This window comes from Pyrgilauda ruficollis, unplaced genomic scaffold (assembly GCF_017590135.1).
Source record: "Pyrgilauda ruficollis isolate IOZ18807 unplaced genomic scaffold, ASM1759013v1 scaffold30, whole genome shotgun sequence".
NCBI classification, from domain to species: domain Eukaryota; kingdom Metazoa; phylum Chordata; class Aves; order Passeriformes; family Passeridae; genus Pyrgilauda; species Pyrgilauda ruficollis.
Window position 1 is genome coordinate 3,848,232 of NW_024524378.1, and position 72,089 is coordinate 3,920,320.

At 39.4% G+C, this 72,089-nt stretch overlaps 1 protein-coding gene across 1 annotated transcript; it reads left to right on the forward strand.

Annotated features, from left to right (window-relative positions):
• Positions 1-16,209: 16,209 nt before the first annotated feature.
• On the forward strand, positions 16,210-33,721 carry BPNT2 (3'(2'), 5'-bisphosphate nucleotidase 2). Its single transcript, XM_041473674.1, has 5 exons — positions 16,210-16,714; positions 28,895-29,054; positions 30,028-30,123; positions 31,933-32,094; positions 33,232-33,721. Exons 1-5 carry the CDS (start codon positions 16,328-16,330, stop codon positions 33,501-33,503), a joined length of 1,077 nt encoding a protein of 358 aa, XP_041329608.1. The 5' UTR covers positions 16,210-16,327; the 3' UTR covers positions 33,504-33,721.
• The last annotated feature ends 38,368 nt before the right edge of the window (positions 33,722-72,089 follow it).

Here is a 72,089-nt window from a genome sequence, read left to right on the forward strand (position 1 = left end):
TGTGATCTCAGGCACCAGGTCATACAGACAGAAGTATATGTTTATACACTACACAGAAAGGAATTCTACTAACAGTTAAATGCTCAAATATCTGTTTATGATTCTCTGAGTTATATTTACTGACAATTCTTTTTTCAGTCGCTAAACATGAGCTCACTGATTTCACACTATGAACTCCCTCTGCAGGGAGATAGAGGTTTCACATAAAATAGGACAGAAAAATGTAAACAGTGAATAATGAGGACTACATGAGTTTACAGCAATCTCAAACTCAGTTTCTTTAATTCCCTTTGCATGAATTTTATCTATGCAGATTCTCCCTGTCTTCAAGCAAGGAAAATATTGAACTGAGAGTGAATAGAAGAATTATTCACATTTCAATGGCCACAGATAAAAAGGATTCACATATGCTGTTTAATTAGACACTGAGCACCTAAAAAACAAGTAAATAAGTTTGCTACATTATTTAGACTGAGTATTCTGTTTTTAATCTTGACTGTTTGAGGAAAATCCTTGTGGCCTTGGTTTCTCTGCTGAACTCAGGAATTAAGATGTTATACTGAAGCCAGTTGTAGTGTTGTCATTTTCCACAGCTACGAGACATGCCAGACCGCTAGACACAAGGCAGAAACATCTTCTAGATAGCATGTAAGTGAACACATGAATAGGAAAATGTTCTCAGGTATGTGTTAGCTGTCTCAAGAAATCTTACTCTCTTATTCTCATCTGCAAATGATGCTTGTTTGCTGCTGTCTCTGCCTCGGGCTGTGGGGCAGTCAGCAGCTGGGGGCAGGGGGAGCAGGTGTGCTGCAAGAAAGGCAGCAAGAGGGGAGGCTGGGGTCAGGGACATGGCCAGGGGCTGGCACTTCAGCAGTGACTTCAGTGGGCTTCCTGGGAGAAAGGGCCTCTAGGGTTTCCAGTCGTTAGCCTGAGTTCACTAAACTGAGAAAGTTTAGTTTCGCTCTTTCTTTGAGGGTTAGAGTGTACAAAAGAGAAAGCAAAACTGAAGGAAATTGACCCCATATGCAAAAATCTACTGAGGAGTGGAAAATTTATTTTTATATCTTTACATATAGAATGCTTCCTCAAGTGGGAGGACATTTGCTCTAGTTTAGACTTTGTGTCCTAAAATTAGACCTGTGGAGACTAAGAACCCTTTGGCCAGCTCTTTCATAAAAGAGGTGGTATAGCTGTAGCTCAAAGTTCTGGCTGATGAAGGATTCCTCACAGCTGAAATACTTTGTGCTTAATATTGTGAAGGAAAGCTACCGAGGCAGCGGGTGGGTGCATTTTTCCTTAGGGATATGGTATAATGTGATCAGAGTACTTTTCAACTGATGTTAGCTATGTAAGAGCTAGCTTGTCCTCTGTTGCCTGTCTACTCAATAGAGAAAAGCAAATTGCCTGTGAGAACAATTCACTTTAGTTTATGAGCAGATAAATGCAATCCAGTGGTTTTACTCTGCTTCCACAGACTATGATAGAGCCTAATTACTGGGATTTACAAAGGTAGGTGAGATAAATCCCACACAAGCTGTCTCACTTTGAAAAATGTATAGAGGTTTTGCACAGCCTCTCAAAATCTAAGAAGCATCAGGAGGTGCTTGAAATCAGGCAGCAGGATGAATATAGGCATGCTTCTGCATGCTTTTAAAAATCCACAGCTACGCTTCCTAGAAAACTGAGTGCAAGATTCTTGCCTATTATAAAATGTATATGCTTAATTTCCCTGGTAATATGTGAAGCTCTCAGTTCTATCTCCTGCTATGCCCAAAATGCTTGGCATTAGGATAAAGAAAAATATGTGCCATTTGTCCCTGAAACAGTCTTCCCACAAAGCAGTGATGGCCCATGGATTAATGCTAGGCCATTGGGGAGATGTGTGAAAAGTACCAAATAAAAGCACTCCTTCCTGCTGCAGTCAGTCATGATGCTTTGAAGCAACATAACCAAATAACAGCTTTCATTCCAGTTCTTCCCATTCCCTTTATAATACCTACCCAAATTCCACTACGCTCTTGTGTGTGTTTTTCTTGTTCTTCAGCTCTCCCACCACAATTTTCATCTGCTATTAGGGGCAGTGCTGGCATAGCCCTGTTCCAAACAACTTCCCCTTGGCACACAGAGCACCCCCCCCCCCCCCCCCCCCCCCCCCCCCCCCCCCCCCCAACGATCTGCTTCCTGGATGCTTTGGAAAGACAAAAATTGGAGACTTGTCTGAACCACACACACCAAGAATTACAGGAGTTTGAGAGTCTCTAGGTAGAAAATATTTCAAAAAGATTGCGTGAAGTCTCAAAAATCCATTAAACAGAAATTACTTTCTGTAACAGCATAGTCCTGCCAGAGTTGGGTTTTGTCTGCATGAGACACATCAGCATCTCCTAATACAAATGAGAAAGTTTTACATGACATCAAAGTCACACCTTTCTAAATTCAGAGTGTGCTCTGACTGAAGGAGGCATAAATCTCAAGTAATTTCACTGCTATAATTATTCTAGGTTTAAGGCAGTGTAATAGGGAATAAAATATATTCTAGCAAGCACTGCTAGTCCTGACTTTAAGATCACATTTTAATTTCATGGAGAATTTTAACTAATGCAATTGAAAGAGGAAGATGGAACTAGAACATGGAAACAAGTCACTTTCAAATGAATTTATTTATAATGGCTTCCTTTGAAGCAACTTGCAAGCAACGCAACCACTCATCCAGAATGAAGTTATTTTTCTAAGTTTAGATAGTGCTATTTTAAATATTATTTCAGTAACAGTGAAAGAAAACTAACACTTGATTCCTTTTTATTTTGATTAATTATTCCAATATTTCTAAATATTTTCTAAATATTTCCTGTGTTAGATTCTAATACCACTTACATTTTGTCTTCCATTACTTTAATTTCATTAGCCCCACAAAAAATTATTCCAGTTATTTGCCAGGATAATTTAGAACATAAGCATTATTTAATTTTAAATAATCATTAAAAAGTTCATAATACAAATGTTATTCTCACCTGCTTTTATTTATTCTGAAAACAGGAAAAACCTAGTTACTCCAAGGAGCTGAACAGCATGCAAAACATTATTTAAACACTACTAAAATGCAGGTCTAAATAGATAGTTTTAATGTGGTTGAACGACCATCAACCCTGAGATCAAATAATTTTATTACCATCTAAAATAAAAAAAAAAAAGTTTAAATAACAAAATTTTGTAGAAAAGGGTTCAAAGACTGAGCATAGTGAGTACTTTGAGATACACCTGATTCTGCAGCCTGCATTTACAGCTTTGAGACATCAGCTACTGAGCAAGGAGCCTCCTTCGTCTCAGCAGAGCTGCTGAGCTGAGCCTCCACAAATAAGAATTGTTTTCCCAGGAGTGAAATAACTCTTTTCTCAGAAGTAAGCCTCTCCAAAATGTCCAGATGGCAACATTACCTAAGTAACATTCTAGAGTGGTGCTAAATTTACAAGGTGCCCACAGCAAGAGATACGCAGAGAGACATCTGTGTTTCAATGATACTTCACCAATAGTTAGAATTATCAGCAATAACAAAATGGAAAAAGAAAATCCCCTCATGGATATAACTTACAATATCTCTCACTGATAATATACTGCCATCCAGACTTCATTAAATTTATACTCCATATGCAATTATGGAGGCTCAATCAGTCCTTTTGGTAACCTCTGCCAGAATTTGACCACCCTTACGGCAAAAAAAAATTGTTTTCTTGTGCGCAATTGGAATATTGTGTGTTCTAGTTTGTGTCCATCACCTCTTAACCTATCAGTAGTCTTTCAGGTGTGTCAAATGTACAACAAAATGTTCATTTATGGACTATTAGAATGTTCAGACTTTCTTCCACAGAATATTAGAATGCTCAGGCTATATTTCAAAGAATGCTAGAATGTTTTATCTTCTTTTCCTTATTTTCTAGTGTGACCTCCAGTTATTCAACATAGACTTATTTCTACAGCTGGATTTCTCTGGCAATTCAATTGCCCATTAAATAGAGCTCTTACACACAATTAGGAACTACATGCAACAGATATGTTGCATGAGGAAAGAAGTAAATTTTTTGAACTGTAGTAACAAAAAAACCTTGAAACAAAACAGTTTACCTCTTCAGTCATTTTAGCAACTGCCTTTAGCTGCCTACTAATTCACGCACTGTGATTATTTTTTTTTCTGTCTAAACCTTCTGCTGTTTGTGAAAGATTTTAGAATTCTCCACAGTACCCGATTGTTAACGTACCCATGTTTTCACTGTTTCCAATCCACCTCACCTATGAGATGCTTCAGAGGATATTTCCACTAACAGCTTCCATTAGTATTGACAGTTGCCCACATCAAATGTTTAATGTGCACTGTCAGGTTTAATCATGTGTTTGCTTGAACAAGATCCATTATTGTCTTTGCTTGTATTGCAGAGATAGCTTAGTAGGGTTTCTCACTTCACAAATTATTGAATTTTTCTTTGATGAACTGTGCTGTTTGTTTTAATTATTAAGAATCTCAGAGAATTCTGAATGATACAAGACAAAGGTTTTGCAGTCAGCACTTTTGACTCTGACTTGCCCTAGCATCTCTTGCCTTCCCTGTGGAAGAAATCTAAAATACACAACACATGGAAGCATCAATGATTGTCTGTGTAATACATACATATATATACATATATATATATATACACACATAGAGAGAGAGAGATCCCTGGAGCACCAGCTAAACCAATTCTGGCTCAGGCAATGTAGTGTAACAAATTTACACATGGACATTTTCTTCAAACACTTTCTGGACAAATTCACCTCTGTTGAGATCCATCACCAGTATGTTAAAGTGCTTGTTAAGGCTGCATGTAGCCCTCTGGTGATTGTGTTGATGGATGACAGCTTTCTACTGCAGGAAGAGATTGAGTGCCTAGGGCTGATTCTTTCACATGTGTTAGCCGTATTTTTTTGACCACGAAGTTTTGTTCATATGCCAGTATCTTAGCAACAGCAGACAATCTGATTCTACCAAGTTCACTGTTTCCTCCCTGGGAAATTAATTTGATGATGACATCCCAGTTTAACCTTCTATTTGCCTTTTGGGGTATGGAATGTCAGTTTATTTAGTGCTGTGCACTACAAGGCAACAGCTCTGGGAGCAATCAGCCCATAAAGATCTGAACACTGTTGCTGTGATGCTGACAGAAATCATATCAGAAATATAGCACCAGCTACACAAGTACTTTGGCAGACTCTTACGCTTGAGACCTAAGAGTTTTAATGTCCAGAAATTAGGGACCAACAATAAGAAGGTAACCTGCAACTTCATGAAATGTCTTAAAATGTATCAGCAAGAAATTAAAAGTTTCTGGAAATAATACATTGCTTAGACTACAGAGGAAGAGACATAAACTCTATGGGAGATTGTATTTGTACAGCAGTAGGACTACAGTCATGTTCAGCAAGGTACTACTTGAATTGTTTGGAAGACAGCATTCATATCCAGATATCTCCAAATATTTTGTGCTTAAGCAAAACAAAGCATTTCCTTCTGATACTTCTGGCTCATCCTTTAAGGTTATCTCTTACAGTGTGGAAAAGCAGTAATAAAGTTAAATGAAAGAATGACATGACCTATTTTAACTAATTATTCCTTTAGGGTCCTACTATAAAAATAGCTTTCTCCCTACCTCTTTGTCATTAGTATCCAAATGTTCAAGGATATGTTGCAAGGTATGTATTGAGAATCCAGTTCTTCTCTCCCTATTTGCAAGTTGTAAGCAAGACAGCTGAACAGGGTCTATGAGTGCCTAATGTAGTGTCTAACTGGTCTAACGCACACGATAGGCAAAAAAACCATCAATACAAAACATGCATTGATTCCAGTCTGACAGGTGTTTTTTTTCAAATATGAATATGGTGCACAATGCACTTTTAATATCTGAACAGCAGTGTTCATCTGTCTCCCTCTCTTCTTGTTCAGATTTTCCAGCTACATCTAGAGCCTGGACCCACATATTTGGTTGAATTCAGTTCTAGCCAACTTCCGTGTGATTTTCAACAACACTCCTTGCCTTGATGTTAATGCAAGAATCTGGCTGGTTGGAGACCTGCCCAGTATGTGCTAACCAACCACAGCAAATCTGTATGGGAATGTGAGCCACATCAGTTTCATGAAAACTAGTCTCTCTCCTTCTGAAACTACAACACACATTTCATGCTTCCCTGGCTGTTCATTTGCTTCAAAACTTGACATTTGCACACTGTGATTGAAGAGCAATAACAAGAGGCCTTCATAGTGAACTGGCAACATTTTAAAATTGGAATTCTGAATTTATCATGTTCATGGTCATCCTGAGACTGCACACTGAAGAATGGTTTAGCATAAGGTGCAAAGAATTTTAATAGAGGGGTTCACATAAAGATTTTTACTCTCAAAGAAGTGTCTTGCTCATTCACTTGCAGAAAAACAGGAAGAAAGAGGTAGAATTTGGAAGGAAAATCCTTACTGTATTGGATTCAATGTGCTTCAGGCTAAGTGTCTCAGAAGACATTAATTTTATTCCAGAGAAACATTGTCATTAGGAGAAAACTGGCAATTTTTTTTTCACAATTATTCTTAGGAGTAAAAGTCAGATTAACATGGGCCAATTGCAGAAAATAACGAGGACAATATAGCAAAATAAGGAATACATTTTTATGAGGACAAAAATAATTTTAAATAGACTTTTCAAGCTCTTTAATATTAAAACACATGTATCAATCAATAGTATTTTCTTTGACTAACCAGGAAAAATTATTTAAGTCATCAAATTTTAGCCTCTTTAAAGAGTTACTGTTACTCTTACTGCTCAGGAGAATAGTAATAATAGAAATCTGTATTATTGGTCTAGAATATTTTGTGAGGGTCATAATTACACATAAAGATAAAATGCCAGTCTTCAATATTCAAACAAAATATAGTAACTTTTGGAACAATTTTATGATTAACACCTAAAGGTACTTGGGAAAAACATCCACTTGACTGATGCAATTGCTGCACACAATTCCACTCTGCATTTATTTGAATACAAAATATGCTTTTTTATGAGCATGAAAACATTGCCTCCTGTCTGAGAGCACATTTTTTGCTTCTGTGGGGAATGAGATCCTGATTTTTTCCTGCTCCTATCCTTAGCCTACTATTTTCAAAATTATCATGGAACAACGTGTTCACACTCAAAAAAGTGACAAAGGAAGGCAGCCCACAGTTTGACACTTTCTGAAGCAAAGAAAAGACAAACAAGAACCCCATTGTATAGATATATTTAATTGACATGAAGATATATGCAGGGTTTTTCTTAGAAAAGGGGATCAAGGTATTGCCTTCACAATACTAGTAAAAAAACAAATGAACAGCATTCTACTGCACCTATGTAACAATTTTTTTTTTATACAAGCAGAAGGATGCCATTTTTAACAGTGGATGTTACTTCAAAATATCTCAATAAAACATTTGTTGACAATACTAATCATAACTACAGACAAAAAGTTTCCCATAAATACTTGAGAACAGAACACGGTGCTACTTTAAACCCATAATTCTTCAGCTAACATTCTCCTTTCTTCCCACTGCTCCTTTTCATCTTCAAAAAGTACTAAAAGGACAAAACACCAATTATTATTTCAGTTATGTCTTCCTGGGTAGTCCTTAAATCTCACTTGTAATATCCTAATTTTTCTAAATAAAGTGGTACAAAATTATTATTAAAAGTCCATCTTTGAAAATTCAGTATTCTAATCAGGACTATAGCAGAAAACAGAGAGACATAAACATTTCTTATCGCTATTGGAAGAAAGGGCAGACCACTCAGGAAGACTACAAGAATATCATGAAGTTATGCAGGTAGAAAATTAGAAAGGCCAAAGCCTAACTAGTATGAAATCTATTAAGTCAGTAAAAGGACAAAAAGCAAAAAAAAAGTTTTTAAAAATAGATCATCAACAAAAGGAGGGCCAGGGAGTATCTCCATCTTTATTCTATGTAAGGGGAAACACAGTGGCAAAGAATGAGGAACAGACTGAGATACTTAATGCCTTCTTTAGTAGTAAAGGCTAGTTATCCTCAGGGTATCCAGTCCTCTAAACCGGAAGACAGAGATGGGGAGCAGAATGAAGCCTCCATAACCTGAGGGGAAATGGCCAATAACCTGCTGCACCAATTAAGACACACAAAAGTGCGCTGTTCAGTGAATAAAATCTGGCTTGATAAAACTGGTGAAAAGCTCTCTGGCCAGGCCCAGAGGGTGGTGGTGAATGGAGTTAAATCCAGCTGGTGGCTGGTCACTACCACTGCTCCCCAGGGTTCAGCAGCTGGGCCAGTCTGTTTAATACCTTTTCTGATAATTTGGATGAGGGGCACTATGCAGTGCTACAGGCTGGGGCAGAGTGGCTGGAAAGAGACCCAGCAGGAAAGGACCTGGAGGTGTTGGTAAACAGCTAGCTGAAGATGAGCCATTGTGTGCTCAGGTGGCCAAAGAATTCTGGCCTGTATCAGTTTGGCCAGCAGGACCAGGGCAGTGACTGTCCCCCTGTACTCGGCACTGATGAGGCCACGCCTTGAATTCTGTGCTCGCTTTTGAGCCCCTTCCTAAAACAAAGATATTGAGGTGCTGGAGTGTGTCCAGAGAAGGGCAACAGAACTGGGGAAGAATCTTGAACAGAAATCCTGTGAGGCAGCTGGCAGAACTGGGATTATTTAGCCTGGAGAAGAGGAGGCGCAGGGGGGACTCTTGCCCTCTACAACTCCCTGAAAGGAGGCTGTAGCCTCTTCTACCAGGTAACAATCAATCAGACAAGAGAGAATGGTCTCCAGTTACACCAGGGAGTTTTGGACTAGATATTAGGAAAATGTTATTTCCCAAAAAGTTGTCAAGCATTGAAACAAGCTACCCAGGGAACAGATGGAATTATCACCCTGAAGCCTTTAAAGAAAATGTAAATGTGGCACTTGGGGACATGGTTTGCTGAACATGGTGGTGCTGCGTTAATGGTCAGACTCAGTGACCTTAGAGGTCTTTTCCAAACTGAACCCTTCTGTGATTTTATGATTCTGTAATTCTATAAATATTTCACACAAGACAAAACCTAGCATTATTTATATTAACAACAAGGTGAACAAGTGACAATTTAATTAAGGGAGTATAGAAGATAAAAACCCAAGATATGGGTGTGGCAGAAAGGGAAAAACCAAAAGCAACTAATTACCACTGGTTTCAAGAAAGGCTAGAGTTTGGAAAACCATAAAGCCTACAGTTCCACAGAGACTGGGGCTGTAAGAGGCATGCCAAGGGGGGCTGGCATTGCACCAATGCTTTCGCCAGGAGTGCTGAACCACCCTAGATTTTTAGATTGCCCTCTTCAAATACATTGTTTATGGGAAGTCCTGGGGTTTATTACTTCCTTTCAAGGTAACTGTCTTCAGAAATTCAAAGAGCACAAGCTCTTTTCTTGAGGGCATTCACACTCTTTTGTAAAGCTATACTGGAGCAGCAACAGGAAGTACAGGACGCAGCTTCACAACACAGGACTTTATGGACAATACTTAGGAGCCTTCAAGTGTTCTTGACCCTTACTCTGAGCCCATGACACAATATGACATCCAGTTCCTTAGGACACAACTTCAAACATGACAAAAATCCAAAAGAGGAGTTTAACACTGAACCTGCATGCTATGCCCAATACACTCTGTTTGCTTTGCTGGGTTTTCAGGTGGATGAGCTCCCCAGTCTGCATGGAGGAAGTGGAAACACAGCTGGGGACACGTTGCGGAGAGATCAGGCAGGTTCGGGCTTGTACCAAGCTAAAGGTGGGCAGCACCACACAAGGACAGAAACCTGCTTTAACTGGTTTGGTTTGCAGAAGAGCTCCATGATTAGCTTTCTGGAACAACTAGGGGTAGAGGTGTGCAAGGCCAGAAATAAACAGTCATGTGTGGCAACAGAGGAGCAAAGCCTCCCTTCAGCTGTGACTGCCACCCAACTGCGGAGGAACTGGCAGCATTCAGTGTCAATTCTGTAGCTTTCTGCAGTGCTGGAAGCAAGAGAATATACTGGCTTGTTTTGGGTGGACAGAAAATCTGTGATCGCTCTGGGATGTGCCTCTGTTAACAGCATGGTGTTAAAATGAACTTCTGCCTAGCTGAGATGGTCTTACCATCACAACTCTTTCTAAAAGGCTCTGTTAGAGTCCATCAGCAATTAATCCCCTCAGGCAATATATCAGACTTTTAAAGAAGACTCTCCACAAAGCTTTGAAATACAGTTTTTCACTGCCTTGAACTTACATGTCATCAATTCCTTTATAAATGGAATGGGTATCTCACACTAATAAATATTTCTAACTAATATGTAAATGCTGTTCTAATTTGATACCATTTTTACTTACTTTATATACTTTAACTTTTGCGTACAAGACCAGAAATTACTATCACGTCATTTACTATTGCTCTTTATCTTGGATGCCTAAACTTTACTCCATGCTAAGCTAAGTAATTTACTTGATCAAAGTGTAGGCTGTACTTGAGAGCTGTCACTAAATCCCTTAATATTCCTGCAATTTGATGTCTTCTCCACTGCTTTGTTGTCAGCACAGCAGTTTCCTTGCTGTCACCAGCAGCTTTTTCTGCTTTCCTTGATTTTTATGACACTCTCCCAGACTGCTCTGTACAGCTTCAGTGCAGTTCACAAGAGCTGGGCATTTTGTAAGCTGTGGTTTAAAGTCTCCACAGCCTTGGTGTTCAGTTACCAGTGAAATTACATTTAACTCCCAAGCTGTTTACAATTCAAACAAAAGGATTTCTCTGTACAGCATCCAAACCCGACAAAGTTACAAGCATTTAAGCTTTTTGCACAAAGATCAAATATAAAGAAATCTCCCTCCTCATATTTCCTTTGGTTGCAGTTTTCTGCATACCACATAGCTTAGCTGGTATCTACAGAGCCTCTTTTTATGTATCACATAAGCTTTTACCGATAAGCTCACTCTTCTAATCCTCTAAGGGTTCCATACAAATTTAGTCTTTTCCCTTCTAAACGTCTCAATTTCTTACTCATTCAGAAGATATTTCTACACTTGACTCCTTAAAGACTTTTTATTTTTCAGAATAGCTGTTAAGCTTTGTACCTATTAACAAATCTATGACTCAAAAAAAGCTAAATTCCACTATTTCTCATTTTCTTAAACCAGTCTTGACTGTACTTATAAGATGGCATAAGGTCTTGAAGGAGCACATTAAAAAATCTTTAGTTAGCTAAGTGCCAATCTGATTTATAAACCCTGTGTCCAACAAAATTTGTGCCAAACATTTTCGCTAACTGCTTTTCTATCAGATCAAGCAGAAGTTTCCTGTATCAGAATTCCCCAGACCACCCCACAGGTCCTTTTAGGTCACTTTCCACTCCTTGATTCCTGAGCTTACAGCACCTGGCTGCAGCTGCTCTTCTGCAAATCCAGGCTTGGACCACGCTCCTTTCCAGAGCCTCACCATAGACAGCTCTCTTCCCATCACACTTTGCATCTGTTTTCACCTTGGATGCCCTTTCCTGGATCAGGTTCTTCCATTTTCCCTTAGGCCTTCTCCTGTATCATGGGTACTGCATTCTATAATCTTGGCATTGCCACGAAGCTAGAACCAAGCCTGGCACAGAGCCAGACTTGCTGTAAGCAGCATTCCCTGGAAACAGCTTAGTGCACTGAGAAACTCGTGAGAATGAGTAGGCAGGAGGGCAAAGCAGTCTCTCCTGACAATCAGACAGCGAGGAGCATTGGCTGCATGGCTGCTGGCAGAATACCTCAGTAACCATGCTAAGCTGACCTGGAGGAAGGCAGGAAACAGGCTCTGCACAGCTCATACCAGGGGACCATGTATACCCATGAGAGCTCTGGCAGTGTGACCTGCTGCAAGCTCCAGGACCTGGATCTTGCCCTAGTGAGGAATACAGATGTAATTCCCACCTGAATTGCAGATTATAGCCCCTTCCTATATTTATATTTTACAGAATCACACACTTGTTAGGGTTGGAAATGACCTCTAGAGAACATCTATTCCAGCCCCTTCTGCCAAGGCAGAGTCACCTCGAGAAGGTAACACAGGCACAAGTCCAAGTGAGTGAATGTCTTCAAGAAAGGGAGATTTCACAACCTTCCTGGGCAGCTTGTTCCACCCCCAGTGGAACCCCCTTGTTCCTGGGCTTGCTCTGCCACCCCCAGTGTAAAAAAGTCAAAGTGTAACTTTGTGTGTTTAAATTTATGGCCACTGCTCCTTGTCCTGTCACTGGGCACACTAGAAAGAGTCTGGCACCACCCTCTTGTCACCCACTTTTGGGATACTTCTATATGTTAATGAGATCCCTTCTCAGTCTTCTCCTTTCTAGATGAAACAGGCCCAGCTCCTGAAGTCTCTCCTCATCTGAGAGATGCTCCAAAGCCGTAATTATCTTTGTGGACATCCAATGTACTGTCCCCAGTCACTCCTTCTTTTTCCTGAACTTTGGAGACCAGAACTGAACACAGTACTCCAGGTGTGGCCTCACTAGGGCCCAGTAGAGGGGGAGGATCACCTCTGCTGATCTGCTGGCCACACTTATCCCAATGCACCAGGATATTATTTGTCCTCCTGGCTGCAAGGGTGCTGCTGGCTCATGGTCAGCTTGCATCTATTAAGACTCCCAGTTCCCTGCAGAGCTGCTCTCCAGTAGATCAGCTCCAGCCTGTCCTGGGGTTATTCCTCCTCAGGTGCAGGACTCTACGCCTGCCCTTGTTAAATTGCACTAGTTTCTCTCTGTCCAACTTCCCAGCCAATCAAAATTCCACTGAATAGCAGCCTAGCCTTCAGGTGTATTTGGAGCCATCCTTTCTCCACAAAGGAAAAGGAAACATCCACGACAAAGGATCACACTATGGGGAGGGAACCTTTGAGAAAAGCAGGACTATAGGTACCTAGGAACTCTTCGCTGGGATGCACTCTAAAATAGAGACATTCATCCACCTTTTTTTGCCTTGTTTGGTCCACCTTCATGCTGCACACATTTTGTAACATTCTGCTTTTATTTTACGTAAAATAACATTTTATTTTACATTAAATAAAGGCTTTAATAATACCCTTAGGTTTGGTATGTCCTTGCACAACCACCCCAAGGCTCTCAGCCCAGCATGGTCAGACAGGATATAAGAATGAGCTATCCATAACTGCCACTTCTGCTGCAAACAGGACTGGATGAGGTGGTATCACAAACAAAATAACCAGAAAAGAACAGGAAATATGAGAAGAGAGAGAGAAATAAGGAAGAACCTGATTGCGCAATCCAAACTACATCTATGCACAGCTGCCCATACACACACACTGCTCCAGTCAAATGCTCTATGCAAAGGAAAGCTATCCCTCGCTGTGAAAGGCCTCGTATGGGACTCTGTCATGGAGTACCTTCCCAGCACTGACAGGTAAATGTAGTGGCTGCAGCTGGTGCTGGCACTTCCACAGCAGGTTCCCCTCAGGTCCTTTGGTACGATCCAACAGCCATCTGCTCTGCTCTCTCAGCCTTTTGGAAGCACAGACACAGCAGATCATTTTCATGTGCTGCAGACCAAACTCAGCTCTGAACCTGAGGGACTCCTTGTCTTTTCCACAGACACATTGCAACTGCTGACACAAAAACCGAGTACTCAGGAAGGTTGCCCATGAATGGTTTCATAACCTGCCAGAGTCACAGAGAAACAAAAACTGCTGCAGCACAGCACTTCTGCGGCTGCTGACACACCCTGTTAACCTGCTTGTGTGGCTGGAGCTGTGGAAGATGTGGGCATTGCCTGCTTTTCCACGAGTCAGCAATGATGCTGGCAAAGCAGGCATGACAACGTACTGCACTGTAAAGTACTGTTGACAAAACACTGCTAGCCTGGACAAGGATGGGACTCACTAGTTCACACATTCTTGCCATAGGCTTTAAAAGCCAGAGATACCAAACTCCCTGTGCTCTAGCACACTCCCCATTTTCAAAAGGAGCATTTCCATTAGAATTTGTCCTTAGCCCTCATGTAAAGGGATAAATCTGCTTTTGCTGATAACATAGATCTATTCTTTTTCACAAGCTGATTTCATTTTATGCCTACACCGTGGTCTCTGGAAACCCATCTTATAGGCTGAAGCAATAAAGAAACCTTGCCTAAACTATGTTATACCATCTGCCAAGAGCATTTTGCAAAGATCTCTGGGGTGTTCTGGAGTCCAGGTGAAGCCAATAGCACCTTGGATAAACATGAGGAACCTGATTTAGGGATCTTGGGAAAACACGGAAAATGCCAGACTGCAACCTTTATGATATTGGTAATTACAGAGTAAGGTTGCAACAGAGAAACAGGCTGACAGCATACTGTCTGATTGTGTGTCTGGCTGTGTGATTGCATTCAGTAATGAACAGTCTCTTCTAAAACCTGGCACAGATGGTACATACAGTATCACAGAAATAAGGAGCCCTTTGTCCACCATCTTCTTCACAGTCTACATTACTGTTAATATTTTCTACATTTACTGCAGGCATAAAAATGTAAGTAGCAAGTAATAAATCCATTAATTTTCTACACCGCTGTAAGGTCTTTGCAAACTTAGTGGGACAAAAAGCCTAGTATTTCACTTTCTTTTCATTAACAAACCAGTTCATAAAGTTGCAGGTTTTCTTCCTTCTGGGTTTCCTCCCTCATGATGGAGTTTAAAATTCCTGTTTACTGAACACACACACACAAACACACAAAAACTGTTACTGATAGCATCAGGCAGCATTTGATGCCTAGCTATTTTGCTCAATATTGACACAAATCTACCCTAAGATCAACCCTGTATTGCTGCACAGCTTCTTACCATTAATTATTATACAAAATGTTGAACTGAAAATCAACGTTAAAGAAAATTATCAGTGAATCCTTTCAAGCTCCCATTCTGCCAGAGAAGCAACTGCAGAGAAAAAAACCAAACCATATCAACAATTTGCACCTTAAAAGGAATGGGAAGCTGGAAAACATGGACGTTCTAGTTTTTGCCTAATAGCACATAAAGTTTAACCTCAGCATAGTTGGAGTAAAACCCAACTCCTGAATCCCAACTCTTGAATTCAAATTAAATGCTTTCTCATCCTATCATCCGTTAACTTTCACTCCCTTCACATACATTTGCACTTCAGGGAGGGTGCAGTCCTGCAGGACACTGGATATGTAACCATGTACATGTAGATGCCATTAAAATGGAAATGCAGAGGAGACTGTAGGGCAACTTCAGTCTGCAAGACTGGTCTCAGTTTTGGTCTTTATAGCTTTTGCATTCTTGATTATGTAAGTTTAACACTTAAAAAAAAAAAAAAAGCCCAAAACCCAGTTATAATGCATGATCCCTAATAATTACTTCTTCCCACAGTCACTGCCAAGATCTGTTTCTATAACATGTGTATCAACAGACAAGAACACTGCTCAAATAAAAAGCATTCAAACAATGCTGAATTAACACAGTTATTTTGTTTGTAATTTACTAAAAACTAGTAAAAGGCGTCAGAAATGAGAACAGTAAGAAATCAGAGACTCCTAGTTCCCACGCCAGACGTCCATCCTGGCTATGAAGTTTCACACTCCCCCAAAGCAACTGAGGTGCAAAGGAAAAGTATAAATTAAGACAGGTAGGCTTTTATCACATCACTTGGCTTAGGAAACAGTTGGATTTACTTCATTTTACTGAATGAGATGAATTCTTCGAGGAACAGGGGGATAGAGAGTCCCAAACTCCCCGAACCACCATGACAGAAACAAGAATTTCTCAGCAATGACGCTCAACACCGCTAACAGTGACATTCAGAAATTTAGCGGCAATTTATGCCAACAGCAACTTCCATCAGAAAACTCCTTCCCAGCGTGCCGGGCGCCTTCGGCTCGGGCTCGGGCTCCGGGTGCTGTCCCTCGGCCCCGCCGCTGCGGGCTCCTGGCGCATCTGCTGCCGAGAGGGAGATGAGGAAAAAAACCACCCCAAACCACAGAGCTCAGGAGAGCCAGCGGGCGATGGCCGGCGTGCGCTGCCATGGCTGAGCCCGGCAGGTAGCGGCAGAACCCCTCACGCTCCCGCCGGGAGCGCGGCGGCCGCGGGGCAGCGGGACATGCCCAGTGCGCGCGGCGGGCTCCGCCTCCGCCTGACCCGGATACAGACGGCGCTGCCTCCCGGCCGCGAGCGTGGAGCCGGCCCCGCGCCGCTGCAGCGGAGCAGAGCGCCCCGACCGTGCCATGGGACTGTGGTGACTGCCCGGCCCCGCCACCCGCCCGCCCCGCGGCCATGGCCCCCATGGGCATCCGCCTGTCGCCGCTCGGCATGGCAGTGTTCTGCCTGCTGGGGCTGGGCGTCCTCTACCACCTCTACTCCGGCTTCCTGGCCGGCCGCTTCGCCTTCTTCATGCTGAGCGAGCCGGCGGCCGGCGGGCCCGAGACACCCCACGGCTCTGCGCCCGGCGGCGCCGTGGACCTGCGGGAGCTGCTGGCCGTGTCCGTGCTGGCCGCCGTCAGGGGCGGGGAGGAGGTGAAGCGGGTCCGCGAGGGGAACGTCCTCAACGCCAAGGCGAAGGGGAAGACGCGGGAGGGGGCCGAGGAGCAGCTGACCACCGGCGACCTCCTCTCCAACCGCAGGATGTTCTACCTGCTGAAGGGCGCCTTCCCCGCCGTGCAGGTGGGTGCCAGGCGCCCTCCGTGGGGCGGGGGCTGCTGTGGGCCCGGCGCTGTGGAGCCACGCTGTGGAGCCCCGGCGCTGGAACCCCGCTGTGGAGCCCCAGCGCTGGAACCCCGCTGTGGAGCCCCGGCGCTGGGCTGCTCCGCACCGGCGGCTCTCCGGTCTGTAACCGGCGGCGGGATAGCGCTGCCCCCGTTTGTGCTTTTCCTTCCCCTCCCGCTGAATTTGTGGCAGTGCCACCTCACGCTCCTCGCCGTGGGTGTTGGGTTGCTGGGGAAAGAGTTGCAGCGTGTTGCAAGCGAAGCCACGCGAGGTGAAACAGTATCGATCACTACTGGCATGGAGGGGTGGGGGAAACACCGGCTCTCGCTGTTGCGGATCATGAGCTCTATGGTTAGAAATATAATTGTGCAGCGCAAATTCTGCCTACGGTTAAGATGCAGAGATTAGGAACGCCGTTGTTTTGGTAGTTGCCCTTCCTGCCGTCAGTTGTGGGGAGAGCCAGGGGCGGGAGCAGCGACTGAGAATTCGAAGCTTAGGAACATAGCGCTGCAATAACCCAGTGTTAGTGCTCGTGGCTGTGGGACAGCAGATAAGCATAGCTGTGTCAATACTGTGGATCACTGCCTACCTGAGCAAAATGAGTTTACTTTGCTTTCAGAGGTGTACACCCCTTCCTGCTCTCCTTCACTTCTGAAATCTGGATCTATCTCTTAAGGTCGCACCCTAACCTTTGAAGTATATTTTAAGGATTTTTGGGGTTTGTTGACATTGTTTCTGCTTTCACTTCAATCAGTGGGAACTTGCCTCTTTTGGTGTCTAATTCCTTAGCTTTTCATGGCCATTTGAAACTGATAGAAAGCCCTAAGTTTGGATCTCAGAGATGGCTATTGCATGCTTCTGCTGGATGGGTTGAGAGAAGAAGTAGCTAAGTCCAGTTTTTTTGGTTATTGAGTTATTATTCAATTTTTTATAGCTGTTTTGAAAGTTCCACAGAAAAATGTATAGTTTTTTGCTTGTTGGCTTTTGTGGGATTTTTTGTTTGTTTGATTTGGTGGAGCTTTAAAGTGTTGTAAAGAACTTACTGAATATGAAATCTAGAGGAAACAATAAATTCCTCAATGTTTGAATTAACGTGAGATTTGACAAATCTTCCTCTGCAGAACTGTTATGCAGGTTCTGTTTTGAAGATTCCTGAATTGTGTGTTGGTGACAAGGCACCTTCACAGGCCCAGTGTTAAAGGAAGAAAAAGTATTGACTCCTGTTCTCTTGCATTATTCAGTGCCCTTAGAGATCTTGGCTTTACAGCTTTGCTGGCTTGAAATCTCTATGCTTTCTCCCCTTTCCAGATGGAGTGACTTCTTTAATCTAGATGTAAGAGTTGTCTGTGCTTCTTGAGAAGGCTGGGGGTTCTGTCTGAGCTTGAAGAACACAGTGAACTGTGTATTGCGTGCTCTGTGGTCACATGTAAACTCTGCTCTGGAGCCTGGGATTCCTAGCAGTGACAGTCTGACTTGTGTCTTTCTGGCAGAGAGTGTTGACTTTGAACACCTACTTTTAAAAAACTTTGGTGCTCCCTTTTATTTTTCTCACAGGTGATGTGACTGCTAGTCTTTAATAATCGACAGTACTTTCCAAAGTGTAGATGTGTTCTCAAAGGCAGTATAAAACTGAAAATGTGTGCACAGGGCTGTGGAACTGGAAAACACCAGGCATATGTCTTTTCTTTTTCCCAACTCCTTAGATTGACTGAGCTTGAGCACTGAGGATATCTGGGATGAGTACTTGACAAATTTTTCAGGTGATCTGGAGTTATTCAGTCTGACAGATCAGCTATGGGACATTAAGAATCTGAAGAACATGATGGGGGTAATAACAGCTTACCTCATGTGGTGTTTAAAAAATGCTCACTAACCTGTATACACATGGATAAGACATTTTGTCTCTTAAAGTCCTTGATGAAGAATTCATAAGCATTTGCCCAAACTAAAATAAAAGCTTTATTTTACTACTATATACATATGTGTGCTGCTCAGGTGTGAAGGCAAGGTATCATCTCAATCTACTAATCCTTCAAGTATAACTTCAGAGCAACCCATCTAAAACTGCAGCTCTTTCATAGAACAGACCTGCTGAGTCTTGGTATGAATATAAGGATTATAGAGGATTTTCTGAGGCAGTGTAAGTTGCATCATGTAAGAAATATCTTACTTTATATCTGTAGTTTTATCCCCCTGTACAGAGTGACACTCCAGAATAAAAGATGCTGCTGAAGTCAAGTAAACTTCCTCTACTCTCCTTGCTAGAGATGATGCTAATAAAAGCTGTCAAACAAAAACTGCAGTAATTCCAAGAGTAAGCTTATGCAAAATGCTTATTTTCTCACATCCTGAAGTTCTGGAGCTTAACAGGAGTACCTCAGTGTTTAAATTGTTGCCAAATGGTGCATCCAGGAAGAAGATGAACAAGCACAAAAACTAGGTGCTAAAATATGCCTGTAAAGCAAAGGAAATGGAGTTGTTCAGTTTGGACAAGAGAAGGTTCCTGAGAGACATTACAGAGCCTTTCAGTACCTGGAGGGAGCTGTAGGAGACCTGGAGAGGAGTTTTGTACGAGGACATGTGTTGACAGGACAAGGGGGAATGGCTTTCAGCTGGAAGAGGGCAGGTTTAGACTGGACATTAGGACAAAATTCTTTACTGTGGGAGTAGTGAGGCACTGGACCAGGTTGCACAGAGAAGTTGTGGATGACTGCTTCCTGGAAGTGTTCAGGGTCAGGTGGGATAAAATCTTCAGCAACCTGGTTTAGTGGAAGGTGTGCCAACCCATGGCAGGGGGTTGGAGTGAGATCTGGAAGGTACCTTCCAGCCCAAACCATTCTATTACTCTGTGATTCTCTAAGAATAACTGTGGCTTTCCAATATTTCAAAATAACCTAGGGAAATAGTCATTTGACTGAAATAAACTTAAGTCAGTCAGTCAGTGTTGTATTCAAAGGGAAAGCATGCAAACAGTCTTTCTGGAGCAGATCTGAATCTCTCAATGTGTGGTTATTAAGAGAAGATAGAAGAGTTAGGCTTCTCACATGCAGAAGCTGAAATAAATCTGGAAGAAGCCATATAATACTAAGAGATGGGATTTATAAAAAAAGCCCTTTCAAAATCTGAGGGGAAAAAATCCCACAGAAAGTGTTTGCCTTTGTTCTCTTGAGTAAAAGTATTGTCTCTACAGAGGAAGAGGAACTCCTCTGCTGACATCAGCTGCTCTATTTGATATAAATAGATGCATTTGCATCAGTTCAGACTTCTCAAGGCTCTGTTAGGTAAGACCAAAGAGGAGCAGTTCCAGTTGTGTTTTATCACTGTGTAGATTTAGTTTAGATTTAGTGGTGATGTTTTTATATCCCTCAGAAACAGATCTGGGAAAGATAAGGGACAAAGGGGCAAGTCACTTACTGCTACTTTGGGTATTACCCAGTGTTGTCTGATTGTACTTAACATCCAGCAGTAAATATTTGTATGTGTATTCCATGAGGCATCTTTGTGCAGTTGATTTTAAAATATACTTAATGCTAAAACCTATGCATTGCTTTTTCTTGGTTAAGTTCTCAACTGCAGTTACAGGCTTGAGGTGTTACTGTTCTGCATATGTTGTCCTTGTTCATTTGTCATGCTAAGAAAGAGTTAAGTTCTGATCCAGCTGTAATCATACCCTCTGCTGCTTTCATTTTTTATTTGTTTGTCTTTTCTGGGTTACTTTTTTCGTGGTTGGTTCTCCATGCAGCCTTATTTATTCTTGTGGTGACACAGTGGTGGGGTGATGAGGACTGGTGAGGAGATTAAGGAGATGCTTGACCCAGCCCTGCTGCTGGGGAGGCATTCTTTCCAAATTCAGTGATAGACTAGCCAGAAACACTGGTATGTTCTGCTCAGGAGAGCTTCTGTAAAGAAATGATCTCATAATACCAGGGTTTCAGCATCATGCCTTAGGGTCTTACTCTCTTAATGTGGCCTGTCCAGGGATCAATGTCAGGATCTTGATAACTGATTGTATCCCAAGTAAAATTTTAAAATAAAAGTTATTTAAAAGACAGGTTTCTTTTAGGGTATTTTAGGAATACCCTGGTTCACTTCCCACTACAGCCCATCTCCAGCACATCTGAAGGAGCAGCCCTGCTTGATCACAAAGGCAGAAAAGACTGTTCCTTAAACTTGCAGTTTGACCAGTTACATCTTGTCCTCTGACTGAAAAAAGCCAATTTTAAAGTGACCCACACAATTCTGCTATTTCACTGCTGTGCTATGCTAGAGTTATTTTCACAGGATGCAGACTTCAGTCTTATTGGTCAGATTGTATTCTGCCCTACATTTTAATTTTGTGCTGTTTTGGCTTATTTTTGTTGTAGAGTCGCACCAAGTATATCTCGTGTTTTCTAGTGTAAATACTGAATGGAGTTTCGTCTTGTTTGCTCCCTTTTTTTTGGTATTGTTACTATGGTGGAAATCAAGTTGTCTTCTGTCCCAGTCTTTGTCTTTGAGCATCTTTTTATGAGTCTTGTCACTATTCTAAATCCAGATTTTCGTATGTCTCTTTCCGAGTTAAGACTGATGATAAATACCACATTTCAAGCTTATGCATGATATGCTGCAATCAGTGCTTATGAAACCTTAAGAAATGTCACTTTTACTTTGATTTTCTTCTAAATTAATCTGACTTTTGAAGATTAATGACTGCAAGCATTCCTTTTTTTATCAGGCTATCTGAAGTACTGTCTAGGTTTCAACTTACTGTTTACAGGCTTCTGATTACAGTGCCAACTACCATACCTAAAAAACTGGAATTTCATCTGCGATGAAATACTGATACTGATTCTGTGTGAAAGATAGGTGTGTTAAAGAAGTAGGTTTAAAAAAGGAAATACTACTTAAATTTTAGAGGTATTGCACTTTAGTGAGTAGGTTCAGTAATTTGTCTTTTCATGTTGTGAGAATAGTCTCCTCAGATCTTAGGGCTTTTAATAAAGTTCACGTTCTTCTGACCCGGATGATCTTTGCAGAACCCGCTGCCAGTGGGTTTCTAAATAAGACCAGAAGTGTGAATGTTAATCTGAACTCTCAGTAATAGGTGTTGTCTGGAGATCATGCATCTTCTAACATGGGTTCCAAATGATGCCAGATGACTTATGCCCACTCTCCCTGCATAAAAATGAAGTTAGACTGTAACTTTATGCTAATGAGTTCTGTGATTATCTTTTCAGATGCAATTACAAATAGTTTATTTGGCTTGTTTGTACACTGCGGGTGTTTAATCTATCATCTGAGCATGTGGAGAGCTGAATTTCTTAGTGTAGCCACTCACAAACAGTGGATGTTTTTTGGGTATTATCTATTTTACTGGTAGATTTCTAATCTGTCCTTATTTGGATGTTTTCTTAAAATGAAGTTTTACAACTCTTATGATAAGTAAGTAATCTCTTTCTTTTTGCTAGACTTGGGTCTGTATAGAACGATTATGGAGAATTTTGCCATCTATTGAAAGCACTTGTGTGAGCTAATGAACAAGTGGCTTTATTTTCCTGGTCTAAAATTCTAGTTGTTTCTGCAGGTTACCAGTGGAAACAGTGAATCCTGTGATCCGTGCTGATTTCCTCAATTCCACTTTTGTTGTTTTCACCAACCTCTATTCATTGTAAGTCCGTAGAAGCAGAGTTGTCATTGGATATGTCTTTGTCATTTATTAAATCCAGTTTGTTTCAGTCTGCTTCCTGCTGGCTTAATGGCCAAAGTCACCTATGAGTGTTGATAAGCACTAATTGAGCTTCTTGACATTTAGACTTGTCCAGATTCTTCTTTGCATATTCTGTCATCTTGTTTCTGCATTAAGTAACTTCTTGTTGCTAAAATAAACAAAGATGTGGTAGTTGATAGAGGAACACCTCTGTCTCCCTTGATTTAGGTGCCTTGAAAAAGGCATGTATCCTTTTTCAGTGTCGTGGTATAATTATAGAAATACTTGTTTTCTGATCAAATCAATGGCAACATGAGACCAGTGAGTTTTATGCCTCTGATTATTTTATACATTTGTATGATTTTATACCTTACACATTTATATACAAATATGCTTTATAGTTTTAAACTTAATTAAAAGTTAGCACTTTAAACTTATAGTTTCTAAACTTAATTACCTTTTAATAAGTTTTGTTTTTTTGGTTTTTTTTTTTCAGAAGACTGTATGATTCTGCAAGGTCTTCTTTCCTTTTGTAACAAAATCTGCCTTACTAAAACAATGTAAATTTAACCTTGGCAAGAGGGACATTTTTGAAAGGCATGAAGATCATCTGTAAAAGCTTATTTTTCCTTTCCAATAAGTTGTGGTAATCTAAGGAGGAAAAGGACCCTTTCAAAAGCAAGCAGCTGGGTTTAAAAATGTCAATGTATTGAATAAAACCAAGGTTTTTGTGGTTTTTTTTTTTACACAATGCTGGTAAGGCTACTATTCAAATTTTTTAAAGCTTAAAGGCATTTGGAATTTACAAAAATAAGTGGTACTTTGATTCCACAGTTTGCATTATTTTCAGAGTTAAGTAACCTAAGCTTTGAAGAAGCAGCTTTCATTCATAGTGAAAACTGACATTCACCACCCCCGAATCTGAAAGTTGGAAGGGGAGGGATCATGAATAGTCCTGGATGCAGGTGAGCTAAGTCTCAGTGTGATCTTGGTGTGAAAGCACACCCCTCTCTCTGTAACAGATTCTGGAGCCTTGTTTTGTAACCACGGTAGGTTAGATATTTTCCTCAGAAAATCTATTTCCATACTGGAAATAATGGTGCTTTGAGTGATTTTTGCTCTCCTGGAGAGTACTCTCCTGTTGAGCATATTGATATGTCCTGACTTGTCTAGTGGGTGTTTACATTCAGAGGTTTTGGCATCTGATTCCTTCACAGGATATGTGTATGTACAGATGCTGTGAGAAGCTGAGACAGCTTTCACCTCTGATGCATTTGAGGAGGAAAACAGAGAAGCAGAGCCAATGGAGGTAAAACAGTCAGTCAGTGTAGCACAGTGAGTATAGGCTGCTCTTTGGTGCAGTGCAGCGCAGCAGCAGTGGTTGAAGGGGTCTCTTAAGTGGGGGAAATCCCAAAGACTGCTGGTTGAACCACTCTCCTCAGAGTTGGGACATCTCTGAAACACAGTCACATAAGAGCAAATGAATTAAAGTCCCATGCAGCTACTTCATAGGTCAGTATACTTTCCAAGGTGTGTAGTTGTGGGCATTGTGGAGTCATAAAATGACTGGTGTTGGAAGGGATAGTTGTATCCTGTAGTAGGTAGGAATGCCTTCCACTAGACCAAGCTGCTCAAAGCCCCATCCAGTCTGGTCTTGAACGCTTTGAGGGATGAGGCATCCACAGCTTCTCTAGGCAACATGCTCCAGTGGCTCACCACCCTCACAGTAAAGAATTTCTTCCTAAAATCTAAGCCAAATCACTTCTCTTTTAGTTTGAAACTATTTCCCCTTGTCCTATCCCTATCTGCCAATGTAAAGAGTTATTCTCCCTCTTTTTTTATAAGCACTATTTAAGCACTGGAATATTGCCTTAAGGTGTCCCAGGAGCCTTCTCTCCCTTCCAAGCTGAATAAATCCAGCTCTCAGCGTGTCTTCATAGGAGAGGTGTTCATCCCTCTCATCATCTTTGTGGCCCTTCTCTGGACCCACTCTAAGAGGTCTACACCATTATTATGCTGAGGACTCCATACCTGGTTGCAGCACTCCATGTGGGGTCTCACCAGGGCAGAGGAGAGGGGGAGAATCACTTCCCTCCATCTGCTGGCCATGCTGCTTTTCTGATGCACCCCAGGAGGTAGTTGGCTGTCTGGGCTGGGAGCACACATCCATGATAAACCCCAAGTGTGTCTCTGTTATGCTGCTCTCAGTGAGTTACCCCAGTCTGTACTCATGCCTGGGATTACCCCAAACCAGGTGCAGCATCTTGCACTGGGACTTGTTGAACTTCATGAGGTTCTCATGAGCCAACTTCTCATGTTTGTCCAGGTCACTCAGGACGGTATCCCTTCCTTCTGCTGGGTCAAGTGCACTGCTTGGCTTCATGTCATCTGCAAACTTGCTGAGGGTCCATTTGATCTTACTGTTGTCATTGATGAAGATGTAAAAGAGCACCAGTCCCAAAACAGAGCCTTGAGGGAGACCATCACTGATCTCCACGTGGACATACAAGTTGTTGACTCAAACTTCCTGGCTGTGTCCATCCATCCAATTCCTTATCCACTGAATAATCTTTAAATCCATGTCTCTCCAATTTGGAGATAATGATGTGATGTGGGACCCAATCAAAGGCCTTACAGAAGTCTAGGTAGGTGGCACCACTTGGTCTTGGCACCCTTGTCAACTGTTGCACTCACTCCATCTAGAAGGCCACCAGGTTGGACAGACATGAATGCGAGCTCTTAGTGGTTGCTCTAGACATTAGTACAGAAAGTATATGTAATTATAAAGTATCTTCCACCATTCACAGAGGACATCTCTCAGTCACTCAGAAAGATGGTGTTGAAATCACTGTTGGTTTATTGTTTGCAAATGTTTGCATTTACTTTTGTCTCTCCACTCTTTCCTCCATCTCATGTTGGGTGGATACAGGTGGCAAAGCTGAGTCTTGGGCATGCATGATCATGATCTTGGGCATGATAATCACTGGTGAAGTGGCTGTGTAGGTCATGCAGCAACAAATTGGTCATGCACCAACAAAACAAAAACAATCACCTATTAATGTTTTACTACTGTTCCCCTGTGCACACTCCAGGCTTGCAGGCCTGCAGGCTTTTCATTTCCTTTCTGTTCAAATCAATAGACTTATCCATTGAGTCATAGAATCAGAATTATGTGGGTTGGAAGAGACCTTCAAAGGCCATCTAATCTCCTTGCCCAATCTCCTTGCAATGAGCTGAGACATCTTCAACTCAGTCAGATTGCTCAGAGCCCCATCCAACCTGACCTGGAATACTTGAGGGATAGGGCATCTACTACCTCTCTGGTCAACCTGTTCCAATCTGTTTTTGAAAGGTAATACCAGGAATACTCTTATGTTCTTATTCTGACTGGTAAATGTTAACTTTTCTTGTTACCTGAACTCTGTGTGGGGATGTTGTTTTGGTTTCTTTGTTTGGGTTTTTTTTTTTTTTCAGCTTGAGTAGCTTAATTGGTGTTTTTATAGTAGAGGTGTGACAGTATTTGTGTTGTGCTTGTTTTATTTTCTAATGAAACAGCACTAAGATTTGGATATCAGAGGCCGTGTGTTTGTGTATATTTTTTCACTTTAACTTACCTTTGATGAGTGAATTCAAAGGCAAAACTACAGTTGTGTCCCACTCTTTCAGACCAAGAAAAAGCCTGAAGCTGTGCACCATGCCAGGGATAGCTAGCTAGTATTCAAGCAGGCTTTTTGGGTGATAAGCTGCCACAAAGACTGCATGAAGTGTTGTTAGGGACTAAACCAGCACAGGACAAAGAGCCTTGTGAGGTTCTCTCAAGTCTTTGGGCAGCCAGGACTGTTGGCTATTCACAGCACTGCATTTATCCAGACAAGTTTGTGGTACACTGGTCTTGCTTCCTGTTCCTGAGCAGATCTGTGTTCCAGTCACCAGCGTGCTGGACAGGAGTGTTCTCTGTACAGAGGTTTCCAGAGGCTGGAAGCACCTGGCTGTTTTGGAAGGCACACTATGAACTTGATCCTGGTATTGGTGTTGGACCTCTGCTGCTGGCTCCCATGAGCACCGTCACTCATTTGTTATGGAATTCCTGCACCTTGCGAGCTGGTTTTGGGGAAGCTCTGTACTGGTGAGATGCAGCCAGACTGCCTTGTTTAGGAAATAATGGTTTGTGGTTTTTTTTCTTTTTAACTTTTCAGCAGTATTCCATGCACTGATTTACATATATTTTATTAAACCTTTGTGTTTGATGCAGTTCTTTGTGAGGAGGGCTTTTGCTTCAAGCGTAAGTGGGGAAAATTGCCAAAATGTAGTTAACCTTCATGTCAGTGCTCAGCTTCCAGAGCTTCCCCAGATGGGCTTTTACACCTTACAGGTATTAGGCAATTAACCCCAGAGCATCTTGCTTAAGTAAGGCCTAGTGCCTGAAATATCTGGCCTTGTGATTGTCTTTCTACCATAGCTACTCCTAATTTCTGAGTGAGGATTTGGGATTGCAGTGAACTATATATCCATATTGCTTGAGAAAATTTTAAAGTGTAAGGTCATGGCCTCTGGAGGCTGCCAGCAAATGAGAATGACAAATAGGAACATGGAATTAACACAGAGGTGTGTTTTCCAGGTATATTTTCCTTCATTGACAAAAAAAAAAAAAAAAAAAAAGAAAACAGGAGGAATAAAAGAAGTTTTAAAGGGTTGGTGAGCCCCTCTCAGGCAAGTATTCAGCCAAAGTTACAGAGTAAATGGTCATATAAATGGAAGAATAAGTGACCCACTTTGGGATTTTGTTTCTGTAGGGTTTTTTACTTTCTCCAGATGTCTTTGCAACCTTATCACTCTTTCCCCAGTTTTTTTTTCTAGTGGAATAATCATATCTGTTGAGACAGACTCCTCATGAGCATTATAAATGCTGCAGTGTCACAGCCACTGCTACAAAATCTGAGCTAGTAGGTGGTGTTTCTCTGAAAACAGTACCTTTCAGATAGTTTCAGACTTTACATTCTAGTGTACTGTAACAACAGGTTTAACAAGATATTCTTGCTTTTGAGCATTGGTTCCAACCCTTTAACTTTGTGGAGGCCCCTTTCTTCTGCTGAGGAAATGTTTTTTTTATGATGGTATGTCATGTGCTGTAGTGGAACTTAGACTGCCCAGGGGCTATGTTGAGACTGCCAAGTCTGTGGAACTACTCATCTTGACTTTGCAGGACTGTTTTCCCTGGGGGAAAATGCAATCATCAGGTTTATTGTATAGTGACAGGTGTTTAATTTGTAAATGTCACGGCAACTTCAAGAGCTCCATGTTTGGCATATAGTGCTTCAAATACTGGTTTTACGTGAGAAGACAGCGATGATGTATGGCTGGAGTTGCTGAGTTCTGCTTCCTTTTTCATTTGGAGCTCTCTTGGAGAAAATGGCCCTTAACCCTTCACTAGTACCCTGTTACAGTTGAGGTGTGTGTGATGCCTTTTCTTGTCATGATGTGAGTTATGTAAAAATCCTGCTCATATAAAGTCTGTTACAGTCAAATGTAGTCTGATAGCTCCTTCATTTTCATTGTCTTTCCATGTCACTTACCTACAACTTTTGAGACAGCTGTGTCTCTGGTCATCCAGAAATATTGTGCTATTGCAGTCACAAGGTCATTGTGTTGGGTTTTGCAGTATGCTACTCCATTCAACAGATTGGTGCTGTGTGCTCCTCTAACAGGGCAAACTCTGCTTGATGTACTGAAATGCCCTCTGGTGTGGAGTAAAGTTCATTAAGCTGGGTAGCAGGTGACAATAGGCTTAAATGTGACTCTTGACTGCTGTTAACAAATGTTCTTCCTGGGCCATCTTGGGACCTTACCCCAACCTACCCTAAAAATGGATATGGGATGTTACTTACTTGTTGGTGAAATAAATTCGTCTGACAGTTTTGTAGTGGTTAAATTCAACTGAGCTGCTTAAATTTCTACTTTTAACTCAATGTTTGCAGCAGGAATATATATATATTAAGATTTCTTCTTGTCCAAGTCATGCAGAGTCTGCACAATATCTGATGATAGTATATCTCTACATTTCCATGTGCTTCTACTGGTCTGTATAAATTGAATTTTAGACCCCCTACTGTCTGTGTACTGTATGATTCTCCAGAGTCAAACGTTCTGCTTGTAGTACTTGAAGCAACTGCATTTAAATATTGATTTAAAAAATCATGATTCATACTTTGGGAATGTTCAGTAGAGAGACCTGCAGCCAAAGCAACAGTGTCCAGCTGTGCTGTGGTTCACAGTAAAATTCTGGATTGTGGTTTTGCATTGCTTATCACGTGACCATAATAATGAAAAAATTCCTGCATTTGAGGTGAATGAAGGAAGATAAAATGTAAATGTAATAAACCTGTAATTTTCCCAAGTGCCACAGTTACTGTATCTGATATGTTAATGCAACTGCTTTTGTTGTCTCACCACAGATAAATTCTGAGGAGCGTGTTGATACAGCTGATCAGGAGACAGTCTCCTGGGATCACAGTATTCCTGAAGACATAAAGCAAAAAATTCAGCCTAAAGAGGTGCCAGCAGAAAGTGTCACTGTCTGGATTGATCCCTTAGATGCTACACAAGAATACACAGGTAGCTGATTCCTGTTGACAAATCATGTGTGTAATTCTGATGTTTGCCTTTTACCCTGGAGACAGGATAGTAAGTATTTAAAAGGACATCTCTTGTTAAAGTGTCTTATGTCAAAGCTAACATGATTTAATTGAACAGATTGCATCATGAAATCTCTGTAGTTCTCAATTTGCAACATTTGCTTTTTTATATTCCAACTCTGAAATTACTTTGGTATCATTACAAGTAACTAATTGCTATAATAAATGGTAACTGTCAATTACGGACTATACTGGAATTACACATTTCTTTATTTTAGTCATTACTGTGGCAACTCTGAGTATCTTATATTTTTGGTTTTGTTTATTTAAAGGTAATACTAAGTAAGTATCCTATTTAACTTGATATAAGAATTTTTTTGTTGTCATTTTTCAAAAAAGCATGCATAATTCAGTCTTCCCCCTTTTCAAATGTTTTAGGATGTCACATAAGCAGTTCAAGGCAATTCAACTAAAATTCTTGCTGAAAAGTACTAAGGAACAGCTAGAAAAGTGGGATTTTCTTTTTTTTTTTTTTTTTTTTTTTTTTTTTAACTAGGTAATTGATAGAATTATCCTTTCCAGTGGATGTTTTTTGGTTTTTGAATTACCATTTTTGAACCAATAAAGGATAGGAGGTGAGGCAGAGAAGGGAGAATGGAGGGCACAGATTGCCATGAAAATACATGTTGCATAAGACACAGCTGTTAGCATTAGTTCTGGTAGGAGTATAGGTTACATCTACTGAACAGGAAAATTTGCTGGAAACCTGAAAAGTCTTCAGAGCAGTTTGAAAACTTAAAAGGTTATTTGAAGATACATCAAAGTTACATAACTGCAAGAGGCAGAATATAAACTAGTCTCCAGAGAATAATCTGAATAATCTCCTGTCTATTTTCCTTTTGTGTTCCTGACATCCGATTGTAAACTTGCTCACTTTCTTGTTTTGCCCACAGAGGATCTTCGACAGTATGTCACGACCATGGTTTGTGTGGCTGTAAATGGTAAACCAGTAATAGGTGTGATACACAAGCCCTTCTCATCATACACAGGTATCTTCATGCCTTCACATATTTCCATGATAGTCAGTCATAGTATTAATGGAAATTTGATGTTTGAGAGAACATCTCTAGGTATAAATGAGAAAATAGCACCAGTAGCAAAAGGCCACTGCAGCAGACCACACAATTAGAGCTGTAGATACATTCTGTACTACAAAACCACAAAGGAAAATGCTGCCCTTGTTTAAAATAAATAAATAATGATGCATTTAGAACAAACTAACAGAAAATATTTTAAAGAGCTAAGATCCCTTCAATTAGGGTGCTTATAACAAACAAAAAATAGTTAAGCATACAAATACTGACAGGTTTGATGTGTGCTTTTAGTTTTTAGCAAAAAGAATGCTTTGCTCATTTAGCAGAATAGTTGGATCTGTGATAATATACCCAGGAGCTGCTGCTTATTTGGTGTGAATAAAAAAAAGGTTGAATAAAAATCTTAATGACAGCTGTTTGTGTGCAACAGGCAAGACTGTCTAGCATAGTCTTATTGATTATCTGACATGTTTTTAATGCCACAGCTGTGAAGTAATTAATTCTTTAGTATTAATGATGTATCAGTGAGCGTTGCTGCAATTTGCATGCACTTCTGAGAGCTTCAAAGTAGTTTAAGTATTCATGTCTTACTGTGTACTTAAAACAGGAATTGCTGTTTACTTTTTCCCTTAGGCGATACTGACCTCTAGAGTTCTGAAGTTTTGCAGTAGCTCTGGCACAAAAACTAAGTCTGAATAAATGCATTTTGTATTTGTTGTTCTTTTTTGGCTCCCCAAACACTCAACATTTTGTGCTAAATATTTTGCTGTCTATAAATATGAATTTAATCACCAGTCACTTAAGTATGTACTATATTGCAATATGCTTCAAGAATCTTGGAGGTTTAAGAACATATTTTTTTGGGTATCAATACCTATCTGAAGAAATGGGTTTTTAGCATTGTAATGTTGAGAGTTTATCGCTGATAATAGCAAAGTGTGCGATGTTCAGACAGGGAATCAGAGGAGATGCAATGAATTCTGCATGATAAGTATTCATTTTCCAAGCTGGAAATACTGATATGCTTTGAGTCATATTATTCCTAATACTACCACATAAATACAAAGCAAAAAAGGGCAGTCAGCATTGTTATTACACAGAGCTCAGTCTGTTGCCAAACAATCTGGTTCTCTACTGAGATGAAATTGCTGGGTAGTTTACTAAGTAAATGTCAGATTAATGGTTAAGGGATACCACCTACCAAGCTTGGCTTTGAACTTCATGATGAAATAAGTGGGAGGTTGTGGATTCTAAATTTTGTTCTCTGAAACACAACATCAAATATTTTTCTTTGTAGTACTGTCCTCCTGAGCTATTTCCTTCTTTAGCATTACTATCCTTCTGAACAAAATGACTCCATAGCATATCTGCTTTAAAGGGTAGTGGGGCTTTTTGTTCTTACATAAAAACATTGTCTGGGGAAATACTGCATGTATTTCTGACTAGGAGCCATCTTTTTAACTTTGGTGGCTTTCCAATTGCAAATTCTGTATATTAACTACTTGGGATTTTTCCTTCTTATTCTATTTTTTGGAAGTATTACACAAGACCAGTCAGGCTTAGGATAATGCCGTATGCACCAATGTGTGTGGCCTCTTTGTATGCACCCCATCCTCTGTCAGCCCTAACTTTCTCTTTTACAGTAGTGAGAGATACTCAGTCAGAGGTATCAATTAGATATTGTTAAATAAGTACCCTTTAATCCTCACACTTAACAGAGATTGTTTTTTGTAAGTCTTAGTAGAATTTTTGTTTCTCTTGTAGCTTGGGCAATGGTGGATGGTGGGTCAAACGTAAAAGCTCGTTCCTCCTACAACGAGAAGACTCCAAGGATTATTGTGTCCCGCTCCCATGCAGGAAAAGTTGAGCAGGTTGCACGGCAGACATTTGGAAATAAAACTGTGATAATCCCCGCTGGTGGAGCAGGTTTGGTTCTTTAAGCATCCTATCCATTTTTTGCTTCTGAGTGTTTCAATGGTGGAGCTGTTACTAGACAAAAGGATATTGTGTGGTGTCTTCTCTTTTTCCTCTTGCCGTATGATCTTCACATCACTGAAAGCAAGCACTTGACGATAGGGACAGAGTTTTTTCTGTATTTAGGAACCTACATGCAAACTTGGTTCAGACTTCAGGCTGTTCACAAGTCAGTGTGTTACTGAGTCTATGCCTGGGCTAGCAATGTTGCTGTGGTCCCTTCATTGAAACACACTGATGTGTGTTCATGGAAGGCACTGATGCCTCAGTGGGAGAAAAAGGGTTGTGTGACCACAGGCACAATCAGGGAAGAAAATCTGTTGGTTGTTAGTTAGCTGTTAGTATGGTTGATTTAAAAAAAAAACAAAAACAAGAAAAGAGCCATTAAAGTTTGTTGCTGTTTATTGCATTTATGTCAAAAGAGAAAATTTGTATCACTAAAGTCCATTTTTGTCTGCCTAATACTCAATTTAAAGAAATTTTAGAATACTTTTTACTTACAAAATGTCCTTGTGTGTCTTACTGACAGAACATAAATGGGAGGCACTAGGTTTTTTTTCCTTATTTTTGCAGAAATGTATCTTTCTGTGTCTTTAATGCCAAAAGCCAGAGTTCCCTTACAGATTGTTTAGTCAAGAAGGTCTTGTATTGCTTCTTGATAATGACTCTAAATGACAAAGAAAGTGAAAGTGTAACTGATTATAGCAGGTGATTCTGTTTAAGAAGATGAAGAAATGAACAGATAAATGAAACAAGAATATTGGTAGAAGAGTTGAAAAATTGAAAAAATTCCGTAAAAGAATGAATACTGTTTTGAGCAATTACTTTGTACTATATAATGAATAATAACACAGAATGCTCTGGGCTGATTTACTTTATTAAAAAATGGTGTATACATCTTCCTTTTATTGTAGTAAAAAGCCAGGGAGAAAAAGATAGACTTGAGCATGATATAGAGATTGAGAAATGAATGAGTAAACATAAAGGCAGAACTATATTTGAGTGTCTGGTCTTGTTCTTTTAATGTGTTTTGACTGGAAAGTTTGGTTTAATTTTTTTTTTTTTTTTACCTCTGCCCATTTCTTCTAGGTTATAAAGTGTTGGCCCTCCTTGACGTGCCTGAAAAGAATCAAGAAGAAGCTGACGTGTATATCCATGTCACCTACATTAAGAAGTGGGACATATGTGCTGGAAATGCAGTGTTGAAAGCGTTGGGTGGCCATATGACTACCCTGACTGGTGAAGAAATTAGTTACACTGGCTCAGATGGCAATGAAGGAGGACTTATAGCCAGTATCAACATGAACCATAAAGCACTAATTGAAAAACTTCCAGATCTGGAAAAAACATCACACAAATAAGCATGACTGGTGGAAAAGTACAAGTTGTGCTTTTGTAGCCTCCAGATGCTCTGTCTGAAGAAGCAGGTGTGAAAACCTGCTGGAAAAGATGCACAGCAAAGCAAAGCAGTTTGGTGTGGGTTTGGGGACTATATCTTCCATTGGGTTTTGTCAGTGGTGGTATTTAAAAAGAATAAAATAATAATAATTGGAAGTAGGAAGGGGACGATGGTCTCACACATCAGTTTCCATGTTTTATTTTTTTCAGGCTGTTTTCATGCAGTTCTTATACTCAAGGTGCATTTACCATATATATTGGTGAACATAAGTGAACTAAAGAAAAATCCTTTTTTTTTGTAAAATAACATAAATATTTCTCACAGGAATTTCTTGAAACATTTTACATCCTATTGTAGTTTTAGTGATTCCATAATAAATTAGGTAGAAAAAAAAGCTTGATTTTTACAGGCATCTGATAACTGTAAACGGTTTATCAGGAATCATGACCTCGTGTTTTGTATCCCCTGAATGGAAAGCACAAGAAGGTTGATTCAAATCTATATGCAGCAGCAGTTTATCTTTGACAGTGTGGCACTCTCTGCTTTTTAAGATAAAAAAGGAAATGTTTTTTGACTTCTTTCCTGAAGATGTAAGCCAGTTTTAGTTCAGGTGGGTTGTGAATATCAGTGTTTTATTAATCAGTGTAATTATTTCCTTATACCTTTTTAAAAGAAGGCAGCGTTTCCTTGTATAATTTTTAGCAGTTACTTCTTGTCCTTGATTTCTGCAAGTAGCGTTGAAGATGCATGCTAGATTTTTCTCTAATGTAGGACTTGTTCATCATGTGATCTTTGTGCCTATAGAAGCAGCCTCTTCCTTCAGTACCTGTTATTTTGTTTGTTTGAGATTTTTTTCCATTGGACAGAGTCATAGGGAATGAGTTTAACAGAAATAGTAGGTTGACTGCTTATTTCCATTTCCAACACAAGATGTAAACCAGCACTTTTTCTACAACTCCAGGAATAGCTTTGTCTTTTTAGCTTGCAGCACACTCTTTCCTGCAGAAAGCTCTTCAGCAATTCCAAACAGCTTGTGCTTATTTGGTTTGTGGTAATTTACAGAGGAGAGACCATTTGAACTTGAAACTGCTTAAGCAAGTTTGAAGAACATGTGGCACGTGAAGTACAGCAGGGTCTGCAAAACTTTACTGAAAAATGTTCTTTTCAGTCCAGCACATACAGAACAGAACGTGGATCCTTCGATATCAAACGACAATTTGTTGTACCTCTAAAAGTTGTGGACTTCTGTCTCCAGACATGTAACCATCTGCATTGTTGTTCTCTGCATCCCCCTGAGAGGTTTCAGAAGGTGAAAATGTATGTGTTATTTGAATTATCAGAAAAGAAGCTGCCCATCTCTCCTCAAGAATGCAAAAATTCTTAGCTAATATAGATGGTTTCTGTTCAACGTTTGTTCAGTAAAGGCTTAGGCTGCTCGATCCAAACCCTTAATTCTTTAATTTTAACTTATTTCATGTTGTTAGTGAGACCTGCTGTTTTGATTAAAAAGAGGTTTTTCTTCTTAGGTCAGTAGTGGAGAATGTTTAGATACTGCTTTCAACTTCTAGCTGAAGTTCACATTTCCAGAAGACTTCCCAGATGTTGCCTAACTACAGACACAGACTTTTATTTCTTAAACTTACTGGCAAAGGAGGCTGAAGCTTAGTCCTATGAGCCTTTTGGTACAGGTGGTTTTTGGAGAACTTCTTTTCCAACACAGACACTATTGCTGCTCTTTGAAATTAACTTTTACACATGTATATAAGCACAAAGCAATTTTACTTTCAGTTCTTAAATTTAAGAAACTGCTATATGCTATGACAAATAAGTGATCATGCCCTTTTTAAAAAGGATCTGATCTATTTCAAAAAGTTCTTGATCTTCCAAACTTCAGTGAAGAATAAAAGAAACGTATTTATCAAGGTTTTAAGATTTTACAATAAGATTGCTTTTTAAGGCTCATTTAAATGTCTTAAAGCCAAATTTAATAAAAACAGCTGTTTGTATGTTTATTTGTTAAAGAACATGGGTTAAAATTTAAATATGAGAAATAGCCATACTTAGCCTAGTATAAAAACCTGATTGTGTCACAGAGATCAAATGCACAATATTTAAGTAGGCGATTAAGATAAAATCTGTGGCAAGTTGGGGTTTCAGAATCAGCTTGAAATCCTATGTAAACATACTTCCTAAAAAGGGGACTGCTTTTATTCTGGGAATGCTTCTATCACTTATTTGCATAAGCTGTGATCAGACTTCCTGTATGGGAGATGAAAAATGTTATGTAATGTACAAGGACTTACTTGTTGAAGGCATACCAGTGAACAAAAGTATTTGCCTGTGTTATTTTTCCTTAGGAAAGCAAAGTACCTTAGGAGAGGCCCTCCTTTCCTTCCTTCCACATGATGGCTAAAATGCCTAGCCTTCCATTAGGAAGACTTGTGCTTTTTTAGACACATTAATATCCTAAATTGCCTTGTTGCAATGGATCACAGTGTTCAGTACCTTTCACAGGGGACCATTATTGGCCTAATCACTCCTGGTGAAAATGAGGAAGAGGTGAGAATGTGGTGCCCAGTTAATTACTTGTAGAGCCTGAGCTCATTTCCCACAGTTGAGGGCTAAGGTTGTGCTTGTGGTCTCCCAGTGTAATTTAAAGAGCAGCTGCTTTGGTGTGAGAATAGGTGAGCAGCTGGTGAATATCAGTTTCAGATGTCATTTTGCAATAAATGTAACTGTTATGCAGACCAGCAAGTGTTCACAAGTGCTTGCTTAGTGCACACATCCCAGTGCACTTTGTTTGTATGGTGTTAACACTCAGCTTGTCATTTCTTTGACTGTGTTTACACTCCATTCTGAAATGTTCTGCTTAAATTCTGGCTTGAATATTTGTTTGGTCTCATCAGTGTGGATGTGACTTAACCTTTTGCCCAGAGGGTAGGAAATCATACCATACCCAAATCTCACTGCTGGGCTACAACAGTGTTCTTTACATCTTAGCCTTTTCCACATGAAGCTGTCGCACACTGTTTTTAGGGATGTTACTTAAAACAATTGCATGTTGTAGGTTGGTCCTACAAAAGTACACATTTTTTAAAAAGCTTAATTAAAAAAATCATAGTAGCATTCTAGCTCCAAATAAAAGAAGTAAGAGAATGTACTATTTTAGCATTGGTTTTCCAATGGTGGATATTTTGAGTGGCTATTATGATTAAGGTGGTTGCAAGTAAAATTACTCTAAAGCTGTATGTATTCTCTCTTTTTCATTCTTCTAAAAAGAGTGTATGGTAGCATAGATAATACCTGGTATTGTACCAAGAGTCCTAGCTTTCATTCCTTGAATGAATGTTTTTTAAATAAATGGAGACAGAAATAAATGGGTTGAATATTGTATTTAACTGGTTTTGAGATTAACCTGTTTGCCAGACTTTTACAGATGGATTTAAGAGTTGTTTATTCTGATTTACAGAGCATGTAAGGATAATGAAAATACTTAGCAGATATGGCATACTTGGAGAGTGAGTTAACCATACAGGTGAAGCTGCAAAGTCATCTAGTGATATTGTTCCATACATTTACTTCTTGGTTATTACAGGGGACAGATTTTCTAATTGGCTTCAGATGTAAGAAAAGTTTTCTTTTTCTTTTTTAATTTTTTTTTTAATGGCCAGTGCCTGGAGACCAGTGGTGGGGAGGGGAGTCAGTACTGGGGTTCATCTCTGCTTTTTTGTTTATAAATAAGTGTATTCCAATGTCTTTGTAGCATCCTGTTATCTCTTTGGGTTGTACAACAGCAGTGCAGTATTGTGTACTTCTGATTTAATGTCTAAAACAAGGAGTCCGCATCTCCCAAGAATTGTGCAGTGAGAAGTGAGCAAGTGTCATTCTGGGCTTCTGCTGTGTTATGCAGAAGAGAATGGCTGCTTTGTTGTCTCCTGGATGTCACTCCAGTAGCAGTTTCTCTCACAGAAAACTGCTTTTCCAGGCTACTGTCTCCCCAGTTATGCCCAACCTCTTTGTAGATCTGTTTTCTGAAATAAACAAGCAGTGGAAAGAAGGAGATGGCTGTGCAACAGAGGATAATTATTTTTGTTTCTTTGTTTTTAAATTGCAGTAATTGTTTAATGTGTCTTGTCTTTCAGGGGCTGGGTAATGGTACAGATAAGATTCAATGGACCACAAATAAATGTCTGTGGGATTTTAAGCCCAAGCAGGAGGAGGGCAGGAAGGACTGCCTCTAACCAAGGCAAACCTTAATGTATGGTTTTCAATCAGGCCACTCATGCTGAGCCCTTCATCCGTGCTTTAGTGGTTTAGGCCCTTTCACACAAATTACAGATTTGACTTTGCCAAAATATCACCGATAGTCTTCTTTTCTAATCTGCTGTCCTCGGTGACAAAACTGGACTATATGTGCTTCACTGTAATGTAACTCACTGAGACAAGAATGTGGTAACTCTGAGGACCTAGTTCCTTGACTTGTGAACCACAACTTCTTTATGGCAGCTCTTGCAATGATGTCCTAGTACTTGCTGTGAGTGTCTTCCCACCCCATGAGCAGGTAATGCACCCACAATATTGAGAAGCTGTTGAAGCCTTACATATTTTGGATTTCAGGTGGCACAGCAGCTCTTTCAGCTCTTCTATGAGAAGTGCTCATCCAGTTTCCAGTTTCCTCTGGAGCCAGTAATTAGTAGCCACTTTTCCCTCTTTGCTCTTCCTCTCTGTTCCCTTCTGATCCTTGATCATTTCTTAGTCAATGTGGACAAGAAAAATGAGAGATCAGAGATGAAGGCAGTCCCAGAGAGAGAGGACCCCAGCATTCAACTATCCAATTTATCCAGCAGTCAACTATCCAGTTTATCCTGAAGCTGGTAATGTTTGGGACTAAGGTCTAAGGTAGTGACTGTTTCGACCAGAAGTGCAATAGTTGCCAATGAAATAATGGGGACTTGGAATGGTTCGTGCAGTTAGGGGTACTGAACATACAGAAAAGATGCAGATGGACTAAGGAGAAGTTAAACACCCAAAAAGAAGGAGAAAATGGTTTTTTGTTATAATGTTCCAAGCATTTGGCATTTGTGCCCTCCCAGGTGCAGAGCTTCATTGCTTATGAAAGAGACTGCATTGGCCCTCTGTGAAAGGCCTGATTTTGTTGAAGTCAATAGCAGTATTCCCACAGAACTCAATGGGAGCAGCACCAAGCCAGATACAACAGGAACAGTAAATTAAGCTAAATTCTAAAAAGCTCAACCTCTGTTAATAGAGCAAATAACCTGGGTTGTGTTAAAGTTGCCTCTTAACAGCTTCCATCTACATTTGGAAATGTCATCCCAGTGTCTGAGGTCTTACAGGGTTTTTTTGTGTTCTACAGCTGATAGAGCCCACTTTCAGGTAACATTGTTTTCTACACCAGTTGCTCCTTATTTGCAATACATATTTCATTTTTTCTCTCCAAAGGATCAGCAACACTCCAGCATTTTTTACTCTTGTCCCACCAAATTGTATTAGCATTTTCCAATTGTGTGCCAAATTGAAATAACAATTCTATAAATAAATTCTCTGAAAATACTGGTCTGTGAGGGTGTTTTTCTATATTTTGTCTTTCTAGGTTTTTTTGTGCTCCAGATTTTTTTCTAGTAATGCATGTTATGTTGCTTCAGTTATGCTGTATCCGTCATGTGTGTGAGACTTCCTGCCTGAGGAGTTACTGGTAAGTCCAGCCAAGTTTATGATAAATATAATTCAAAATCTCCACTGGTTTTGTTTTCATACCTGTGTTGCTGAAAAAGCTTTGAAAGTGAGTGCTTAGAAATCCCCCAGATAGTATTGCTCTTTGCATCTAAAGAAGTTTTCTTTCCAACATCATTTCCACATCTCTTCCTAATTACATTATGCCATTCTGCTGAAATCTGTTTCCATGGGAATGGTAGTAGCAGGGTAGTAACTGTACCATTATTAGCCCTTATTCTATTAATGTCCCACTCTTCATAAGTGGAACCATGGAGCAAGTTGAAAGATCCTTTAATGTCCCACATCAATATGGCATTTTGGGCAGTTCTTGGATGCAACTTCAAATATGTTTCTTCTCACCCTTACCAATATGTGCAAGACTGGATATACAATGAAACTGTCTGTCATCCTGGACTTAGGCAACATCCTTAGGACTTAGGCAACATATGCCACAGAGTTGTACACAGATGTTTGGAAAACCCTGGATCTTATGTGATCTAACAAGATAAGGAATTTGGAGTCTGTTGTGATGCTCCAAAACACATCTTCAGAGAAGATGCAGCCCAGAGGAGGAGGGATTCTTCCCATCTTGCAAAGTGACTTAGTGCATGTCTGTGTGCACGTGGTACACGGCTTGTTGTAAACAGCTGTATCCTTTGGGAAGCCTGAAGGGTCCAGAGAGGGGTGGATGTGTGCCCTATGCTGTCAGCTGTTTACATGAGGCTCTCAAACCTGCCTTTCTCACACCTGATCAATCATGTCCTGCCCCAGGACCAGCATTTTGCAGGTTTTATTATTTAAAGTAGTGTGAAAGGTAATATGCAACACTGTACAAAAACTATACAGCCTATGGTGGGATCCTGCTTCTCAACAACATATACCAAATTTGTCTCCCGTTTGTCTGTTGGGTCAGCTTCTTGCATATCTTGTGTTCCACAATTTCTTGGTTTTGTTTATTCTCTTCAGACAATCATGCTGTACATATTTGATTTATAAATGTAAGCTGAGCTTGTTAAAAATGCAGTAAGTTTAGTTTATGCTGTGCATGCTTGAGAGCCACTTGTATGTTTCTTTCTTTGTACAGTAGTAAGTCCTGAGTAGACTTCTCATCTCTTGGCACATAGGCCTCCTGCACACTAAGTACATCCTGCACACAGAATATTTTGAGCTGGAAGCAACCCACAAAGAATTCAACTCTTAAGTGAACAACCCATACAGGGATCAAACCCACAAGCTTGTCACCATTTGCAAAACTGTGTCTCATCAACAGAGCTGACGGCTCTTCAGTCAGTAAAAGCCCTCCTACAAATGTTGGTTCATTCGCACTGCTACAATAATTAAACTGTTTTCCAGGATAATGCTGCACAGCACTGTTTTAACTTGGTCTGGGTCCTAACTCAATTGCTTAAAGGTATTATAGGAGTCTGTCAGTCAAAGACAATTTCTGACCTCCAGGAAAAGGGCTGAAGTTCTGCTGGAGAGGATGGAAATTTGACCTGACCCCAACATAAAACGGATGGAAATTTGACCTGACCCCAGCACAAAAGCAGAGATTGTACAGTCAGGTGGCTGGGAAGGGGCTGTGGGAATGCTTTGCAATCAGGGCAGACAAAATGGAGTGAGCGCCCAGCATCTCTGCTGTGAGCCCAATCCTGGTGACCCTTTGCTTGTCATACATTTTAAGTAAAAATATTACAAATTACAGAATTCTTCCAAATTAAGTGCTGTGGTCTAAATGAACAGCACAACAAACATTGTGCTAATAGATAATAATTCTGTTAGGGTATGCACACAGGTGAAACTAGACAGGTATGTCTTTTACATTTGAAAACTGCTCATTTTTCTTCCAAAGGGATGTGCTCATTATAGAATTAAGGATGTCTCAAGTTTACAGTCCCCTCATCTTAAATCCACCTGGGCTGGGTGGGTATGTTCTGTTTGTGTCTGCAGAGGGCCAATAACATGGTGCACATTCTATTTCTGCAAGGGGATAGTGTTCAACTAAAATAAATAAAGGGGTTGAAATAGATATGAGATCTGTAGTAGGTGAAAGGCAAGTGCTTTAACGTGCTTCCCATAATATTCTGGAATCTTACTACCTGAATCTGTTGGAAATATTTGTATCAGTAGCAAAGATTTTAGTTTATTTTAGCAAAACTAGAGGATTTCTTATATGCAACATTTTCTACTGGAACTGAAGTGAACTAACCCAGATCTCTCTTTGCTATTCTGATAAGATACCAATCTTCTCTTACAAAAATAGTTTTATGGAGGTGTAACAATGGCTTTTGGAACTTGAATTGCACTCCATCCTGATAGATTTGGACTAAGAACACTACACAAGGCAGAAAAGCTTTTAGCGTTGACACTGGGATCTCTAAAGGTCTCAGAGCAGAGGGGAGCAGAGGCCAGTAGAGGGCTCTGTCTTTTCATTAATCCCCTGAAGAGACAAAAGTATCTTGGTGGCTATGAACTTACATGCCTGCTTCATTTTTACAAAGAAAAGTCACCTTTTCTTTTTTTCCTCGCTTGTGACATGTCTTCAGTTAAGCAGGCACAATTGATACAATTAGATCTTCCTTCAAGGTAGCAAAGGACAGATTTCTTTTTTGACCTTTCTGAAACATGAGAGCAATTGTACCCATCCTTGTCTGGAAATGTTACATCTTGAAGCAACTCCATCACACATTTCCACTGTGCTTGCAAGAACACTGACCAAGCTAATATTTTATCATCAGCTTCTTGCTACTGAAGTTGTTTGGAGTTTATTTTTCTTATCTCTTGTCACTGGCATTTCTTGTCCTTTGTGCTCACTTCTCACATGCAGAGAAAAAAAGGAAGTAATTTTCTCTTTTCACAGGAAGCTAGCTGTGCTTTCATCCACAATTGCCTTCCAGTACTGTATTAAAAATGTGATATTACTTCTTTCTTTGCATTGCCTTTAATTTGTAGCACATGGACTTCTAGTGACTGTCACCTCCAGGCCTGTGGGACAGAGAAAAAACGAAAGGCCCATGTGGCCCTTGCTCCAGCTGCCCAGCTGAAGCAGGGGTGCATTGCTCTCCACAGACTCTCATTTAGTCAAACCTGAGGCAAGATGAGAGAGAGAGGAGTAGTTCTGAAGAACATTCATTTGCTGTGTCCTGAACTTCATTCTCCTGCAGGGATGGTTGCTCCCCTAGTGAAAACCAATGTAAATGTGTCCTTGTCTGCCAGAGGGATGGTACAGATACCAGAAAGTCTAGCAACAACAGCAAAAAGAAGAGCTGGGGAAAGCTAGGCATCCTAATTTTAAACAGAGACCTAATTTGGGAGTTGTCATTTATGTGTGCAAGTAATTCCTTCTGTTAATTATGTATAGCTGCATATTTAAGTACAATACTTAAAATGTGAAAATGAAGTTCCTTAGCTACTTTGGGAGATGAAATAGAATTAAGAAAAGAAAGCTACTGTTAATAAGAAAAGAAAAAAGAAAATAAAAGAAAGCATTGTCTGTTTGTTTGAGCAGCTGTCTACACTATAAATTGAAATGCTTTGAATCACTGAGTCTTTCTTGGTCTGTGTTCATCACAGGCACTCTCTGCAGTGCAGTCTCTCTGCATCAGGACTTGGCTGAGCTTTGCTGTGTGTCTGTGGGAGTGGTGGTCCATTGTCCAGCATATTCACTGGGCTCATCAGAGGCAAGGCCATCTGCAATCTTGCTGAGGGTGCACTCAAGCCCACTGTGCCACTGATGCAGGTATTAAACAGCACTAGTCTCAGTGTGGGTCCCCACAGGGCATCACTCATCGCTGAGCTCCATCTGACCTCTGCCCTCTGGGTGGGACCATCCAGCCAATTCCTCATCCACTGAACATCAACTCTATACTTCTCCAACTTAAAGAGAGGGATGATGTGGGAGCCGTGTCAAAGATCACTCAAACCAAATATTTAGTTTGAAAATTTCATATCAAAATGAGATAAAAAAATCATGATGATGACATATTGACAGCCAATAAGAAAATATCCATCCATGGTATTTAATAAAACTTACTTTTAAGCCAAAGCAGAAAAAATGCATAGATCAATTATGTAGGTTTTGGTTTGATTTGTGGTTCTTTGTTCTTTTGTTTGTAGGTGCTTCTTACTTGAACTAACATCCGTTAAAACCAAAATTTAATAAAAATACAAAGTTCACTCTTTTGTGCTTCAATATTTCAGTTTTATATTGTAAATGCCTAAAAGAAAAAGCACAGAGAGTTGCTTGAAATGGTGATGAACAATTAATACTTCAAATATGTTTTCTGTGTTGGAGAACCCACTCATCTGTATTTGTCTGCTATGCCCTAGTTTGTGGATGACACTACTAAAAAATGGGACAAATAATGTTAAAAAAAAAGATTTTCAGGATCAACACTGCAGGCTTTTCAACATCTCTAGAGATATTTTTCTCTTAATGGAAGAACATTGTATTTTGCCATACTGAATATTAAAATTCTTGACAGTAACAGACTGTTCCTGTGTCCTCCCTTTTTAAGCCATCAGGGGATTTGGGGGTTTCTTTACATTTTCAAAGGCATAGATCTGAACGATATTACAAATATCATATTCTGAGCCTTTTGTTAACACTCCTACCTTTGCAAGAGTGCAATAAAAATGGCAATAAAAAGAGGCTTCCTCAAATCAGTATGATCACATGATTCTTGTTTTAAGTGGTTCATTGTAGTAATCCTTTATGGGACCCTTAGTTACAGAGTGGACAGAACATCTGAGGTTCTTCAGATGATGAATTACATCAATTTCCTGCTGCTTCAGTACAGCCATTTCTCCCTAAAAATTTTGAGCATTAGCAAAAGGGCATAACTGTATTACTTTAGGTAGAAATTCAGATCATCTTCTGTAAGGGCATGAGGTGGACTCATGCTCTGTTTCTTCCTTGTAACCCTAAGTGGAAACCCTTGATTTTTATGCAGGAGACAGTAGTTTTGTCTCAGGAATTTTTCATGTCTGGAAGACTCTCCAAAGCATTTTATGATGGGGTTTGACTTAAATCTAACCTGCATTATTCAGCTGATTGCTACAGTGGAAGGGTTTTTGAGTCCTTAATCAGAACTGCAAATACTTGAGTGCTTTGAATTCCTCCCATGGTGAATTCCCACAGAACTTCCTCATAAGAAAACTCAGGATGGGAATTTAAAGTAAAATTAAATCACAAAGTTCTAATTTTTGTCTGAGATGTATGACTGTTTTTGGCACGAGTAACTTTTGAATTTCTCTTGTTTGGATGTTAAAATAGGTATATTTATGAGCAGCTTTTATCAATAAAGCTGTTAGACATCTGAAACTTCTGAGACAATTCTGCTTCTCTATTTTCTTTCAGAGCCCTTGGTTGGCTTCAAATACTTTGTGCATAAAAAGGAAAAGGAACGAGTCTGCAAAACAATTTCTATGATGGTGAAGCAGATTTGAAGACAAAATCTGTTTTCAATTTCTCTTTTGTTGTAAGGCATTAAATGATTTATATCTGATCTAAAAATAAAAACTTTTCTAAATTGCCACTTCCTTTCTTTCCTTCTCAGTTCCTGGTACATGACTGCATCCTAGTAAGCAGAAACTTGATTTTGGGAGATTAACTGGGAAAGGACTGGGCTAATGTTAGGTGAATTTGAGCAGTTCAAGGAACTTTCAGTTCCTCTGTGCTACAGAGAGTAGAAGCAGAGACAGGAGTGCATTTATCTAGAGGTACAGAGTGTCCTCCACTTTGCACTGAAAGGGCTAAATTGTAGGGAATGAATGACTTTTCCTCTTTGGGCTATATGTCTGGAGTCTGGGACAGACTTGGCTTGTGAGCTCACAGAGCAATTTGTTCTCCTCTGTCTCCATTTTGATTTAGAAAATATTGAATTAAATTTAGAAAATTTCTTTTAGAATGCAGAATAATGGCAACTTTAAACATTAACATAAGTTTATATCTATGTCGATCTTATTGAGCTCATGGTCTTGGCCTAGCAATGAAGTTAAGGTTTATCTACATTTTTTCTGTTGCAATTTAGCACTCTTTTTGAGAGTGCTAAGGTATCACACAGTCACTTTATAAGTGCTAAGGAGAAGTGTCAAAAAATTGATGTTCCAATGTCTTTCTTTTTTTCTTGTGAGGTGGAAGAATGAACCTTTTTATAGAAAAATAAGCTTGTGGTGAACACCATAAGATGAGCCAGGATCATTGTCTCATTGAAAAAAAAAGGAAAAACACATGCAAGGTGTATCATGGCCAGTAGATAGAGAGAAATTATGACTATTAAAAATTATGACTGTCCTTGTTATTATTATTACTGTTACTTGGGCTTATAGCAGGGAGATGGGAAAGCTAAGAGGCAATTTTATAGCAGCTTGAGGCATAGCTACAGAGATATCAGGGTTGCTACACCCTTCTTGGCAATTGCAGATGGCGTAACAAAAGGCTTTTGCGAAAACTTCTTCTCTGTGAGAGGAGGATGTGGTTGTGGAATTTCCAGGCTTGGAAGTTTTCAGCATCAGGCTGGATAAAACTATAAACAACCAGATCTAGGCCTGGTGACAATTGTGCTTGAGCAACCTTTGGATGGCTGGACTACTGACCTTTAGAAATCTCTTCCTCTCAGCATTTCTTGAGTATGTGAGATTAGGATAATTTTGTTCTGAGTAGCTGTAGGGAAAGACCTCTGGCAGGACTTTTGGGACCCCTAGTATTGCAGAAGGTTTCACATGGTTAGCACATGGGTTTCACTACCCCTTTAAGCTCCTCAAGTTGTGAGCACTCAGCATTTCTGCAAATCCTGGTCAGATCATCAGAGGATGGCTGTGGATGTTGGTAGCTCTCATTTAATTCAAGGCAAAAAGAGTTCTGAATCAAAACTGTATTCCAGGATGCTTTAGTGATTGTTTACTGGATTATTATTTGCCATGTTTGCTGACATTCTTTTTATCACAATTTTCTCATCAGTTATTTAAGCTATTCATAAAAACTAGGATCAGTGTACGTGGACTTCAGCCTCTTTCAGAGACAAACCCTCTAGTGAGACTCTCTGCAGCACTGAGTTACTTCCATAAACAATAGCTAAGCCAACTCAAAGAGGGCAAACAAACCAGTGAGAAAGGAGAACAGGCAAAACTGGGACTACTTCCAAATTCACCGGTTTCTTCATGGAAAAGAATGACATTTAGTAGACCTTTTTGTGTTGTGTAGAAAACATGTCCTGGTCAGGCAGCATCTCCAGCTGCTCAGGCACAGGCTTAAGAAGGAAAACATCCCTGCAGCTGAGAGGCTGCAAGGCTGACATTCATGGGAATATTTGCTCCGTTTTTTCTTACTCCATTTCTATAAGGCAGACATAACAGAGAAAACCTTCAGGAAAATGTCCTCAGACATATCTCCAAATGCTTCAGGTCAGCTCCTAGCCACAAAGAGGAAAAGTTGGTTTCAGATCCCCCCTTTTATTTTCACTTGTTACTTCTCCTCCCCTCCATTCCTCACTCTACCCTTGGTATCAGGCACTGCTCTGCCATGGACTCCACTGTTATTGCCACAGCAGAACAAACCCATCTGCTGCTACTTCCCCCTCTGGCTTCTTGCTGCCTCAAGCACTCTCCTGACCCTGTGCAGAGCTGTTTAATCTCTCTAAGGCAACACAACTCACCTGGCAAAAAAATAGGGAAACATTTCGGATCTGAGCTAGGTGATCACCCAGAAGGAGGTAACAGCTGAATTGCACTTGCTTGACACAAAACTGCCTGCACGACACAGATCCACTGTCACTTTGTGCTCATAGCTCCTGAAAGCAATTGTACAATCATATTATTTTTCTATTTCTAATGACGTGAAGAAGCAACGTATATTATGGCACCAATGTTGTGTCAGTCTTGGAAAATATTTCACCTTCATATTGCCTGACAGCAGAGTCCAATATACTAAAATTAGGAAAGGACCACAGATCATTTTTATAGCTTCATAACTGGTCTCATAGAAAGACTTATGGAAGATGTTTGTGTGAGGAGGCTTCTGCAACCTGCACACAGGGGTGCTTTGGAAAAATCCCAGGCTGGCTGTCTGCTCCTTGAACAAGTTTTTCTGTTCCAAATTTTCTGATCTGGCAATATGGGTGTCAGAAGGATCAAAGAAAGAAGCTTGGACTGTCCCTCCTCTCTCGGCTTCAATTGTAACTCTGGTATGACCCTGGGTACTGACCAAAATTCTGATATTCATAGAGAAATCAAAACGAATGTGGTGAGTTGCAATTATAGAAATTCAAATTTGTGATTTTGAGCAAGTTTGTTACCCAATACAACCAGTATTCACAGAATTCACAGAACGGCTAGTTGGAAGAGACCTTAAAGATCATCAAGTCCAACCCATGCCCTAACACCTCAACTAAATCACAGCACATCCAGTCTTTTTTTTAAGTACATCCAGGAGTGGTGACTCCACCACCTCCCCAGTCAGACCATTCCAGAACTTTATCACTCTTTCTGTAAAAAACTTTTTTCCCCATAATAGTTTCCTGTTCACCTCTCCCAGCTCTTCAACATTGAGGATGCCGGGTTTTGTCAGAATATTTTCTACATTTTACTATTGCTGTGACAGCCAATTTTGAGCGCTAGTTTTAAATCCATCCATATACCGAGTGTGCAGAGTACAATCCTGACCAACTCCTTGTACCCAGGTCTGTCTAAATATGAACTTTGCCACGGGACAGTAGCCAGGAATCCCCCAAAATGTCACTTTTTAGTTAAGAGATCATTAAACCAGAGTATTTCTGATATCCCAGATTTGCTAATTTCTGCCTAAGCTGTACAAACGTCCACTGTGCTTTCTCAGTCTCATTTCCCACCACACAGTGATAAAAATCCAGCCTCTTCTCCTCTCCCTTCACATCAGTTAGTGATTTCTTTCACCAAGGATGACAGCTGCCTCTCCTGTTGGAATGGCAATGCAAATGTGGTCCACTCTGGTCTGACTGATCCATGGCTGACTGGTCTCTTCTGGGTTCTCAGGTTATCATTCCAACTGTTCAGATACGTGTCCACACCGGGATTTAAGCAAGAAATGAAAGCTGTGGGGAATAACAGATGAAACAACACACCTTATTTTGGAAATATTGAGTCTAGTGCTGATAAAACAAACAAACAAACAAAAAACAAAAACAAAACAAACAAACAAACAAAAAACCCAAAAAAAAAAACAAAAAAAAAAGGTGACAATGGACAATTAATGGACAATACAGAAGTTTAAGAAATTAAGAAATGGTCTGTAAAGCAACAAAAGCCATTCTACAAATCACTGTAATAAAGAAAATAAAATTTAGAAGATGCACTGATTAATAGATTGAAAGCTTAATTTTTAATTCTGTACTTGCATTATTAAAACCACCAATATATTATCTTTTTTGAGATAGTGTAACAATTATCTTTTAAGATATGGTCCCATGCATTGTCTGGAGACATAGAATGCTTTCAGATTAATAAGAGAAATTTGATTTAATAAATTATAGACAACCTGCCCCTTTCTCTCCCCAAGAAATTTAAGAGTCAGAGCTAGAAGACAGCATAGAAATTAAAATACCATTTTTCACATTTAAAATAAATAAGCAGAGATTACACAAATGCATCATTTATCTATCTAAAGTAATAATACTGCCTTCCAGAAACAACATAAAATAAGCAGACAGCTGTTGCCAATGTATTTGTTTGGAGTCCTACTCAATCACAGTATTTTTATTCATCAGGTTTTACTTTGCCTTCTGTCTGTGGGTTGTTGGAGATTTCCTTATAAAGAAGAGTTGGTTGTTGAAAAGATTTAACTGTGTCCCTGGAAAACATTGACTGGAGTTTCCTTGTGCAAAAAGGCCACTGCACACCTGGATGGACCCTCTATTAAACGCTTCAGCACAGACACTGAAAACATCCTCGGGGCTGCTCCTTTTTTTCTGCTCATGGCTTTGGCAGAGGGCTAAGCCGAGGAGCAGATCTGCTGCACCAGGGCACGGAGCTGTCCCAGTGGCTGTCCCTTCAGCCCCACACGTGCCTGGGGCAGGATGAAGTGCTGGAGACCCCCATCCTCAGTGCAAACCCTCCACCTCACCATTCCCCTGGCACACAGCTGCCAGCCTCAGGTCTGGAATGAATGACTGTAGTGAAAGGATGAACACCATTGAAACTGATAATAATTTCTGATAATCATTCCTAATTTCCTTTTTATTATTATTATTATTTCTAATTCAAGTTATTTAATAAGAAGTATAAACCTCCTCAATTCAGTTTATGTTGCTGCATGACTGGTGAGCTACCAAAGTCTGCCACAGAGTGGAAGCAGAGTATCACTGTAAATCCATGCTGGTGTAAGCAGCAGCTCCAGCTTTCTGAAGGAGTAGAAGCTGTGTTAGTAACAGACAAAACTTCCAACCTTTTCCTGCACCAACTTTTTTGCAGTGTTTCCCTCTCGTTAGTATTTGTTATGAATTATGAAAAACTACCTGGAAACAGGATGCTTACAGGTTCGTTCCTCTTTTGGACTGTAATGTATGGTTTGGCTGCAGAAAAACTTCCTTAGCCTTGCACTGGAATGTCAGGATTGTAGCTTAAAATGAAAACAGTTATTTTAGAAGGTACTGATTAACTGTTAAACAGGTTTCCTTTCTGAAATGGCTGACGAGGAACACAGAAGTTTAATGCCAGTGGAATGGAAGCACAATTAATGTCACCCAAACAGGGTGAAATTTGTGACTGCATTATTGGATGGTATTTTCCATAGTCAGACCTTTGGGTGAGTGCTTGCTAGAATAGTCATCTACAGATGTGAACATGACCTAGACCAAGCTATCTCCATGAAGATAATAAATCTCTGAGGTGGTAGATGAGCCTGAAAGTTCCCTTATTTTGGGTGATGAGTAAAAGGGTTTTAACTCTATCGGGTCCTAGGTATGTGAGAGCTTGTTGCTTTTCCTAATATTTGTGTGTGCATGTTTCAGAGACATTGAAAACCATCAGGGATGTCAACAGCATGGAAGGTTACAAAGTGAGTTCATGGAGCTAATTTGCCTTTTCCAAAGAAGAGGAGACTAATACATACATGGTAAGAGGGAGGAATAAAAAAACCATCAGGGATATCAACAGCATGGAAGGTTACAAAGGGAGTTCATGGAGCTAATCTGCCTTTTCCAAAGAAGAGGAGACTAAAAATACATACATGGTAAGAGGGAGGAATAAAAAATATAAAAACTGTGTAAGTTATTTCAAGTGATATCTGCTAGGAGGAGGCTGAATTTGGAAATTAGGTCCTACTAATGCCACCAGATTTACTGACGTCATCACAATAATGTTATTTTTCTTTTAGAATTGCATGTGTATTGACAAGGAAAACTAATAATAGCCCTTTGCATCTTTAGGAACCTTTGTGTCCTCTCAGATAAATGCATCAAAATCAGTACTGCAGCGCAAAGAAAATCTCATGCGTAAAAGTGTCCCCACTGAAGTGAGTGGAAAGGATTGGTTTTGCACAGATGTTAACATGGCAGGACATGTCCTCTGATTCAGACAGGCTGCTGAGGGGGTGCTAATAAGCATCAAAAGCATGCTCTGAAACTTCTGTTTCATAATATGCTGTCTGGTGAAGGCTAATGAGAAAATCCCAAATGTTGATCTGGGTAAGGTACTAATTCCTTTGTTTCTTCTTCCTGTCTGATACCAAATTGTGAGTGCTTTGAGAGTCCAAGAAGAAAGATACTCATCCTAACAGAAAGGTAGGAGTTAGAACGCAGCACCTGCAATAGTGAGACACAGATGGACTGTACTCCAGCCCTTGAGTCTCCCATCTGTACCACCCAGGGGCTTGGTTTGAGCTGCACTCTTTGCCCAGGCAGGATACAGGATACAGGACAGGGTCTGGCGGCAGATCTGAGCAGTCAGAGGTTCTTCATTTCACATGCAAGAATTAGGGTCTGTTCCTGCAATGCCCAGAGGATCTGGAGAGTGAATTGCCACTGTAGCATTCAGTGAAAACCATCCTAGTTGCAGGCATATTAGGTTAACCTTTTTTAGTTCCCTTCAGCTCCTCTACTACTTTCATTGATTGCTGCCTGCCCAAACTATAATGCAGAACTTAGCAAGAATTCAAAAAAGGATTACAAAATCCCAAAAATCTTCAGAAATAGAAACTTAGGTTTCATTTTTTTTTCAGAAAACAGTGAATATCGTTTTAATGGAATAAATTATTTAATGGAATAATTCAGTCATAGCATGGCAAAGTTTTTATTTTATGGGGTGTTTTTTGCATGGTGGTGGTCTTTGTTTAAAAAGGAGAGCTTTTATTCAATGGTATTAAATTCTTTAACTTCACTACTTTAGTCAATTTTTTTTTTCTTAATGCAGGCAAGCTGTTAGAAGAACATTGGTGCAAAAATAAAATATAAAATCAACTTTTTTTACAGTATTGGAAGACCTGTGCACTTCCTAAAGTAAAATTACTACAAAGGCAAGAGTTTTAAATAACTCTGATTCCAAAATATAGCATATATCTGTGTTCATTAAGTATTTTGTGAAAGTGTTAAATACAGGTGACAGTATTTGTTTTGAATCTTCTCAGCTTCATTATGGTTCTAATTCAAAGTAGAGAAAATTTTCATTCCTGTGTGTCAGTTACTGAGTTTTTGTTACTCTTACACCCATTTTTAGCAGAGCAAGTGACAAAACATCCAGATGTCAAAAGGATTTGTTCATAGTCAGGGGTGACAAGGGTGCCTTGAAACAGAAATGCCATACTGTAAGGCATGCCAGACCGTGGGATCTCTGTTGGAAAACATCCTTGACATCTAATCTACCTGCCATAAATTGCCTCTCTTCGAGTTAGACACACCAGAAAGGTGACTTCACCATTGTTAGAAGGCAAGAGAATGGCTCTGAGGCTGGAAAAAAAGAATGATATTTTATCTGTATTTCTTTGCTGCGTAGAAATATTACTAATTAGTGTGTTTGTTTCACCATTGCCTGTCACCTTTGCCCAGGGGCTGCATTAATGAAGAGATTTCAAACAGACACATTTGTATGTATGCTTGGTTATGATTCTGTTTCACAGATAGCATTTCAGCTGGTAATGTTCATTTCTCTGCCACTTGGAGTGACCAATGCAGAAGAGCCCTGGGAGAACAAAATGGACATATCCAATTACATATTTTCATTTCTCAGAAAAAACAGTAGAAAATTGTCTCTGTAATTTTCATTGCTGCTACAAATTTTCAGGGGAAACTAACACTGTTTATTTTTGAGACCTTCTCTGTCACTTTTTGGTTGGTCATGAGGATTTTGATATCAGCTCCAAGTTCACAGGTGACAAGGCTTTTACTGAAGGAGCCCAAGAACAGTGTAACTTCTTGTTCCCTAAAATTCAGCTCCACAGGTATTTTTCTATTCTGTCCTTACTTTTATAAACATTTAAAGTTTTTAAGTAATGTCATTTTTTATTTGCTTATCTTTCTGTATTTTGGGGTATTTTCAATAGAGGAAAAACTATATGAGTTTTGGGCTCTTTTTGTGCAACATTCAGCATTGGAGAAAAGTGGCCTTTTTTACTCTTGAAGGAAAGTAGCTTATGAACTGAAAAGTAATTTGTGGTATTCGAGGAAGACATCAGACATTTGAGGTAACACACAGCAGAGAAATCTCTCTAATAAGGATAACTAGTAAGCAGTGCAAAAGATCCAATTGATTAATTCAGTAAAGAACAGGCCAAAAAAAATGCTGCTGCTTTTTGTACCTGCCCTCAGCATGAGGAGCTGCAGGAAGAGCTGTGCCCTGGATGCTCATCCCAGCCAGTGCAGCAGGACTGCGCCAAAGCATGAGGAAGGAGCAAGTTTCTCTCTGCTGACTTCTAAGGGTGTGGGACTTTTTTCCAATTGTGTAGATTTTCTAAGAATACAGGGTGGAAGTGCTCTTCCTCCCATCTCCTGCATAGAGCTGAGTCTGCTCTTCAGGGATTTTCTTCTGGTGACCTGTAGGTGAATAGATGCTGCTTCGGGACCAGAGGAAGTTCTGCTCCCTCCATCTCCTGCCTCAGTGCCTAGAAGTATATTCCAGCTTTTCCAGGGAGACCACTGATGTATAAATTATAACAGGCAGGACTGAACACCGGTGAGGACAGACGCAAGGGGGGATATCTAATGCCACATGTTGGAACATGCAGCTTAGGAGGAAATACCACCCCTTCTCCTTTGTCTCAGGCTGATGAGGGCTAGCAGAATAACCTATGGCAAGCTTCATTCCCCAGATATAAAGCATCAGTTCAGTGACTTTCAAATGAATGCCAAAAGTGAAAGAAAACCTACCAAAACTGCTCCCTGAAAAACACCCATCTAGCCTTTTCCAGATCAGGTGCAATTAGAGTGCCTGGTCCAAAATTAATCCAGACATTCTGTTAAACTCACGTCAAGTCACTTATAAATTGAACTAAAGACAATATGCATTACTCAGAACTTTATTATTAGTAATAATATTGACATGTTTTATTGTTATTTTTCTCCCTGAGGCAGCAACAAAATTTGGGAAGTATTTTAAACATAAATTTGAAATCCTGCTCTTTAAACAATCACCAGTATTGTCATTTGCCTGGAAGCATTTATGCAAAAAAAAAGTTTCCATGGGAACAGTAGGTGATTTTGTCATGCCTGTAAACTCTCTCATCCCAGGGGTGGGAGACTGAACCAGTCTTCAGCTCTGTCAATTATACTGGCGGTTTCTAGTCCAGAGGGGAACACATTCAATGGAGGAAAATGTTGATTCACATATATTAGTAATGTAAGGTCTACCTTGAAGTATGATTCCCTGAAAAGCACCACTCTGCTCTACCAAAAATGGTCAAAGACCCACATTAGGATCCAGATTAGGAAGTAATTTGAAATGTATATATAGAAGAAAAAAATGAAAAAAAAAAATTCTAGAATAAAACTGGCTTGTGTTTTCAACCTGAGCCACTCCAATTAGTTTTCATCTTGATTAACTGCTGGTTAATTACTCCCAGTTAACATCGAGAAAGTACAATTGTATCCCCCCATTATTTCTGTTTTATTTAGGTCTTGTCATTTAAAACAAGTTTCTGTTTAAGTCCAGAGTACTTTGAACACTTATTTTAGGAATGATAAGTGGAATAAAGGCTGATGCTCTTGCTGGTTAGCAATCAAGTGAGAAACCAGAAAGCAGAAAAAACTTACTTGGAAGATAACTGCTTCAGTATCAGCTCCATGTCTGGTAAAAGAGACATAGTATTTTTTGTTTTAATAAAAATGAGGAGATTAAATGTGTTATTAACCCTCAGCCACTGATATTTTCTATAGAAATCTTGAAAGAAAACAAGGTAAAAATGAGTAACCATAGAATTTCATCATTAATTTGGCAATATCTTGACATGCAGTTTATTTTAAATTACTCTGATAAGGAAAATGCTTCAGATGGATGAAGAAATTCTTGTGTCTTTTTAAACCAGTATGTTAAAACAAAAGAGGTTCTTGGAAAAAAAAAATCTGTAAAAAACCCCATGTCACTAAATAACATAACAAAAGAATTTCCTTCAATTGCAAATCCAAAATGAGCACTTGGAAATTACATTCTTTTTCAATCTCAGTAGCTCTTGCAAACCACGTTCTGTGCTCTCTGGCTAATATTGGAAAGTCCAAGTTGCTTATTATTTTCTTTCCTATGAAAGGATACTAAATACGTATCCCCTGAGCTGAAAGGAGCTAATCATACTATGCTTAGTCAGTCCTGAATGAAAGAACAGCTCAGAAGTGTGGAAGATGTATATCTCAAAACAGTGGGTGGAAAAAAGAGAGCTTTCAAGTGGATCACAGTATATTTTCTGTTCTTCCTACGTCATTAGTTGTTTATTAGGTCAATAATTTTGGTCACTTAAATACTACAACACATGTCTTTTGCCTTTGCACAGACTTTTCTATGGAACTCATATTATTTTGTACTCAATTATTCCCAGACATCTTGCAGTAAAGTGCCCTGGCAGGAAATATGTATTAAGAGGCGCTAGAAAAATAATTACTGAGGCCCAGACACAAAAAGCTTCACAGAACACAGAGACCTCAGGTAGAGTGGTTTAATTACAAAAGATGACACAAATAATGTAGACCAAAGCAGGTCAATTTTAGCTGAAGAAAATGCAGAACAATTTACAACTCAGCTCAGTCAGGTCTAGTTGAGACTTCAGAAAAAGTCAGATCTGAGGGAAATCTTGACTCACAGATGGTCCAAAGAATTGCTTGGACATGAAAGTTGAGTGTAGGTTAATTGTGTTTCTCCTGCCTTATCTTCAGCTGTATGGCAAACCTGCTTCATCAGTCTGCCCTCCTTCCCTGGTGACATTATTCAGCCTGTTAGAGGATCAGTGTGCTCAGGGGCATGGGTGACGGGGTCTCTGTGGTCAAGATGACCCCGAGATGGTTAAAAAGTCTCTTTTTCTCAGCTCAGCACTTGAAGAAGGAGTTCCTTGGCTCTGGTTTTCAGGGTTGTTTATTTTCTCTTGTCTAATACATTCTTTTCCTGACCCGCTGAGGTCTGTCTAGCAGGTCAATTTGCAGCACACCGTCCGCCCTTGGGCTGGTGGTAACATTTTATACTAAGAACTACACGTACTTTATTTACAATAATTTTCCAACACCTATCACCTGTGTTAGACAGTCTGTCTCTACTCTGAACCAATCTAAAAGAGCCACCATCACCCAAAAGATGGAGGCTAGGAAGGAGAAAGAAGAAGGAAGGTCACACCCAAAATCCTCCATCTTGCCACCTGAACCCCCATTCTAAAAACCTTAAAATCCTATCTTTTCACCCTGTGACAACTAACTACTATTCTACTTACTTGTGACTTGTAATTCTTCATACAAAGCTGGTAATTTGCTCTATGTGTTAAAATTGAAAACGCAAGTGTCCTTGGCTTCCTGCCAGGATCTCTGAGTCGCCTGCCAGGGGCTCGAGGCCTCCAGGACAGCCAGAGGGATGTCCTAAGTTCCGACACATGGGCACCTACTAGGGAACAAGGCTTTTTTGAAAAACATCCCAGGTTCTGTCAGAGATTAAGAACTAGCAGCAACAAGGCCTGTACTTACGTATGCATATGTGCACATATATGTATATACATGTGTATATATATAAACAAGGCCTGTACTTATGTATGCATATGTGCACATATATGCATATACATGTGTGTATATATATATATATATATATATAATACACATGCACACACACAGATGCACATATGTAATCCTAAACTTGAAGATATTAGGAGCTTAAATTTGAAAAATGAAGAACAAAAAGGTGACTGTATCCAAGGCAAGCTCACCCAGCTGGTGTCTCTACTACCACTTTTTACCTCTCATCATGTTACTTTGGCCATGGCACAGGATGGCCTCTACTGACCCCTGGTCACCTGGCATATTTCTGGCATGTCAGGATTCCCTCCTGTGGCTTCACAACACCCACATTCTGGGCATGGCTGGAGTTATTTTGCATCCTCCACCTCATGTATATCTGAGATGTTGCAGCACTAAGCTAAAAGCTTCTCTGAATCTTGCTGAAGTCAACCCACCATGATATTCCACAAGGGTTGTGGAGGCTGGGAGAATTCCTATGGACACAATGTTTCCTGGAAGAAGTACCATAATTCTCATCTTTTGGAAACTGGAAAATAAAATAGTGCTCTCTCTTATTTTTTCAAAGAGCAGATTTTGAAGCTCTCAAATCAGAAAGAAGCAAAACTAAAGTCTAGAAATTGCCTTCCTTTTCTTGATCTTATTTTGCATTGAGTAAGTACGTATAATTTGGATGCATAATCTACAAGTTTCCTTGGAGTGCTGATTTGTTCTATTTTCAACAAAAGCTTCAAACAGAGAAAGTCATGAGCAGTAGCAAGTAAATATCAATGCAATGCACTTTGGCTCCTTTTATGATCAAAGAATAAAGTGAAGACAAAACTTTCTCCAAGAGCAATAATCATGATTATACCCTTCAAACAGGAATTTTGCTAGAACTGGTCTCTCCTCTGAGGTAAGGCTGAGAGCTGGGGTTGTTCAGGCTGGAGAAGAGAAGACTTTGTTGCAGTCTGCTGTAATAACTAACAATCCTGGCTCGTCTTATTTGTCCCTCTGACTACGTATCCTTGCACAAACAATCTTCTAATATGATTAGTTAAGAACAACAATTTTATTAGTCTCTATTAATGATATTACTTGTTTCTATTCTTTGTCACTGATTTTATTAAATCTTTGTGATTTTATTAAATCTTTGTGGAAAAACTTAATCTCAGTAGTTATTAACCCTCTGACTAAAACAGGCTGGGAAAGTGGAACTCACACTGTCCTGCATTTATACCATCTTTATAATGAGAAAAAGCATAATAAGAGGAAAAATCTGAGAGGCTGGGAAAGGATAAGGGAATTTCTTTTTTTGGTATCCAGCCTATTACTACATTGAAATCCATCCACTGTATTCAATAACCTTCTGCATGGGCTGGTTTTTTGGGGCCATCTTGATCACCAATATAAGCACATTTGGAAGGAAAATTTGCATGACTAATGATGATTGATGATAAGGGAAGATTCAAATAGGCTTCCCTAAATTATGCTGACAATCTCTTTGATCAATACCAGGATCAAGAAAATAAATTTTTAATCCTCATTCCTTTCCTCATTCATTCCTTTCATTGTTGAATTTTCCAACAATAAATGGACTCATCTTGGGAATGGACTCTATGTGTTCAAACCTGGAAAATAATGCACTTTAAATCCACAATTGCAGTCAAGGGCCTGTGTCCACACTGAGGGGCACAACAGGAGCTGGCAATTTGTCCCAAAATTGTGGGAGTATTTAGAAAGCAAGCTTTATCCCTTCCTTTTGAGAAACAGCTGTCAGGATATGATGGAATGTTCATGAACATTGTTTTAAATTTAAGGTAGGTTTATTAAATTATTTTAGTTGAGAACAGGTTTTGTTGTTTTCTGTGTATGGAGGTTGACAGTTTCTGTCACCTATGTTTGCATCTCATCCACAAATCCAAGTGATTTGGATGCTGCAAACTGCCACGATTTCTATGTGAACATGGGAATACATTTTCAAAGAGATGGGCAGAAGGTTGATGCAAGAAACAAAAATGAATAAAACTTTACAGCTCAACCTCAACATTTAAAGCCTCTTGCTTTACTCTGCATTTTCTGATGTAGAAACACGAAATGCAAATACAGTACAGGTAAAATATGCTAATAAGTGAAGTTTGATGTAATTTTGAACATATTGGTCAAGGGATCATATTAAATGAGGAATGTCTTACTCTCTGTTCTTGATCTGTTTTTCCATTTGAGGGAAAAAGTTGGTGTACCTTTAGAGAAGCAGGATGCAAGAGAAAATCCATATATAACTTCCAAATCATTGCAATATTGTATTACAGTTAGTGGTTTCCAAAGGTTACTCGTATATGAGCTCAAAATGGGTTCTTATATCCCAGTTGCACTCTTGGCAGACATTTATCTGCATAGGCACTTGCCTCTCATGAAAAATGTATGATCTGTATTGTGAGAATAAATGAAGAGAAGCGAAGCAAAGAAGTTCCATTTTCAGCTAGTTGCTGCCTGTCAGACAGCACACTATTTCAGCTCTCAATTGTTCTTTGCTCTCTGTCAGTAATAATATTCATTTTTTCAAACATCCTTAAGCTTCAGTGTGCACATTCAGCCTGTTTCAGATGAACATGATAGAGGTCTTGCCTGCAAAAGTTTTGCTAAAGTCAGCATGACTTTGTGCAGCTAAGGAGGCAGTACTGAGTGACACCTTTGTATCTTCTTGAATGTAGTGGGGATTAACCTGGGCCAGCTGACCCAGTGACAGCCTTTTCAACCTGCCCATCCAGCTCCTCTCTGGGAGGAGCTGCCACCCTAACGCAGTCATGGCTCAACAGAAGGTCTGTCAGCCCCAGAGCTGCCCAGGTCATGGGCAGTGATGCAAACCAAACCAAAACCATTGCCAGCTTACTTTAGACAACCTCCTACAGGAACAGCCATCCCAGAGGAGAGGTAGAAATCATAGATGTGAACAACTTCTGTCTTCCGTCTTCCACGTGTGAACCCAGGTGCACTGAGGTTATGAAGAGATAAGTACACAACATGAACGTCAGGCTTGTGCATGAGAAAACATGATGTCTCACTACAGGATAATTTTATCTCCAATTTGCTTATTTTCTTCTTTTTCTCTTCAATAGGACAGGGGATTCCATTCTACTCAGAATTCTGTTTTAAACTTGTCTTTATTTAGTTTGTAGTAGCAACAAGAACATTGGAAACATAGAGGTAAAACATTGCAACATACTGGAACATGTAAAGTGTTCCCTGTTAAAACAGATATTGAGTAATGGATGTAATAACATATATCTACATAAATCATAGCTGAAACCCTACCCATTTTCTCTGTTTTCCATTCCACCACACTGGTGGTTTTGTGGACCTGACATTCATGTGGAATCACTTTGTGTCATTGTAAAACAGGTGGTGTTTGTACGCTTTACAATATAAACATACCATGATATAAATACAATATAAACATACCATGATACCACCAGACATCTTAATGTCCACACCCTGAAATCCTTTCTCTGTGGTATAGGGAAGTGTGTCAGGATGAGGCCAGTGACTGGCAAGGAGGGACCCAGGAGGTGCAGAGAGAGCCCTCTCATCATGAAGTTACACATCAGTCAGAAACCTTTCTTTACCTTCAGCCCACACAGTTATTTCCTTTAATACCTTTTGTTGTTTGAAGGACAAATAGTTTCATATGACAGGTATTATGTTCACAGACCTGAACAGCCCTTTGTTCAAAAAGAGAATCCAGGCACCCTGCCCCAACCTTTAATTGCTGCTCAAAGAAGGGAGTTCATTTTCATCTCTTCTCCCTTTCAGAGGAAGAAAAAAAGACCACAAGATTTTTTGAGAATTATGTCCTGCTGTCTCCAAAATGCCCCATGACTTTGGGGAATAGTTATTTTGCATGCAGTTTTCACACTATATTCCTCAGAAATTGTTGTGGTGTTACGCAGTAGGTTGAGCAGAAACTCTATTTTCATTAAGAGTCTTCATTATTTTCAAATGTTTTAACATAAGGAGTTCAACATGACATTTCCCCTAGTATGTTCAACAAATAGTTATTCAGAAAAAAAAATAAAAAAGTTCTTTAAAAAGAAAATATCATGCTTTTGCTTTAGTATCTCTCTGTAGTTCTGTAGTTCCCAAGCTAAATAATCTTTACTAGGAGGAGAGAAATTATGCAAGGCCTTCTGAATGCTCTCAAGTTCCTAATACTTTCTATCACAAGAATAGTTCTGGGGTATTTTTGTTTATTTGTCCTACTTCTTTTCAATTTCCACACTTAGTCTCTCAAGTAGTTAGATTTTTCGTGTGGCTGCAGAAATCTGATCAACATTCTGCTGTAAGACATGCATAAAAGTCTGTCATCATTATTACCAATCCTTATAAAGTTATGCAGTCTACTTTGTACATAGCTCATTATATGCTAAAAATTCAAGAGAAATCTCCCAATGAAGCTCTAATGCTGCTTTACCTGATACAAGAATTGTAAAAAAAAAAATCCTCACCTATCAGGTTTTATGTTTCATCCTGTAAGTGCTCTATAAAAAATGTTGCTCTTGTAGTATTATGAAATTCTTTTCTGTGAATTATTAAACCAATGATATTGGGCAAGTGTATAATTTTTAGTTGCATTTCTCTTGTTGAACTATATTTTGAAATATATCACTCCAAACATATATTATAAACAACAACATGGCATGAAGTTCTGTTATGACAAAAAAACTGAACTTTTCTGGGAAGATCTAATTCCTCAGGATATCTTTAAGAAGCAGTCCTTTTATCTGAGGGTATGAATATAAGGCACATGTTAGACTTCTGCTCAGAATATTTTACTTGGGATGAAATGGTCTGAATTGTTCAGAAACAAATTTAATTTTCAAAAATGAAAGCTGTTTCTGAATATTACCACACTGAGGTCCAATGCAAATTGTTCTGTGTGCTTTAAATTTAAATCATTAGTAAGTAATTTAGTTTTCTTGTCTGCTTCTGTGGAAACAAAATATTAGTAGAATAACATTGATTTGCTTGCTTCGTGATTAAATAAAATGGTATAAATAAGGAGAGAAACTATTCTCTCCAATTTAGTCTTTTATGACATTAACTGACAACAATGAAGGAAAGAGTGGCGTCCCACAGTTAATAGTATCCATTTTACTTTCAGATTCTTTCTTTACCTTGCAAAGCTTGCAAAGCTTGTGACCACTTCTCAAAATCTAGAATCAAGCCCTTGGTGCAGACCATGGCGAGGCATCTGTCCCCTTGCAGCCCGTGATGGTCCATGGGGATGCAGAGAACCACCTGCAGCCTGTGGGAGACCCCACACCAGGGTGTGCCTGAAGGAGACTGTGACCCTGTAAAGAGTCCGTGCTGGAGCAGGTTTGCAGGCAGGACTTGTAATCCTGCAGGGAAAATGTCCTGAAGGACATTTTGTTCCTGAAGGACTGCACCTTGTTTGTTTCTGAAGGACTGCAGTGCAAGGAAGGGAAGGGACCCAAGCTGCAGAGGTCACTGAGGAGCTGCAGCCCATGGGCAGGACTCATGTTGGAGAAGTCCATGGAGGGATTCCACACTGGAGCAGGGCAAGATTGTAAGGAATCCTCCCCCTGAGTAGGAAGGAGAGGCAGAAACAATGCGTGATGAACTGACTGCAGCTCCCATTCCCCATCCCCCTGTGCCACTGGGAAGAGGAGGTAGAGAAAGAGAGAGAAGAAGTTGAGCCTGGGAAGAAGAGAGTAGAGAGAAGGTAATTTATTACTTACTTTTTAATTCTAATTTTTCTTACTCTGAATTGGTTGGTAATAAATTAAATTAATTTCCCCAAGTCAAGTCTGTTTTGTCCATGAAGGTAATTGCTGAATGATCTCTACCTGTCCTTATTTCAACCATGCACCTTTTGTTATTTTTTCTCTCCCTTGTTCAGCTGTGGAAGAGAGTGATAAAGTGGCTTTGATGGGCACCTGGCATCCAGCCAGGGTCAACCCATCACAGTATGTCGAGACATGATGTGGTTTCAACTAAACAATAAAAAGGGGAAAAAAGCTTCTTGGCATAGTTGAAAACTATGAAAATCTTCACACTGTGTTATATTATTCATTATGGACTCAGGACTAGTCCAGTAACTCCTTGTGCTGGCAGCTCTGTGAAGGTGAAGATTGTTTACTTTCTCAGTGAATAGAAGAAAGTCATGAAGACCTCTGTGAAGATACTTTCTTCTGAACAAATTTTGTCCATTTTCTTATAATCCCATTGTGAGGATTTACAGTGCAGTAGCCTTTGTATCTGCTCTCCGCAAGGGAAAGTCAGAAGTATTAATTATTAGTAGCAAAAAAAGTGGGAGAAGCCTTACTAGATTTTGTCTATATTCAATATTCAGAAATGTGGATAGCTGAATAACCCTGGGTTAGAAATGCATCTAGAAATATTGTGGAGTAATTTTACTAAGTCAGCTACTTTAGAGTAAAGGTTCCCTTTAGAGGTAAAGGGAATCAAAAATGTTTAATAGAAGTGTTTCAAATAATCAAAAAATGTTATCTACTTCTTATAAAAAATGGGCATCTATATTTTATCTAGTTGCATTATTATTTTAATGTAATTTTGGGTAATGTTAGGTTTTAATGTGCATAATCTCTGCTACACAAATCTCTCTAGAAACATTATTACCCTGTTTGAAGGGCTATTTCTAATATTTTAAATTAATATAAGTTAAATTTGTAAATTAGTTTTGTGATATTTTAAGTTGAACATCACATATGCCATGTAAAATTTAATTTACAGTCACGTCACACATAGTATTACTTGTCATGAAAAATAGTAATAAAGTCCATTTGAGGCAGTCTGTACTTACTCTGCAAGAATTACGAATGATATACAGGGTAGTGAAAGGGCATGTCATTCAGAAATATATCCTGGACAATTTTTTTGATATTTTGCTGACTATCATATGTGTGATGGCCCAAATGGGGGTTATTACCTCATACTATATTATAGCTGTACCCCCCAAAACTCATCTGGCTGATTCATTAACGACAGCTGAAATCAAGAAATTAATTCTGATGTAGTTCTGTGCTGAGCAGTCAGAAAGAAAGCATTTTTAAAACAGTTCAGAACTTTTTAAAATACCATCTGTATCTTCTAAGCCTCAGTAAAATGCTTATGAGTATAACCCTCTGAAAAAATAAACCTTTCTATTATTGAAAAAAAAATTATTAATTTTGTTGAGATTATGAACAAATCACTTCTGTACAATACGGTAAGGGCAAATGGGATACTTAAAATCTTTTCCGTATTTATATTTCCAGGCATATATGGTTGTGATATTATCAGATTTTAACTTAATTATTAGAATTACAGAAAACAGAGACAGTGGTTAACTAATCTACAATAAAAATCACAGAGATTTCTCTGAAAAAATTTGAGATGATCTGAATTTTAAAAGACCAAATCAAATATTTATTTGTAGTTTTTTAGCTCTCTTCCATCTAACACACTATTTTTAAATACTGCCCTATGCAATGAAAACTCTAAAATGAAATCTCAAAATGTTTATGTCAGAAAAGAGATGTACTAACTTCTCTGACATTACTTTGCTCCCTCTTTGTAGCATATTTTTAACATTGTTTGGGAATTTCTTAAATGTTTATGAATACTTCTGATCATCCAAAAACATAGTTTCTGGTGAATAAAATTACTGAATAAAATAAACCAGCTAAATAGAAGACATCTTCCCATACTGATCCAAGTTTTGCTCTCCGGAGTTTCAAGAGTCACTTTGAGACAGAAACCTATTTTGTATCTAATAAAGATGTAATATATACCTCTCTCCCAAGCTGTTTATATTTACAGTGCATATATAATCAACATTTTTCTGAGGTGAAATCTGCTAAACAATATTGTTTTGATGATGGCTTTATTTGAACACTTATCACTTGATGTTTCCATGGCAGCAAAGTGCTGGTGAATCTCTAAACCATGTTCTTTAAAATCGCCATGCCTGCAAAAATAAATTATTCATACTCAGAGATATCTCAGTGCTATCTCTAACTAGTTATGTCAGAGTTTTCACCTTTTTTCCCCCTTTGTGGTTTTACAAACTTTCTTGGTTCCTGAGTTTTGACAGACTGATAGACACACAGTAATCAGTGTAAGTTTTACAGGGTCCTCTCAGAATACTGCTGGTTGCCTATACCATTACTGTTGATTTTGTTCTAGACATGTGACATTATCAGGAGGTTTTTGGAGTCATTAGTCATCTACCATGATTTCAGTGGACTTCCAGGAAGTCACATAATAAAAAAGCCTCTGATTTTTAACATTTTTAAAATTACTTTAGGACTTTGAAATTAACTAAGTGCTTGAACGTTTTAAGGCATTTCTAACAGCCATCATTTTTAAAAACAAAGTGCTAGCAAATAAAATGAGAAAGAGATCTAAAGCACAGAAATCACAGTAAAATCATAAGTAAGGAACTAGGCTGTCCTCCACAGGCTATTCAGACAACGTGTGGTGTGGACACTCAGTGGTGCTGCCTGTAACAGCTTTGCTGGTCATGAAGGAAAACAGTCAGAAGGATGTCTTGTCATACATGTGCTGCTGAAGCAAAAACAAATATACAGCATTAAAAGTTAGAAAAATGCTTCACAATAATAAATTTAAATAGATTATTCTCCATTTTAAATAAATTTGTCTCCATGTCAGGACAATGTAAAACTGGTGTGATTACAGCATGGAGGAGAAAGAAGCCTGAGGTAGTTAATATGCCTTTGATGTCAAAATTGATTCACTGTAGTGTGAATGTTTAAGTAAGGTGAAACAAGAAAAATTTCTCCTCTTGAGCAAAGGTTTGAGATCACAAAACACTAGTAGAATAAGAACAGATTTTGAGGCTGAATCTTGAGAGTTCAAAATGTTTAACCAAATAAAAAGTTCTGCCAGTTTAATTTTATTCCACTTCCCCCTTTTATTTTTAGAAATTGCTGATCAGAAGTACTTAAATTACTGGTTCAGAAGGCTAAATACCTATGTAAATATTACCAAAATCTTTGAGTAGATTCATCCTACTCAGCCATTTAGCTGCAGCAACTGTAAGTTCTTTTGAAAACACTAATGGCCCCATGCATCCCTTTTTGTCTCTGACTCCAAAATCATTGCAGGGATCAGGATTCATGTCTACCAGTAACAAGGGGCGAGGACAGACTTTTTTTCTGCTTTCATTCTTCTTAACTTCAATTCTTCTTTAGTTTTACTACATTTACTAAAGAAGCTCCCAGAGATCAGTCCTCACATCAGAGCCTCAGCTGCACAGACTGATGCTGCTCTCACAGGACAAAGCTTGCCAAGACCCATGGTGAGCCCTCCTAAGTGTGTGTGACCTCCCACACCTCCTTCTGTGTCCCCCAACAAACTGGCGTTTGTGGTGGAAGAGCTCCTGGCTCATCCCAGGGATTCCCAGTGACAGACAATTTCCTGAGAAAACCAACATGTCAGGATAGGGCCAGAGCTTGGACTGGGATGTTCTGATCCTTGCTTGAAGCAGAGTCCATGGCTGTGTTTATCTTTGACCCATTTACATCCAGACTGCACAAGCTTATTCCACAACCGTGCACTCATTTTTCTCCCACAAGCTCATTTCACCTCAGAGTTTTCAGTCATCAGACTGTAAAGTGCTATAGACTGATCATTTCACACTTCAAAAGTCTGCTGCAGGTTAAGAAACAAACTGCTGTGTTTTGAATTCTAAGGAACACATTTATCCTTTCTTCAATTGTGTGTTATTCACAGGTCAACCTATTTCTATTAAACTTATGAAGACAGATTGAAGAAGTACGTTGAGAACAATAAATAAAATTATCTGCTGTCATAAGCACAATGAAAAAAACAGACCAACAAATAAGAACTGTGCCCAGCTCATCAAAGTTGCAGTGGCAGTAGCAGCAAAACAACCTAAATCTCTACCATATTCCAAGGTAGGACAATGATACAGTGTATGGTAGTTCTATGTCACACTTTAAAACTTAAGTTTGTCTCCATTGGCTCTACCATTCCCACGAGTACAGTTTCTCTTTGCATAAAACATTTTTGGCTGAGGCTTCTTATTTTGTGACATGAATGTTTTGTAGACAATTTATGGGATGGATGGAATTCTGGGGATGTCTGGATATCCTCTTTCAATAGCATCCTTTCTCTTGGGCCATTCCTAACAGGCTCAGAAGAGACTAACTTGCTTGACCCCTAGTTTGGTACTAAATAGAGAAATATGGACAGTGTCATCTCGGTCCCTATCCTAGGTGCCAAAGTCTCTGAAGGCCTAATCCAGGCCTGACCATTTCCTTGGAGGATCCCACTGAGCAGCAGAGTGTACCAGCTCATCTTCCCGCCCTCTCTGGCCAATGGATTTCACCTGGAGTTAGGAAGATGTGGAAGTGAGACTGGGCAGAAACAAATGGCTCATCATAGATGAGGGAAGGAGCAGACCTGGAGCAGTGGCTCAGAGAAAAAAACAATCTTCTCTCTGCTCTCGGCACTCCTGGGATACCTCTGGTAGCCAAAACCTGAGATCTGATGACAACTGCAGCTGGGGCGATCCGTTAACTGGCATGACCAGGCTGCTAATGATGTGACTAACTCAGCCCCACTACTGCTTGTTTGTCATATTTTATTTTTTGCTAACTTGATGCTGACATTTCAAACAGCAAATGAAAACAAGCAATCACTGGGAGTGCACTGAATCCTGTTGGACCAGCTCTTCTGACTTGCAGGAAAATTGGTAGAGCCTTTCCTATGGAAACATCCAGTGACACGCTATCTCTGATAGTTTCTAGGAAAACATATGGGCCATAAATTCTCTAGACTGTTTCCTTTGGTGATGTCCTTTCTTGTGTCATCTCCCTCAAGGAATAAAACTGGGGAAGAGTTCATCAAGGACAGATGAATGCAACTTTGGAGCTAGATTCAACATCTGAAGTGGTCCTCAGAATCCTCATCATGAACTCAAAATAGTTACACTGTTTGCTGACATGGTGCTGTTTTTCTCTTACAGGTTTTTTTCCTAGAAAATATTTTAAAGGAATGCAAGGGCGCTGATAAAAGTACATAGAAGAGCAAGGACATTCAACATTAGTGACAAACATCCAAGCTGACACTCCATTATTAACATTTGCCTTTTGTCCCTTGCTTAATGCTGTCAGGAGCAATGAGAGAGTGATGGAGGGATTTCAACCCTGACTGGGCTTATTTGTGCTTTGACCTTCAACTGTGTTTTCATTAGGCAGAAATCAAATATTTTCTAATGAGTTAATGGGGAAAGTACTTTAAAATTAAAATAGCAACTGAAATTTTACTTTTAAATGCTATCAAGACATAAGTCATGAATATGAAAGGGTTGATCAAGACTTTCATTTTTGCTAACATAGTGGCCTGAAAAAATGAGGAAAAAGCAAGATAATATTCACATTTCTGAAAAGTGCATTCCAATATCTATCAGCTTAAAAGAACACAATACCAGCATTGTCTTTCCTACATAAGAATTTGATTAGTCTCTTCAACTTATTAAGTTCCAGTGGTGGCAAGTTGTGACTGCCTGCTAAATCGTTTCTATTTTTCAAAGAAAAATATCTATTGAGATAAAAGCATAGCTATAAAAATTCACTTAAATTTATTTTTGGAGAAGGAAGGAAGGAAGGAAGGAAGGAAGGAAGGAAGGAAGGAAGGAAGGAAGGAAGGAAGGAAATACGGGGAGCTTTCCAAGATTTTCAGCTACATAATTTGATATTTGTGTAGCACAAACTAATTGGCTAGTATCTAGGATTAAAACACACATATACATTCCATGTTTTTCTTACTGTGTTGCCCTTGCTTTTCTATTCCACACCTCCATCCATTTCCCAGTATTTCAGAGGCCTTATTATTCTGAATAAATGAAATCAACAGCCTCTGAAAGCCCTCTGAGACCTGAGGTTGAAGACATCAAATTTGAAAATTGAACTGAAACATATGTGATATGCTAACTAATTAAAAATATTTTCAATGCTTTAAACAATAACTGGGGTTCAAAAATGTGGAAAATAAAGTATTTCAAAAACAAACATATAGATGAATTGGTTGTAATCTGGGAAAATATATTTTTAGAAAAAAAGTTAAATTTGCTATTGCTAAATTTGCTAAATTTGAAAGAGGCAGTGGACAAGCTTCCCTGGATGGTAATTTATATCTGGTTTCATCTAGGTTCAATAAATATTCACCTTTCCTCTTTACAAATTTAAATAAAAGATGTCAGTAAATATAAAGGTCACAAGTGTCTTGCAGAGATTTTCTCCTGGAGTTTGAAAAAAAATTCATTGTCTATGCTACAATCTCTCTTGAGTTCATGGTCCCACCCACACAGAGCAGTACACAGATGTAACTTGCAAGGTCATCTACTCAATGCTGCAATTTCTACATCTGAGTAATTGCTGTATTGACTATTCAATTTCTTTACAGGTTTTTAATTTGGTGTACTTTCACCAGGTTAAGTCTATTTAGGAATGCATAGCAAGGCATGAAAATTCAATTGCAGCACTATTTCTGTAGTCACACAAAAATAAAATGGTGTATAAGCCATCATTCAATTATAAAAAACAATTTTCCAAGGAAATGCTTCGACTGAAGGGATGAAAAGCTGGCAGGTGATGTGCAGTACACCAGGGTGTGTATGAACCTCTCTGGGCTGAAAGCCTGACTTAGTGACACTAGAAATCCACTGTCCTGCTGTCAGAAATGTGGGAGAACATCAGGACTGTGCTCCCCAACTTCTGACAGGAGAAGCAACCATCACCCTTGGCATGGGCTGAGCCTGGTTGCAGGAACCTCTGTTCATCAGCAGACAGGATTTCGATGTAGAGAGGTGATGAGAAGAATTTATATATGAAAACACTTTTTTTTTTTTTTTTTTTTTTTGCATTTGCTGCCAAATATTTAGCTCAGGTAACAAACCAATTTAAAGAACCACTGTAAAGAGTCAATTTTTTTTTTGAGAGTTGGAGATTTATTTGAACAACAGTGAAGCAAAGAGTTTGAGCTGATGAAGAAGTGTCGTGTCCATGACAAGAAGTTAGATTAAATACGTGGAAGGAAAAAAATATTTGAATGTAATAGAAAAATTAAATTTGCCAGTTAATGTCTCATTGAACCGTTGTATTCCCACTGGAGCAAACAATCCAGCTCCATAACCCTTGTCCTTTTCCACACAATTAATATTCCAGTGAAAATAAGCTTTTCAGGGATATTTATAGCCAAAGCAGAAATTAGTTCAATTCTGACTGCAGCTGAAAGATAACCACCAGCCTGATGGTGCTTCCTGTACATCTTTCTCTGACAAGAATTTTTGGAAATTCTGGATAAAACCACTGTGCAAAGTACAAAGACAGAGGGGACCTCTGTGAAACTGCTTGTAGGGTCACAGCTACACAAACTCACTACATACAGGAGATTTAAACACAGGATAAATAGATTAATGTATTTACCAGTATAACTATAGAAATACCTAATGCATTTACTAATACATTGACTAGATGGAGAAGCTCATTTCATGGTGAGAAATTTTGATTTTCAGGAAAAGCATTTATTTGCCAGTCCCATGTTCGCCTGAGCCAATGTTTTGACTCCGATATAATTCCCATGTTCTTGAGTGCTACTTTATAACAGATCTGGTTGTATGATCAGAAATCATATAAGAACAGGATTCATATCAAAACATCCAGCTATGATGCTTGCCACTTTCACCTACTGTGACGAGAAGTTTCTTCACTGGTAAATATGCCAGAAACTGTCTTGTACAAATTCCCTCATTATGAAGCAGTGAGGTTGCCTTGTGTGCCTTTTAATACACACATCACAAAATGCTCATGTTAACATTAACATTCTTACAGAAGAACAATTAATCCATCAGGACTTTTTTGCTTTACTTTACTTTCTCATTCCAGGGGAGAGAACATCACATGCATTTGCTGTCTCTGCTAAGGCTAACCTTCATTAGAGTACTGCCAAACTATTACTAAGCCCCAGGAAAAATCTCTCACAAAAATCCTTTACTCCACTGGTTTTGCTTTTCTGGGAAATTGTTAAACACATTTTACATTTAATGGTGAAAATACTACATCTGAGTAGTATTTTAATCAGAATATTTTAATCAGAATGGACATTTCTGTTCCACTACAGTTTTTGCATTGTGACATTAGAGATACTTGCTGACTAATCACCATGGCTAAATAAAACCAATAATTCCTTCTTTATGACTACACAAAACATAAAATCATCTACATGCTATGATTTTTCAATGGGTTTATAGGAGGATCTTTCTCTACTCTTTTGGAAACTTCCATGAAAATTTCATGCCATGGCATGCAGCTGAGCACATGACGTAAGTGGGTCCTAGAAAATCAAAAGGTGAAAAAAAAAAATGGAAAAATCAGTTCTTCCTATGAGAATATCTTCGTGAACACTAATGTACTACTCTGAAGGATAGGGCCTGGTGGTAATAGTTGATTTCAAATGTTTTGACATCAAGAGGGAATTAAAACAGTGGATTATAAGCAAACACACAGGTCCATGAATCCTCATGGAAGCAGGCTGATGGGTTTTTTTCTGACAACTTGGGTTAATTTACCTTTATTCCAGCTAGGAAATGAATGGAGGGTGATTTGCTTGATAGCAGATGCTTGTGTGAAAATGGTTGTACAACAGAGGAGTACACTGGACCTAGTGAACACATGCTGAAATACACTTACCTGACTCTCCTTGACTGTATATACTGTGTACAGGTGTTGCACACACTGTTTAACAGTATTGGCCCCCAAAATTCTTGACAATTGACAGGAAGAACTGCTCAGAATTTCAGAAAAAAAAAGAAGCCTGAGGGTGACACCATGGAACTATGGTGGAAAAATTCTGCTATTAATAACCTTAGGATGTTATAGACTCTTCTTCCTCGGATGCATGTAAGAGTAACCTTCTATACTAGGGCAACTGTGCTACAGGCTTTCAGCTAAAATTCCTTAGCTTTCTTAGAAGCTGCAGTCAGGAAAGGATAGGGAAAGGCACACTGGGAAAAGGGAGAGACCAGAATGTGAGAGATGAAAAGGTAGAATACGTCAGGAGAAAGAAAGAGGCCAGAACAGAAGGATGCACTGTGAAATATGGGGTCAGCAGAAAACAAGCCTTCAATAAACTCCACAGTCACTGTTACAGCTGGAATTGATTACACTGATGTAATCAAGGTCTTACCTTTTCAGTATTTTGCTTTCAATTCAAATTTTTTTAAATTTTACTTATATATTTTGAAATATGAGTAACAGCAACATGATTACTTTTAGTTACTTGCCTTTTTTGATAGTTTTCTTTAAAAAAACCAACCAACCAACCAAAACAAAACAAAACAAAAAAACCAAACAAAAAAAAAAAAAAGAGAGAGAATTAAGTAATGCTTATAGGCATACTGTACAGAATCATAAAATGGCTTAAAGATCATCTACTTGTAACTCTCCTTCCAAGGACAAGTGCACCTTCCACTTGATCAGGTTGCTCAAAGCCCCATCCAATCTGGCCTTGAACACTTCCAGGAATGGGACATCCACAACTTCTCTTGGCAACCTGATCTACTGGCTGACCACCCTTGCAGTGAAGAATTTCTCTCTAATATCTAACCT

Excerpts from the sequence above, each read along its gene's own strand:
- BPNT2 (XM_041473674.1), top strand. The coding sequence starts at position 16,328 with ATGGCCCCCATGGGCATCCGCCTGTCGCCGCTCGGCATGGCAGTGTTC. Across the intron at positions 16,715-28,894 it reads GCGCCTTCCCCGCCGTGCAG|ATAAATTCTGAGGAGCGTGT; the intron begins GTGGGTGCCAGG and ends GTCTCACCACAG. Across the intron at positions 32,095-33,231 it reads AATCCCCGCTGGTGGAGCAG|GTTATAAAGTGTTGGCCCTC; the intron begins GTTTGGTTCTTT and ends CATTTCTTCTAG.